The sequence below is a fragment of the Zea mays genome, chromosome 1 (assembly GCF_902167145.1).
Source record: "Zea mays cultivar B73 chromosome 1, Zm-B73-REFERENCE-NAM-5.0, whole genome shotgun sequence".
Classification (NCBI taxonomy): Eukaryota; Viridiplantae; Streptophyta; class Magnoliopsida; order Poales; family Poaceae; genus Zea; species Zea mays.
The window spans coordinates 286,205,630-286,277,718 of record NC_050096.1 but is presented as its reverse complement, the minus strand read 5'-3'; the positions used below and the strand labels follow the sequence as shown (position 1 = coordinate 286,277,718).

General features: G+C 47.9%; 2 protein-coding genes across 2 annotated transcripts; one reads left to right on the top strand and one right to left on the bottom strand.

The window, feature by feature from the left end:
- The first annotated feature begins 38,835 nt into the window (after positions 1 to 38,835).
- LOC542460 (CK2 protein kinase alpha 2) lies at positions 38,836 to 44,747 on the top strand. The gene is made up of 10 exons (NM_001112016.2): positions 38,836 to 39,197; positions 40,809 to 40,938; positions 41,108 to 41,302; positions 41,903 to 42,060; positions 42,474 to 42,564; positions 42,718 to 42,783; positions 43,656 to 43,738; positions 43,814 to 43,877; positions 43,958 to 44,026; positions 44,349 to 44,747. Exons 1-10 carry the CDS (start codon positions 38,962 to 38,964, stop codon positions 44,406 to 44,408), a joined length of 1,152 nt encoding a protein of 383 aa, NP_001105486.2. The 5' UTR covers positions 38,836 to 38,961; the 3' UTR covers positions 44,409 to 44,747.
- A 1,537-nt stretch (positions 44,748 to 46,284) lies between these two features.
- On the bottom strand, positions 46,285 to 50,236 carry LOC100283657 (uncharacterized). The gene is made up of 8 exons (NM_001156558.2): positions 49,880 to 50,236; positions 49,661 to 49,774; positions 48,614 to 48,771; positions 48,185 to 48,287; positions 47,299 to 47,394; positions 46,975 to 47,040; positions 46,786 to 46,905; positions 46,285 to 46,529 (listed from the first exon to the last, which is right to left on the bottom strand). The coding sequence occupies exons 1-8, from the start codon at positions 50,024 to 50,026 to the stop codon at positions 46,449 to 46,451; spliced, it is 885 nt and encodes a 294-aa protein (NP_001150030.2). The 5' UTR covers positions 50,027 to 50,236; the 3' UTR covers positions 46,285 to 46,448.
- Positions 50,237 to 72,089: the final 21,853 nt, after the last annotated feature.

Below are 72,089 nucleotides of genomic sequence, written 5' to 3'. Positions count from 1 at the left end.
GTAGCACTCTGCTACACCCCCATTGTACGCCTGGATCCTCTCCTTACGCCTATAAAAGGAAGGACCAGGGCCCTCTTAGAGAGGGTTGGCCGCGCGGGGACGAGGACGAGACAGGCGCTCTCTTGGGGCCGCTCGCTTCCCTCTCCCGCGTGGACGCTTGTAACCCCCTACTGCAAGCGCACCCGACCTGGGCGCGGGACGAACACGAAGGCCACGGGATTCCCACCTCTCTCACGCCGGTCTCCGGTCGCCTCGCTTCTCCCCCCTTCGCGCTCGCCCTCGCGCTCGACCCATCTGGGCTGGGGCACACAACGACACTCACTCGTCGGCCCAAGGGACCCCCCGGTCTCGAAACGCCGACAGTTGACGCGCCAGGTAGGGGCCTGCTGCGTGTTGACGAACAGCTTCCCGTCAAGCTCCAGATGGGCAGTCTCCAGCAACCTCTCCAGCCCGGGACGGTGCTCCGTTTCGGGAGTCTTGAGTTCATGTCCTTCGACGGCAACTACGACATGATACTCCTTCCACCGCCGTGCGACAACGACAATGGCGGCCGACAGCCCGCCCGCCGGCGGCGGAATCGACGACGTCTTCCCCGCGTGGTGGGAGAACAACATTCGAGCTCGCCCCGTCCTCTCCCTCGTCGACGGAGGAGGAGGCGGGGCAACCAAGGCCAAGCAGGAGGCAGCGCCCCATCGGCTGTCGAGCGAGTCGACAGCGCCGGCACCCCAACGAGGGGCGCACCGGACATCGACCTCGCGTTTGAGATGAAGACGAGCGCTGTCTCCCCGCGACACGCCAATCCCGAGCAAGCGAACGACGCCAGCGCGCTCGCGGAGAGCTTGCTGGACGTCACCCTCGTACCTGAGACGACGGCGCAGTCAGTCCCCGACGTGACTTCATCACCGCTCGTCAACCAAAAGGTACCGACCGATTCCCATCCTACGTGATTTGGATTCAGCCTCAACCCACCTAGCGACCTCGCTTTGGCGGACGCTCTCGTAGGGGCGAGTCCAAACCTTCTGGGGTTTCGCATGCGGTCTCCTTGGGACCGGCTGACGTACGTCTCGACCTACGGGCCCTCTGGGTCCGAGGAAGATGACGAGCCCAGCATCTGTTGGGATTTCTCTAGACTTGGCAACCCCAGTGCCATGCGGGACTTTATGACCGCGTGTGACTACTGCGTCTCTGGCTGTTCCGACTGTAGCCACAGCCTCGACGACGAGGACTGCGGCCCAAGCCGCGAATGTTTCCACGTCGATCTAGGGGGTCCCTCTGAAGGCAATCTTCTCGGCATGCCGGAGGACGGTGATCTCCCTAGGCCGGTGCCCCGCGTTGACATCCCACGGGAGCTAGCTGTGGTCCCCGTTCCGGTAGGGGGTCACGACCCACAGCTCGAGCAAATCTGCGGGGTGCAGGCCAGGCTCGACGAGGGAGCAGGAGCGCTTGAGCCGATCCACCGGGACGTCGGGCAGGCATGGGTGAACCAACCCTGGCCGGAGAAATACGTCATCTGCCCCATGGTTTCCAGCACCGCGTCGCCGACGACGTCAGGGTCAGGCCACCACCCGCGTCTAGTGGGGTCGGCCAGAACCTGGCTGCAGCAGCGATGCTCCTCCGCGTGATGCCGGAGCCATCCACCACCGAGGGTCGGCGAATCCAGGGGGAGCTCAAGAATCTCCTGGAAGGCGCCGCGGTCCGACGGACCGAGAGCTCTGCCTCCCGAAGGCAGGGATACCCCTCGGAACCTCATGCCGCGACTTCCCGATTCATGCGGGAAGCCTCGGTCTACACCGGGCGCACGCGCAACACCGCTCCTGCGGCCCCGGGCCGCCTCAGCAACGAGCACCATCATCGCGACCGTCGGGCCCACCTCGAAGAGAGGGTGCGCCGAGGCTACCACCCCAGGCGTGGGGGACGCTACGACAGCGGGGAGGATCGGAGTCCCTCGCCCGAGCCACCCGGTCCGCAGGCCTTCAGCCGGGCCATCCGACGGGCACCGTTCCCGACCCAGTTCCGACCCCCGACTACTATCGCAAAGTACTCGGGGGAGACGAGACCGGAACTGTGGCTCGCGGACTACCGTCTGGCCTGCCAACTGGGTGGAACGGACGACGACAACCTCATCATCCGCAACCTCCCCCTGTTCCTCTCCGACACCGCTCGCGCCTGGCTGGAGCACCTGCCTCCGGGGCAGATCTCCAACTGGGACGACCTAGTCCAAGCTTTCGCCGGCAATTTCCAGGGCACGTACGTGCGCCCCAGGAATTCTTGGGACCTCCGAAGCTGCCGGCAGCAGCCGGGAGAGTCCCTCCGGGACTACATCCGGTGATTCTTGAAACAGCGCACCGAGCTGCCCAACATCACCGACTCGGATGTCATCGGCGCGTTCCTCGCCGGCACCACCTGCCGCGACCTGGTGAGCAAGTTGGGTCGCAAGACCCCCACCAGGGTGAGCGAGCTGATGGACATCGCCACCAAGTTCGCCTCTGGCCAGGAGGCGGTCGAGGCTATCTTCCGAAAGGACAAGCAGCCCCAGGGCCGCCCATCGGAAGATGCTCCTGAGGCGTCTACTCAGCTCGGCGCCAAGAAGAAAGGCAGGAAGAAGTCGCAAGCAAAACGCGACGCCGCCGACGCGGACCTTGTCGCTGCCGCCGAGTACAAGAACCCTCGGAAGCCCCCCGGAGGTGCCAACCTCTTTGACAAGATGCTCAAGGAGCCGTGCCCCTATCATCAGGGGCCCGTCAAGCACACCCTTGAGGAGTGTGTCATGCTTCGGCGCCACTTCCATAGGGTCGGGCCACCCGCGGAGGGTGGCAGGGCCCGCGACGACGACAAGAAGGAAGATCACCAAGCAGGAGAGTTCCCCGAGGTCCGCGACTGCTTCATGATCTACGGTGGGCATGCGGCGAATCCCTTGGCTCGTCATCGCAAGCAAGAGCGCCGGGAGGTCTGCTCGGTGAAGGTGGCGGCGCCAGTCTGCCTAGACTGGTCCGACAAACCCATCACCTTCGACCAAGCCGACCACCCCGACCACGTGCCGAGCCCGGGGAAATACCCGCTCGTCGTCGACCCCGTCATTGGCGACGTCAGGCTCACCAAGGTCCTTATGGACGGAGGCAGCAGCCTCAACATCATCTACGCCGAGACCCTCGGGCTCCTGCGTGTCGATCTGTCCTCCGTCCGAGCAGGCGCTGCGCCCTTCCATGGGATTATTCCCGGGAAGCGCGTCCAGCCCCTCGGACGACTCGACCTTCCCGTCTGCTTCGGAACGCCCTCCAACTTCCGAAGGGAGACTCTGACGTTCGAGGTGGTCGGGTTCCGAGGAACCTACCACGCGGTACTGGGAAGGCCATGCTACGCGAAGTTCATGGCCGTCCCCAACTACACCTACCTGAAGCTCAAGATGTCGGGCCCCAACGGGGTCATCACCGTCGGCCCCACGTACAAGCACACGTTCGAATGCGACATGGAGTGCGTGGAGAACGCCGAGGCCCTCGCCGAATCCGAGGCCCTCATCGCCGACCTAGAAAGCCTCTCTAAGGAGGTGCCAGATGTGAAGCGTCACGCCGGCAACTTCGAGCCAGTGGAGACGGTTAAGGCCGTCCCCCTCGACCCCAGTGGCGACACATCCAAGCAGATCCGGATCGGCTCCGGGCTCGACCCCAAATAGGAAGCAGTGCTCGTCGACTTTCTCCGTGCAAACGCCGACGTCTTCGCGTGGAGTCCCTCGGACATGCCCGGCATACCGAGGGATGTCGCCGAGCACTCGCTGGACATTCGAGCCGGAGCCCGACCCGTCAAGCAGCCTTTGCGCCGATTCGACGAGGAGAAGCGCAGAGCGATAGGCGAGGAGATCCACAAGCTAATGGCAGCAGGGTTCATCAGAGAGGTATTCCATCCCGAATGGCTTGCCAACCCTGTGCTTGTGAGAAAGAAAGGGGGGAAATGACAGATGTGTGTAGACTACACTGGTCTCAACAAAGCATGTCCGAAGGTTCCCTACCCTCTACCTCGCATCGATCAGATCGTGGATTCCACTGCTGGGTGCGAGACCCTGTCTTTCCTCGATGCCTACTCAGGGTATCATCAAATCAGGATGAAAGAGTCCGATCAGCTCGCGACCTCTTTCATCACGCCCTTCGGCATGTACTGCTATGTCACCATGCCGTTTGGCTTGAGGAATGCGGGCACGACGTACCAGCGGTGCATGAACCATGTGTTCGGCGAACACATTGGCCGCACGGTCGAGGCCTACGTCGATGACATCGTAGTCAAGACGAGGAAAGCTTCCGACCTCCTTTCTGTCACACCCGGTTTTAGAAGGCAAACCGAATGCGAACCATGTACGTGCCGGGATCAGTTATTCACGTACACAGCAGTTACATAACATGGACATCATCACACAGTGCTCAAAATGGTATTAAAAGGTAAATAATAGTCGATTACATCATACGTCTGAGACGTCCATATAGTTCTTACAATAAATCAAAGTGCGAAAACGAAACGTAGATAACCGCGGCCTTCACAGGCAGCCGACTGGGGGTTGCCGCTAACCCACGCCTAGAACTCGTCGTAGTCTTGGAACTCCTGGAAGTCTCCTTCCACAGCTTCATTTTCGCCTGAGCAGTGGTTGCAATGCTGACAACCTGGGGGGGTTTGGTGTGTAGAGCAAGGGTGAGTACACATCAACATACTCAGCAAGCATCCTGTTTGGCTGTAGTGGACTAGCTTTATGTGGGGGGGTGAGTCAAGCAGTTGCTTTTAGTTGGTCAGATTATTATTTACTAATAGAAAGCCAAGTTTTAGCATTAACCCAAGTTATTAGCCCGATGTACCCTTTCCAAACGGAAAGAATGCCACTTACCAGCACCATAACCATAACCAAAACCATCGATCTCATAGCCACCTGTAAACCAAAGTGTCTCTGATCAAGTACCACTAATCATTGGAGCTCCCTTGGCCGCTCATAACCGCGAGCACGGCTGATATATCAGTTTTCAAACACTCTGCAGAGGTTGTGCACTTTACCCACAAGCCGTGATTCCCTCTTGCCTCGGACCGATCAAACCCTTAAACACTACCAAGGTGAATAGGCAGGGTTTCACTACGTAGCCTTAACAAAGATTTCCCCGGGGCTGTAGCCGCCCGTTAGGTTTCCTAAATGTACCGCACTCCTCCCCAAGGGACAAATCAACCTTGGCAGAGCGAGCCGCATACACCGAGCCCCATTGACGGCACGACGGCGAAGCGAACTACACCCCGGATCCTCTAATTATTCAGCTAAGGGCACCCCATTCCACCCTCATGGTTGCACTGTTTTCCTGGGCGGTCATCCATAGAACAGGTCCTTACGGAGAGGCACTCGAGAAACCGCTCGAGCCCCCTAAAGACCACAAGTATAACATCATAATAAGAGAAGGGAAAACAGCGTATCATATATAATCTCATCATGTTCATTGATTAGAGTTGAGCAATAGCATGAAGCTAAACAATAATAACCCGACCCAAATAGGTAAACAAGGACATGGATAACGAAAGCTAGTCAATCCTTAAGTATAAATGTGTAATGCGGGAGGTGAATTAAAGAATGAATAGGACAGAGATAGGTCAAAGGACACTTGCCTCCACCAACCGACTGCTGCTCAGGGGCTTCTCCTGCGAGTTCCTCGGGTTCTCCGACCGGATCGTTCTCTATGCGGGCGCAAACACACATACATCCACACATTTAATACAAAAGAACAGTACACCATACAATAGAATGCAGTAAGTAAACAGACGTTCCACGCGGGCTCACAGTTACAACTAAGAGAGAAAGAGAACAAGACAGTCGAGGAACGGTCACGTTACATGATTATAAATTAACCACTCGCTTAATGGAAGGAAATTTAATGTAGACACTATGTTTAGCGTAAAGTAAAGTCATGTTTCATGTCTAATCATTATAAGTAGGTGAAGATAAATAAAAAAGGATTGTCGCGCGGCGAGACGCGCGACATAGCACTCTAAAACAAATTAAGAAGTTAACGACTCATCGCGCGACCGAGCACGCAACGAGACACTTCGCATTAGTTATGAAGAGACGTTAAGCGTCGCGTGACGAAACGCACGACGGCATACGTCGACTAAACTGAGTCCAAGGTGGAACGTCGCGTGAATACACGCGCGGCGTTACACCTTAAACAACCTGAAATTAAAATGGATCGTCGCGCGACGAAGCGCACGGCGCAACACATAGATAGAACCTGAAATTAGACAAATCCGTCGCGCGGCGAAGCGCGCGACGCAGCACGCTAACTAACGGAGTTTGACATTAACTACCAACCAAAAATAATCGCAGCGAGCGCGGGTTGTGCACGTGGGAATGCGCTAGCGGCAAACGGGGAGCGCGAGGCCACGCCGAGGGCCAGGACGACGCGCGCAGGGGGGGTCGAGGTCGCGCTGGGGCAGGGACCGCGTCGGGGCCGAGCCGGGCGAGCAGGGGGCGGGGCCCGCACCGGGGCCGAGCCGCCGGGGCCGCGCCGCCGGGGCCGCGCCGGTAGGGGTGTAATCGGATCGAATACGGACGGATATCAATGAAATCATATTTGTTTTCATATTTTTAGTCGGATTCGAATTCGAATACGGATAGCTTCGAATACGAATACAAATACGGATGTTCTCGAATACAAATACGAATAGTCGTGGATCGAATACGAAGCTAATCGGACACGGATAGCGTTGGTAACGAATATTTTTGTCGGATATCGTGTAAGACACCATTCCACACATATATAGTTGTAATCATTTAGCCCCTCCTTTAGTCCAAACATTTTTGAGGATTATATGTGCACATATGCTACACCTCCATAAAAATCCATGAATTTCTAAGGCTATTTTGAGTATTATTAATTTATTTATGTAGAAATCATTAAAATGCAATTAAATTCATAAAATATTGACAACTATGATATGTGGTTTCATGTGTTATTATGATATGTGGTTTCACTTATTATTATGGTGGTTTCACATGTAATCATTACGGGTTTCATAAATAAGTGAAAATGAAATGAAATAATTGATGACATCTTATGGTTTTATGGTTCAAACATTTTTGAGGATGCTATATGGATATATGTTACTCATACGCCAAATTTCGGGAATTTCTGAGACTATTTGTATATTATTATTTTCTTTTTGCAAAAAATCATCAAAATGCATTTAAATCCATAAAATATTATAGTATCGACCAAAAATTGCAAATAAGTTATCAAGACTAATAAACATTCCATAAGAAGATAACCTCAAGTCCCTACATGAAAATGAGAAAGTGAACTAAAGGTTATGTTGAAACTTGGATACTTAAGCTCATTTCACGTGTAACTCACACAAGTGTAAGAAAATGAAAAGAATCACTCGCATCTTATGGACTTTATGGCTCAAACATTTTTTAGAATTTTATGTAGACAAATGTTAACCCTTCGTCAAATTTTATGAATTTCTAAGGCTATTTGTGTATTATTAATTTCTTTCTACAAAAAATCATCAAAATGTAATTAAAATCATAAAATAATCTAGTGTCTACCAAAAATTGCAAATAAGTTACTAGGACCAATAAACACTCTATTAAAGATAATATGAAGTCCCTATGTAAAAATGATAAAGTGAAGTATTGATTATGTTAAAATTTGGATAGTTAAGGTGATATCACATGTAACTCACGCAACAAGTGAAAGTGAATTGAAAGAAATGTTGGCAATTTTTAGATTTTATGTCTGTTGGGGACTTGTTCTCAAATGCTATGAATTAAGAACAAGGCAACATAAAATGTTAAATGATATTATCCTTCGTTCGTGAAGCATTATTCCTTTGAGGATAATGGGTCTTGGACGAAGGTTGATAAGAGTCTTATTACGAAGTTGAACCTTCGTAATAAACTTTCAATAAACATTATAAGATAATATAAAGTAAAAGGTATAAAATGGATAAATGATTCACAGATGTATTATGCCATATTTACTTAATATATTGAATCATTAAATACAATAATACCTATGCCTTGACAAAAGTTGTATTCCGAGAGATGCGATTGCAAAATACCAGAATGCGTGAACAGTAACGGAATACTGTTCACTATTTATAGGCACAGGACGCAGCCTGTGAGGAATTACAAGTATGCCCCTTATAAAAACTTACAACATTGACTCAGACCTTTATGGACTAAAAGGTCATTCTATCTTTAAGTCGGTTTGCAATGCCGAAGCTTTACGAAGAAGAACCTTCGGCTATCTTGTACAAACAGCTTCATCCGAGGAACACTTCTTTCTATAAGACCTTCGGCGACGAAGCATAGACCCAACAGTAGCCCCTTTCGCGGTGTTAGATCGTTTTTCGTAACGAGCTTGATCCGTGAAAAAAGTTTCTTAAGCTTCGGAGCGCCGAAGGTCTCAAAAACACCTTCCCTGAGCTCGTTGTCGAGAAACGATTTAGTTTCCCTGCGCGTAGCGGCCCCACCGTGCAGAATTACTGTTCGGTCTCTGCGGTCCACCGTACAGCGAGTGCGAGCGGGTGTCCGCCTGGTGTAAAACTTCTGGCGCTTCGCCTTCTTACCTGCGGCACTATATAAACAGACGAGTAGGTGTGAAGTTACCACAGCATTTACTGCTATTTGCACTGTTTTGCTGCCAAAATTTTTAACCGTCGCCGAAGCTTGTTTGTCAGAATCGAACGAAGCTCCATCTTGAAGCCTGCTTCGGAGGAGAAAAGTATTAAAGTTTCACAAGTTCATAGTTAAATGGCCAGAGTCCGCTCTACCGCCAGGGTTGAACGTGAGGGGGACGAAACGGAAGCTTCGGAGACTCTTCCCATCTCCGAAGCCATGCAACGATCGGGTCTAGTGACTTCAGAAAAGATCCCTCATGATGATGCAAAACAAGCAGAACAAGCAATCGCTGAAGCAGAGGAAGAAGATATTGAGGAAACTGATTCCGAAGATGATTACCACATTGCCATGCCAAGCAAGCCGAGCCACTTGGACTTCGGGAAATCTACTGTTTCGAAGGCTGATTTGTCCAAGATGGTAAAAGCGGGTTTTTTTTTACTGAAAATCAGAAGAAGTTGTTGCGCTTCGGTGGAGAAGAGACTACCCCGAAGCCAGAGAAGGATGAGATTGTTATTTTTAAAAGTTTTCTAAAGGCTGGATTAAGGTTCCCCCTACATGGGATTATTGGAGAGGTACTGAAGAGGTTCGGTATCTATTTTCATCAGCTGACCCCTAACGCTATCGTTAGGCTTATTGTTTATATCTGGGCACTCCGAAGCCAAGCAGTGGAACCATTTGCAGACAGCTTCTGCCGGGTTCACGAGCTACATTATCAAACAAAGGCTAGAAAAGATGGATTACACGATAATTTTGGTTGCTATAACTTTGCCTATCGGAAAACTACAAAGTTCCCTGTAATTAGCTACCGAAGCAAGTGGGCAGCAGGCTGGAAATCAGAGTGGTTCTATGTCAAGGTTGATAACGACAAGGAAAAGCTTGTACAAAGCCCGCTGGAATTAATCTTCGGAGAAACCCGACCTCACTGCAATATGACACCCGAAGGTCCAACACAACAAGCAATGAGTGAATTCAGAATTATTGCAGAGCATATCAGCACAAGGGACCTGGTTCAAGAGTTTTTAGCATTCAAAGTTTTTCCCAGTTTGAGAGAATGGGAAATGCCGAAGCTACAGGGGGAAAAGAAAGAAGGTGAACTCGTACGTTTACCTTACTATTTCAAGTTTAAGAAGTACTTTAAAGCACCTTGCCAAGAGTGGCTAGATACGATTGAAGCAATGTGCAATGAAATACTTGGCAATTATTCCAAAAAAGAAGATCAATTGATGACCGCAGCCTTCGGCACTCGTCCGAAACGAAGGCTAAATCGAGTGTTGGACGCCTTGGGTTTCGAATACCCAGACTACGAAAATCTGAACAAAGGTGCCGGAGGCCAAAAAAGAAAAAGGGTAACTGAAGCCTTAGATGAAGGTGAAAAAGAGCCAGTAACGAAGAAAATTCCGAAGAAAAGGAAAACTTCTTCTCCGAAGCAACAAATATCCGAAGCAGAAGAAACTCCCGCATCACCTTCTGCTGCTGTTGTTGAGGAAATTCTGAAGGTAATGACTGAATCCTTACCTGCGAAGCTAAGTCCACTGGGTCCTAAACTGACAAAGTTTTTTCAGAAGGACAAAGAGCCCGAGAAATCAAAGAAAACAATCAAGGCAAGGAAACAAAGAATCATTACCGTGACAGAGGTAATTGACAAAACGCCGCCAAGAACTTCGGTCCAAAAAACACGAGCAGCTTTAGAAGGGGCAGATATTGAAATTGCACCTTCGGAGGCCGCAGCCGCCGAAGTTACCTCAGCTGAAGATTTGAATTTCGAGAGCACAATTGAACATATTGACCAAATGCTGCTAGACATGGCTGCAGAAGAAGCTGCCACTGCTGCCGAAGAGACTGTGACCGCAGCGTCAAAGAAAGGAAAAGAAATTGCTGATGAAGCTTCAGAAAACGAAGTCTTCGCGTTCCAAAACTTAGTTGGAGAACATCTAACAAAAGCTGAAATAGAAGAGCTTAAAGAGTATGCCTAATCCTGTGGATACAAACCTGGGGCACTCCTCTTCGGAGGCGTTGATGATGAGAAATTAGAGTGTATTCGGGACCAAACAGGGGCCAAAGTTATCAGTACTCTGTCCAAGAGTATTGGATTCCCGAAGCTAGAAACAGACATCAGCCGCTACCGACGACAACATGTCGTTGGTAGTTTATTTTATTCCAACTTCAAGGTGAATGACTTGTCCCTTAACCTTTATTGCTTCTAATAAAAACATGTCTGACGAAGGTTGTGTTTGTGTAGAGTATGTTATTGAGCAAAGCCTTGCAAATGCAGCAAGATCTTGAAGATAAAAAGCATGAAATTATAATCGGAAATTTGGAAAACAAAATAAAGGAGCAATCAGATGCTTTTGAGAAAAAGAACTTTGAGCTCCAGGCAGCCGAAGGTTTACTGGCGGAAGCTGAAGCAAAAATATCAGAACTGAACACGAAGCTTCTCCGCCAGTCTGAGCAGTTCGAACTAGAAAAACAAGATCTCAATGCAAAACTTGAAGCCGAAGCTCAGCAAAATTCGGATTTGAGAAAACTACTGACAAATCTTCAAGAAAGATGCCTGGAATTTAGCAACAAGTGCATTCAACGACTAAGAAAGATTTTTCACTCAGTTGGAGCCAGCAGCGAAAAATTTACCCCCTCAGCTGAAGATCTACCAAAAACCTTCGAACATATTGAGGGGGAGATTGACGAGCTCGACGAAGTCATAGCTGGGCATGGCGACTTCTGTGCCTGGGTGGCTTCTCGAGGAACTGCTGCAGCCTTCATGAAGGCTGGCTGTGATCATGGGAAAATTGTCAATAGGCCAAATTTTACTTTGTCACCATCAATCCTGGATGACATCCCTGATCTCGCCCGAAGCATCTCGAATCGATTTGTAAAAATGATATGGACAAAAGGTGGTCGAGAGAAAGCTGGAGACGAAGCTCGTAGCCACCTTGATCCAGTAAGAAATCATACCTTGTGCTTACCTTTTCCTGTAAACTTGATTCTGACTTCCAACGACCTTATTCATGTAGGATGACGAAGCCGAAGCTGATGATCAAAAATAACGCCGAAGCCGAAGCTCCTTGAAGATTTAGATAGTAGACTGCAGACAGTACTTGAAAAACTTTTGAGATAACTTTTGTAAACATAAACAAAAACTTGTTTTTAATGTATGCTGTTCATACCTTGTAATATATCCTTAACCTTTCACTGATGTATGAGAAATGCTTTGATGTGGACGAAATTTCCTTTTTTGAGCCGAAGGCGAAAAAACACCTTCCCTTCTTTTCGTACGCAACGAAGCATAGAAAACAACATTTTCCTTTTCTCCGAAGCTCTCCTTCATAGAAAACAACATTTTCCTTTTCTCTGAAGCTCTCCTTCATAGAAAACAACATTTTCCTTTCTTTTTTCTCTTCTTGCCGAAGCAACCATTTTATGCGATGAAGATGATTATCCTACATATGCCTAGATGAATGTTTATGAATGCAAATGCTATGATGTAATGTGATGTGCAAATGAATGGCCAAACACGTATCCGAAGCCATATTCATAGCCATTATTTTCTTAAAAACAATCACACCTCAGCTCTGCATTCCCTTAGGAACGTCTTTGGAGCTTCTTCGCCTTTACTTTTGGCGGAATCAGCGTTGACTTTTCGCTGTAAGCTCTGCATTCCCTTAGGAACGTCTTTGGAGCTTCTTCGCCTTTACTTTTGGCGGAATCAGCGTTGACTTTTCGCTGTAAGCTCTGCATTCCCTTAGGAACGTCTTTGGAGCTTCTTCGTTTTTACTTTTTGGGCACTCGACGGTGCACTCTCAGCTTTTACATTTACATTCTTTGGGGGATTTTGCTCTTATAAGACTAAAAAAGGAAATTACATATGCTGGCCCCATTAAAAACCTTTCTCCCCCTTTGGAAAGGAAAAGGGTGTCATGAAAGAAAAAATAAAAAATATGAAAAATTACATCGAATTATACATAATATCGCCGAAGCTCATCCGCATTCCAAGATCTAGGAATGTCATTGCCGTCCATATCTTTCAATCTGTATGAACCGGGCCTTGACGAAGATGCTACTAAGAAAGGCCCGTCCCATTTCAACTGCAATTTGCCCACTGTTTCCGGGTTGGCCACCCTCCGAAGCACCAAGTGCCCTGGCTCAATATTTTTTAGCCGAACCTTTCTATCCCGCCATTTGACTGTTTCAGCTTGATATTTATTAATATTCTCCACGGCTTGCAGTCTGATCCCTTCTAAAGCATCTTTTTCTATAGAATAAGCAGCTTCGGAATCTGCAGCTTCGGAATCTGATTCTGCCGAAGCTACTATCCTTATTGATCCGGCTTTAGCTTCCTCTGGAGTTATTGCTTCGTCACCGAATAACAACTTGAATGGAGTGAAGCCTGTAGACCTTGATGTTGTCGTGTTGTGGCTCCACACCACTTTGGTTAGCTGATCTGGCCATTTTCCTCTAGGTTGATTGAAGATTAGCTTCATTATTCCTGTCATTATAATGTCGTTGGCTCTTTCAACGAGTCCATTTGACTCCGGGTGCCTGACTGATGCAAAATGGATCTTCGTACCAATTTGGTCACAGAAATCCCTGAAAACTTCGGAGTCAAACTGTGTTCCATTGTCCACAGTGATAGCCTTTGGCACTCCGAAACGACAAACAATATTCTGCCAGAAAAACTTTTGGACGGTAGCCGAAGTTATTGTGGCTAAAGGCTTCGCTTCAATCCATTTAGAAAAATATTCCACAGCTACCACAACATATCTCAGGTTCCCTTGGGCCGGTGGTAACGGACCTAACAAGTCAAGGCCCCACCTTTGCAATGGCCAAGTGGGTTGTATGAGCTGTGTTAAGGACGAAGGTTGTTTTTGATCTCTTGCACATTTCTGACAACCTTCGCACTTTTGAACCAATTCTGCTGCATCCGAAGCTGCCTTCGGCCAATAAAACCCTTGACGGAAAATTTTTCCGAGTAACGGCCTAGATCCGATGTGAGATCCACATAGGCCTGCATGTATTTCTTTCATTAACTCTATACCTTTGGTTCTGGATAAGCATTTGAGCAGCGGAGCACAAACTCCATGTTTATACAACTCCCCTTCTATCATGACATATGGACGAGCTCTTGCTTCTATCCTCTTGTTATAAGCTTCGTCATCTGAAAGAAATTTACCCTGAAGGTAAGAGATGATCTCGGTTCTCCAATCTTCGCTAAAAACAGGAGATATATTAAGAACTGCTCTTTCAAGAAGTTCCACCGAAGGTGCTTTTATTGTTTCGAAAAATACATCCGAAGGTAAAGGCAGCCCCTGTGCTGCTGACTTAGCTAGCAAATCAGCATGCTCATTTTGTCCTCGAGGGATATTTTTGACAGAAAACCCTTCGAAGGAAGCTTCAACTCTTCGAACCATATCCAGATATTTTTCAAGCTTCGGATCCTTAGCCTTGCAACTTTTGTCAATATGACCCGAAACAACCTGGGAATCAGTTTTAAGTATGGCTCTTCTGATTCCCATTGCTTTTAACTTCCGAAGGCCTAGAATCAATGCTTCGTACTCAGCAATGTTGTTTGTGCAATTAAAATCAAGCTTTGCCGCATAACAAGTTTTGACTTTGGAAGGTGAAACCAACACAGCAGCCGCTCCTGCTCCGAAGGTTCCCCAAGATCCATCACAAAACACTGTCCAGGCTTCGTTGTCTTTATTCGTTTCCTCCTCCTGAGCCCCTGGCGTCCAATCAGCAATAAAGTCTGCCAGTGCCTGTGACTGAATCGAAGATCTATGAACATATTCAATACAAAATTCATTGAGCTCTGCAGCCCATTTTCCAATCCTTCCAGTAGCTTCTCGGTTCCTCATAATATCCTTCAGAGGCTGTGATGAAGGAACAATTATGTTGTAAGCTTGGAAATAGTGCCGAAGCTTCCTGGAGGCCATCAAGACAGCATACAGTATCTTCTCCAACTCTGTATAATTTTTCTTTGATAAACTAAGGACCTCGGAAACAAAATATATTGGGGCCTGCCTTTTGACTTGACCATCAAGCTTCTCCTGGACAAGCGCTGCACTTACCGCTGAGTGCGAAGCTGCCACATATAATAATAAAGGAGCCCCTGGCATTGGTGGAGTCAATGTTGTTAGATCTATCAAATACTGTTTCAGTTCTTCGAAAGCCTTCTGCTGGATTGGTCCCCATTGAAAGACTTCGGCCGACTTCAGCACTTCGAAGAATGGTAAATTTCTCTCTGCTGATCTGGATATGAATCTATTGAGAGATGCCAATCTTCCTGTCAATCTTTGAGCCCCCTTCTTTGTAGTTGGTGGCTCCATCCGAAGTATAGCTTCAATTTTACTTGGATTGGCTTCAATTCCCTTTGTTGAAACCAAACATCCAAGAAATTTCCCCTTCTTCACTCCGAAGACACATTTTTCTGGATTTAACTTTAAGCCAGCTTGCCTGAAACTGGCGAAGGTCTCCTGCAGATCAGCAATATGATTCTCCTGCTTCGTGCTTTTGACAATGATGTCATCAACATAAGTTAGCACATTTCTGCCTATTTGAGATTGAAGAACCTTCGCAGTCATTCGGCTGAAACTTCCTCCAGCGTTTTTGAGCCCCTCAGGCATCCGAAGATAGCAATATGTGCCACTTGGAGTGATGAAGCTAGTCTTCGGCTCATCTTCCTTCTTCATCCAAATTTGGTGATAGCCTGAATAGCAGTCTAACAGACTCATGAGCTCTGACGAAGCTGCTGCATCAACTAAAGAGTCTATCCTTGGTAGTGGGAATTCATCCTTCGGACAAGCCTTGTTAAGATCTGTAAAATCGATGCACATTCGCCACTTGCCATTGGCCTTTTTTACCATAACAGTGTTAGCCAGCCATTCTGGGTATTTCACTTCTCTAATAACTCCTGCACTGAGGAGTCTTCTGACTTCGTTGCGAGCACCTTCGGCCTTATCATCTGACATTTTCCGAAGCCTTTGCTTTCTGGGTCTGAAAGATGGATCGACATTGAGCGAGTGCTCAATAACATCCCTATTAACTCCGCATAGATCATTGGCTGACCATGCAAAAACATCTTTGTTATTGAACAAAAACCTTATCAAGGTTTTTTCCTGCTCTTCGGATAGTTGAGAGCCTAACAGCACCTTCTGCTCTGCTATGTCCTTACATAAGAGCATAGGCTTCGGCTGATCTGCTGAAGCTGCTTTCTCCCTTCTGAATTTGTACTGTTCACAAGCTTCAGCTCCATCTATGCTATGGATTGCTTTTGAGTCAGTCCAATTGCCTTCGGCCCTTCTTGCAGCTTCCTGACTTCCATGGATAGCAATGGGTCCCTGATCCGAAGGTATCTTCATGCAAAGATAGGCAGGATGAAGGATTGCTTCAAAGGCGTTGAGAGTACCACGACCAATAATTGCATTGTAAGGGTATTCCATGTCAACAATGTCAAACACAACTTGCTCAGTTCTAGTGTTGTTGATGAACCCGAAGGTCACTGACATGGTGATCTTGCCCAGTGCTACTATCTGTCTTCCTCCGAAGCCACAGAGAGGATGTGTAGCATCATGAATCTTATCTTCTGGCTCTTGCATTTGTCTGAAGGCTTTAGCAAATATGATGTCAGCTGCACTGCCTGTGTCAACCAAGACATTGTGGACCAGAAATCCTTTGATAACACAAGAGATAACCATGGCATCGTTGTGTGGGTAATCTTTGAGCTGAAGGTCCTCTTGGGAGAAGGTAATAGGAATGTGAGACCATCTTGACTTGATGAAGGGTCCTTGCACCCCAACATGCTGTACCCTTCTCTGTGCTTCTTTCTTCTGCTTCTTGTTAGCTGGCTCTGAGGACGAGCCACCTGTGATCGGGAGCACCAGCTTCGGGTCCGAAGCAGCTCCAGCTTGGTCGTTGAACGAAGCCATCAGCTCAAAAAGTGGGAGTGAGTTCACCGGAGGTGGGCGCCAATGTTGGGGACTTGTTCTCAAATGCTATGAATTAAGAACAAGGCAACATAAAATGTTAAATGATATTATCCTTCGTTCGTGAAGCATTATTCCTTTGAGGATAATGGGTCTTGGACGAAGGTTGATAAGAGTCTTATTACGAAGTTGAACCTTCGTAATAAACTTTCAATAAACATTATAAGATAATATAAAGTAAAAGGTATAAAATGGATAAATGATTCACAGATGTATTATGCCATATTTACTTAATATATTGAATCATTAAATACAATAATACCTATGCCTTGACAAAAGTTGTATTCCGAGAGATGCGATTGCAAAATACCAGAATGCGTGAACAGTAACGGAATACTGTTCACTATTTATAGGCACAGGACGCAGCCTGTGAGGAATTACAAGTATGCCCCTTATAAAAACTTACAACATTGACTCAGACCTTTATGGACTAAAAGGTCATTCTATCTTTAAGTCGGTTTGCAATGCCGAAGCTTTACGAAGAAGAACCTTCGGCTATCTTGTACAAACAGCTTCATCCGAGGAACACTTCTTTCTATAAGACCTTCGGCGACGAAGCATAGACCCAACAATGTCCCAAACATTTTTGAGGATGCTATATGGGCATATATTGCTCCTCCGTCAAATTTCATGATTTTTTGAGACTATTTATGTATTATTATAATTTTTTCTACAGAAAATTATCAAAATGCATTTAAATTCATAAAATATTCCACTATCGACCGGAAATTGCAAATATATTACCAGGAACAATAAACATTATATAAGAACATAACCTCAAATCCCCATATAAAAATGATAAAGTGAAGTATTGATTATGTTAAAACTTGGATATTTAGGGTGATTCCACATGTAACTATCCGAATATCCGAAATCTGAAATCTGGTAAGATATCTGGGTAGATGTCCGGATATCCGAAATATGAAATCCGGATAGTTATCCGAAAAAATATCCGGATATCCGAAATCCGACGGATATCAGTCATATCATATTCGTATCCGATATCCGAACTGTACTATCCGAATTCGAATCCGAAATCCGAAAATTTTGCGGATATCCGAAAAAAATTATCCAACCGAATAATTAGCCTCTTCGGACGGTCGGATGGTCGGATAATATCCGTACCGTTTACACCCCTACGCGCCGGGGGCCGAAGGCCGCGCCAGGGGCCACGCGCCGGCGAGCAGGGGTGGGCGGGATCGCCGCCGCGGGCCGGGGAGGGGCGGGGTCGCGCCGCGGGCCGGACAGGGGACGGGGGAGCGCCGCCGCGGGCCGGGGGAGGGGCGGGGGGCGCCGCCGCGGGCGGGCAGGGGGCGGGCGAGCGCCGCCGCGGGGCCGGGGAGGGGCGGGCGAGCGTCGCCGCGTGGGCCGGGCAGGGGCGGGGGAAGCGCCGCCGCGGGGCCGAGCAGGGGCAGGGGGCGCCGCCGCGCGCGGGGGGGGGGGGGACGGGGGAGCGCCACCGACGGGGGCAGGGTCGCCGCCGCGGCAGGGGGCGGGCGGGGCCGGCCGCGCCGCCGGCGAGCGGGGAAGGGCAGGGGCGCGCGCGAGCAGGGAAAAAAAGAGGGACGCGCGCAGGGGAGGAAGAAGAGGAGGGAGAGAGAGAGAGGAGAAGGGGAGGGGAGCTCACCTCGGGGTCCAAAATCCGGTGATCGCCGTCTCCAAATCCTAGGGCACCACGGGGAGAGAGAGGTGGAAGAGGGAGAGGGGAGGTTGTTGCGCGGGAGATCCAAATGAGAGAGAGAGAGAGAAGGGGGCGCATGGGGGGTGTGGGCGCCAGGGGCGCGCAGGGCCAGGCCGGACCGGGCCGGGCTGGGCTGGGCTGGGCCGGGCCACTTCGCGGATCGAAAACCCACGACGTGCGCGACCACTAAACGGAATTAAATCGCGAATCGAAATCCGGAACGGAACGAGACGAACACTCAACATCAGACAAAGAAATGTGCCTCGGCATGATGCAACACCCATGATACTTAGGTTTATACATGACACGGACACCTGTCGCTATACTGGTTTGAAATTGGGAAGAAAGAGCGAAACGGGGAAAGAGAAAAGAGAGTAACGCCCGAATTTGGTGAGTGAAAAGAAGAAAAAATTCTACCCCCAAATTCAGGGCGTTACAAACCTATCCCCCTTAAAAGAATCTCGCCCTCGAGATTCAGGGTTGGCTAGCAAAGAGCTCAGGGTATTTAGCCATCAGATCATCTTCACGCTCCCAGGTTGCTTCTTCCTCGGAGTGGTGATTCCATTTGACTTTGCACATTCTGATGGTCTTCCTTCGAGTGACTCTGTCTGCAACCTCAAGGATTTGCACTGGCTTCTCAACGTAGGTTAAGTCCTCCTGGACTTCAAGACCTTCCACTGGCAACTGCTCTTCTGGCACACGCAAGCACTTCTTCAACTGAGACACATGAAAGACATCATGCACAGCAGACAAATTCTCTGGCATACTGAGCTGATAGGCCACTTCTCCACGCCTTGAGATAATTTGGTACGGACCAATGTAGCGGGGTGCTAACTTGCCTTTGACTCCGAACCTTCTGACTCCTCTGATCGGTGACACTTTCAGATAGACAAAGTCTCCGACTTCGAAACTCAGCTCTCTTCTTCTTGTGTCTGCGTAGCTTCGCTGCCTCGACTGCGCTATCTTCATATTCTCTCGGACCATCTTGATGTTCTCTTCGGCTTCAAGCAAAATGTCTGGCCCGAACACTTGCTTTTCCCCAGGCTGATCCCATTGCAATAGAGTTCTACAACTCCTCCCATAGAGTGCTTGAAATGGTGACATCTTCAAACTGGCCTGGTAACTGTTGTTATAGGAGAACTCTGCATAAGGCAATCGCTTGTCCCATCCGGACTGATCTTGCAACGCACAGGCTCTCAACATGTATTCAAGAATTTGATTGGTCCTTTCAGTCTGGCCATCTGTCTGCGGATGATAAGCTGAACTGAAATTCAGATGTGTGCCCAAGGCTTCATGCAACTGCTGCCAGAAATGAGAGGTGAACTGCGTTCCTCTGTCTGACACTATCTTCTTTGGCACGCCATGAAGACAAACGATCCGAGACATATACAACTCTGCCAATACTGCACTGCTGTAGTTGGTCTTGACAGGTATGAAGTGGGCTGACTTGGTCAAGCGGTCCACTACTACCCAAATGGAATCGTAGCCGGCTCGAGTGCGAGGCAATCCGACTATGAAATCCATACCGATTTCATCCCATTTCCATTGAGGAATTTGCAACGGTTGCAACAATCCAGCTGGTCTCTGGTGCTCTGCCTTAATTCTTCGACAACTATCGCACATAGCCACATGCTCTGCAATTTCCCTCTTCATTCCGTACCACCAGATTTTATTCTTCAGATCCTGATACATCTTCTCACTACCAGGGTGAATCGAATAAGCTGTCTCATGAGCTTCCTTGAGGATCAACTCCCGAATGGACTGGACATTAGGAACACATAAGCGGTCTTTGAACCATATCACACCTTCTGCATCTTCTCGAAAATCTTTGCCTCTGCCATCTAGAATCAGTCGTCGGATCTCACTGATCTTCTCATCATTCTTCTGTGCTTCTTTGATTTCCTGCTCTAAGGTGGGTTCCAACTCAACTGTGACTCCTCGCGAATTGTTCAGAAATTCGAGACTCAACCTGTCGAACTCCTTGGCCAACTCATAAGGCATCGGACGAGCGACCATCAGATTGACTTGACTATCTCTGCTTAAAGCATCTGCCACTATGTTTGCTTTGCCTGGATGGTAATGAATCTCCAACTCATAATCTTTGATCAGCTCTAACCATCTTCGTTGCCTCATGTTCAACTCTGACTGAGTGAATATATACTTCAGACTCTTGTGATCTGTGTAAACATCGCATTTCTGTCCATACAGATAGTGCCTCCATGTCTTCAGTGCGTGAACCACTGCTGTCAACTCTAGGTCATGGATTGGGTAATTCTTCTCATGAACCTTTAACTGTCGGGACGAGTAAGCCACAACTCTTCCCTCTTGCATCAATACGCATCCCAAACCTGTGTAACAAGCATCACAGTACACAGAGAAGGGCTTGTGCACATCAGGCAAGACTAGGACAGGCGCTGTTGTCAACTTCTCTTTCAGCGCTTCGAAGGCCTGTTGACATTTCTGGGTCCACTTGAACTCAACCTTGTTGCCTAGCAACGCTGTCATTGGTTTCGCAATCTTCGAAAACCCTTCAATGAATCGCCGATAGTATCCGGCCATTCCAATGAAGCTCTTGATTCCTCGAGCATCTGTTGGCGCTTTCCAGTTCAGAATGTCTGCCACTTTCTTCGGATCCACAGCCAATCCTTCTTTGTTGATTATGTGACCCAAGAACAGGACTTCATTGATCCAAAATTCACATTTGCTCAACTTTGCATACAACTGGTGCTCTCGCAATCTCTGCAATACCATCCTCAAATGATCTGCATGCTCTTCTTCGCTTTGAGAATAAATCAGAATGTCGTCAATGAATACCACCACAAACTTATCAAGGTAATCCATGAATACACTATTCATCAAGTTCATGAAGAATGCTGGCGCATTGGTCAAACCAAAAGACATCACTGTGAACTCATACAAACCATACTTGGTAATGAATGCCGTTTTCGGAATGTCCGACGGTCGGATCCTGAGCTGATGATAACCTGACCTCAGATCAATCTTGGAGAACACACTGGCTCCTCTCAACTGGTCGAACAGATCTTCTATTCTGGGCAAGGGATACTTGTTCTTGATCGTGACTTCATTCAAAGCTCGATAATCTATACACATCCTTTTGGTGCCATCTTTCTTCTCCACAAATAGGACAGGGGCGGCCCAAGGCGAGGTGCTTGGCCGGATGTAACCTTTCTCTGACAGCTCATCAATTTGCTTCTTAAGTTCAACCAACTCTGGTCCAGATATTCTGTAGGCTCTCTTAAAGATGGGGGCGGTTCCAGGAAGAAGCTCTATGGCAAACTCAACTTTCCGCTCTGGTGGCATACCCGGTAAGTCCTTTGGAAACACATCTGGGAACTCAGACACAACCTTGATCCTCTCAATTGGGTCTGCTTCACTGCTATCGACAGCCATCTGATAACAACTTCCTTTCTTTGGCTCAGGCGGGACTAACTCGGTCACCACTTCCTCTCCTAGTGGGGACACCAACTTGATGGTCCTTTTATCACAACTGATAACCGCCTGGTACTTATCTAGCCAATTCATCCCTAGGATGACATCTATTCCCTGAGTACCCATTATTATAAGGTTAGCGGGAAACGCTATCCCCCTTATTTCCACACTTACATTCAAACAGATGCTATCAGCTCGAATTCTACCACCGGCCGAGTCAATTTGAATGGGGGTTGACATGGTAGTAATTGGAAGATTATGTGCTTCTACCCATAATGCAGTAATGAAAGAATGCATTGCTCCAGTATCAAATAACACTTCTGCAATATGGGAGTCGACTGGGAACATACCTACTATCATGCCGGGGGTCTCCTGAGCTGCTTCAGCCTCCAAGTGGTTCAGTCTTCCATGATTGTAACGCGGCTGAGAGCGGTTGCCTGCTCCAGGCTGAGGCACATTCTGCTTTGCTGGGGCATTGGGGCCTGACTGCTGCTGGGCTGCCTTCTTCGGACATTGCATCACCCAGTGGCCTTGCTCTCCACAGTGGAAACATGCTCTGTTTCCAACCTGAGCTGGTGCTGCCTGATTGTTTTGCTGGTTTGCTGGGGCAGGAAGATGAGGTGCTTGCTGATTCTGCCTCTGAAACTGACCTCCTGACTGATTGCTCTGACGGTTCTGGTACTGATGCTGAGGATACTGCCTTTGAAACTGCTGATGCTGCTGAGGTGGACGCTGGTTCTGCCTGAACTGCTGAGGTTGATTGCCTGAGAAGCGAGGGCGGCTGTTGCTTCTAGGCTGGGGTCCACTGATCTTGCGCTTACGATCCTCCATCTCCTTACGCTTCCTCTCCGTCATGATTACTCTGTCAATCAGGTGCTGAAATGTCGGGAAGGTGTGATTCATCAGTTGGTACTGCAGAGGGTCAACCAAGCCTCTCAGGAAACGGTACTGCCGCTTGGCGTCGGTGTTGACATCTTCAGGAGCATAGCGAGACAACTGCAGAAACCTGTCTCGGTACTCGTTGACAGATGATGACCCTTGCTTAAGGGCCAAGAACTCCTCCTTCTTCACTGTCATCAGACCTGCAGGCACATGGTACTGACGAAAGCTTCCTCTGAACTCTTCCTAGGTGATGGCGTCGGGGTGGGCATGGGTGGCGAGGTAAGACTCCCACCATGACTGGGCTGCTCCTCTCAACAGACGGGGACCATACAGGACTTTTTTCCCTGTCATCGCACTGAGCGGTATGCAACTCCCGCTCCATAGTGCGCAGCCAGTCTTCAGCATCCATGGGGTCAGAAGAATAAGCGAACGTTGGTGGATGACCTCTCATGAACTCACCACGCTTGTCTCTGAGCATCTGAGGCATCTGAGGCTGAGGTGGGGCCTGCTGCTGTTGCTGCTGCTGCTGAATGCCTGCCAGAGTCTGACCGATGGCTTGAACTGCCTGAGTCTGCATCAGAAACATCTGCTCGATCGACATCGGGGGCGGGGGCGGCAGGTGCTGTTGCTGGGGCACCTCGTTCTGCTGAGCGGCTCGCTCCTGCTGAACATGCCTTCCTCCTCTGCGGCTGTTCTCTGACATCTGCAGAATGCAACCACACATCAGAACTGATCTGGCAGATCTTGCAGCATAAGAAAAGAGCATAGAATTCTTCAACAGCACTGAACAGGTGAGCATCTTCACTGATCTCCAACACAGACCACACAGCTTCTCAGATAAAGAGGAAAGTGGAATAAAAGGTTTCCCAACTATATAACTAACTCCATTAACATATAACAGGTAAACCAAAATGCAGGGGATACCCACACTCTGGTGACAGTCATTACAAAGATCCAAACCAAACATAGTTCATCATGACAAACATAAATGCACAGGATATAGCAAACTACCCTGTCTAACTAAGACTAACTAAGACCGAGACTAACGCTAAGACTGTAGCTTCTACGTATATATTTTGTATTAATTACAAGATCCAACTCTAACGATCTATGGTTCTAGATTTATCTTGGTCTTGCAGTCGGGATTGCCATAAGACTGGCGTCCACGCCGAGGCGAGCGGTACAGGTGCTGAGTCCCAACGGGGGCGGGGGAACCATCATCCAGGTGACGACGTTCCGCGCGCTCAGCCCGCAGCAGGGCGATCTCAGCACGAGCCCTACTCAGCTCGTCTAGTGCATGGTCCAGCTCCGTGTTTAGCACGACGGCTAGGTTGACTGTGCTGCTCAACCTAGGATTGTCCTCGCCAACAAGTGAGACAATCACACCTCCTGTGCTGCCAGATGGACGGCGGGGGTAATACTTCAGGTCGAGACCGTCAGCTACCCCACCGAGAACCGAGCAGTAGTGCGAAAGCGCACGCCGTGCAGCATCCTGCATGGCTGCCTCAGCTGAGTCCCGCTCAGAGATAGAATAGTGCTCTGAGCAGGCCTCCGCACCCTGGAGACTGTTCTCCGGACGGCGCACCAAGCAGGTTGCCTCCCAGCGGTCCGGGTAGATCCCGCGACTGTGCTGGTAGACCACACAGCAATACTCGATGGACCAGGTACGCCGGTTAAGTGCCCGACGTAGCAGGGTGTCGAGCGCATCGTGGAAGTGACACCCGCGAGCAGCGTCGCGAGTGATGGGTCGAGCAACCCATCCTTCCGGCTCATGGTTAGCAGAGAAGTCGATGTCGTGGCTCGAGCTGTCGTCGCCACCTCCGTCGTCTGGGTCTCCTCCAGCAGCTACTCCAGAAGCTGGGGCGCCCAGTGGTGGTGCAGGGGGCGCCTCCAGGGGAAGCACAGGGGAGCAGCTCCTCACAGACTCTATCTCCTGTTGGAGCGAGAAGGAAGAGCCCTGCTGCTCCTGTCGTCGACGTTCCTGCTCCTCATGCAGGCGGTGGTGCAGTCTCTCCAAGTGGCTGGACTGTCCGGCCACGGGACGGCGAAGCGGACGCTCAGCAAGGCGGGAGGGTAAGAAGGGGATGACGGACTTTCGTGCAGTGTGTCTAAGTCGAGCCATCTACAAAAGACATCGCCAGCAAAAGGGTGAGAACAGAATTAATATGACCAGCAAATAATGAATCATAAGTAAATGAAGGATTAGAATGAAACACAATTTTCAGCAAGGTATATTATATAGTAGAACATAGGTTTGGTCGGTATGACCAACTTTTGAAGGGATATCAAAGTCAAGGCAGGGACAGAGGTCTATAGTCCTTAGAACGACCATTCTATTCTAGGTTAGCGGTCCTACAGTCAGCACGGCTTTGATACCACTTATGTCACACCCGGTTTTAGAAGGCAAACCGAATGCAAACCATGTACGTGCCAGGATCAGTTATTCACGTACACAGCAGTTACATAACATGGACATCATCACACAGTGCTCAAAATGGTATTAAAAGGGAAATAATAGTCGATTACATCATACGTCTGATACGTCCATATAGTTCTTACAATAAATCAAAGTGCGAAAACGAAACGTAGATAATCGCGGCCTTCACAGGCAGCCGACTGGGGGTTGCCGCTAACCCACGCCTAGAACTCGTCGTAGTCTTGGAACTCCTGGAAGTCTCCTTCCACAGCTTCATCTTCGCCTGAGCAGTGGATGCAATGCTGACAACCTGGGGGGGGTTTGGTGTGTAGAGCAAGGGTGAGTACACATCAACATACTCAGCAAGCATCCTGTTTGGCTGTAGTGGACTAGCTTTATGTGGGGGGGTGAGTCAAGCAGTTGCTTTTAGTTGGTCAGATTATTATTTACTAATAGAAAGCCAAGTTTTAGCATTAACCCAAGTTATTAGCCCGATGTACCCTTTCCAAACGGAAAGAATGCCACTTACCAGCACCATAATCATAACCAAAACCATCGATCTCATAGCCACCTGTAAACCAAAGTGTCTCTGATCAAGTACCACTAATCATTGGAGCTCCCTTGGCCGCTCATAACCGCGAGCACGGCTGATATATCAGTTTTCAAACACTCTGCAGAGGTTGTGCACTTTACCCACAAGCTGTGATTCCCTCTTGCCTCAGGCCGATCAAACCCTTAAACACTACCAAGGTGAATAGGCAGGGTTTCACTACGTAGCCTTTACAAAGATTTCCCCGGGGTTGTAGCCGCCCGTTAGGTTTCCTAAATGTACCGCACTCCTCCCCAAGGGACAAATCAACCTTGGCAGAGCGAGCCGCATACACCGAGCCCCATTGATGGCACGACGGCGAAGCGAACTACACCCCGGATCCTCTAATTATTCAGCTAAGGGCACCCCATTCCACCCTCATGGTTGCACTGTTTTCCCGGGCGGTCATCCATAGAACAGGTCCTTACAGAGAGGCACTCGAGAAACCGCTCGAGCCCCCTAAAGACCACAAGTATAACATCATAATAAGAGAAGGGAAAACAGCGTATCATATATAATCTCATCATGTTCATTGATTAGAGTTGAGCAATAGCATGAAGCTAAACAATAATAACCCGACCCAAATAGGTAAACAAGGACATGGATAACGAAAGCTAGTCAATCCTTAAGTATAAATGTGTAATGCGGGAGGTGAATTAAAGAATGAATAGGACAGAGATAGGTCAAAGGACACTTGCCTCCACCAACCGACTGCTGCTCAGGGGCTTCTCCTGCGAGTTCCTCGGGTTCTCCGACCGGATCGTTCTCTATGCGGGCGCAAACACACATACATCCACACATTTAATACAAAAGAACAGTACACCATACAATAGAATGCAGTAAGTAAACAGACGTTCCACGCGGGCTCGCAGTTACAGCTAAGAGAGAAAGAGAACAAGACAGTCGAGGAACGGTCACGTTACATGATTATAAATTAACCACTCGCTTAATGGAAGGAAATTTAATGTAGACACTATGTTTAGCGTAAAGTAAAGTCATGTTTCATGTCTAATCATTATAAGCAGGTGAAGATAAACAAAAAAGGATTGTCGCGCGGCGAGACGCGCGACATAGCACTCTAAAACAAATTAAGAAGTTAATGACTCATCGCGAGACCGAGCACGCAACGAGACACTTCGCATTAGTTATGAAGAGACGTTAAGCGTCGCGTGACGAAACGCACGACGGCATACGTCGACTAAACTGAGTCTAAGGTGGAACGTCGCGTGAATACACGTGTGGCGTTACACCTTAAACAACCTGAAATTAAAATGGATCGTCGCGCGACGAAGCGCACGGCGCAACACATAGATAGAACCTGAAATTAGACAAATCCGTCGCGCGGCGAAGCGCACGACGCAGCACGCTAACTAACGGAGTTTGATATTAACTACCAACCAAAAATAATCGCAGCGAGCGCGGGTTGTGCACGCGGGAATGCGCTAGCGGCAAACGGGGAGCGCGAGGCCACGCCGAGGGCCAGGACGACGCGCGCAGGGGGGGTCGAGGTCGCGCTGGGGCAGGGACCGCGCTGGGGCCGAGCCGGGCGAGCAGGGGGCGAGGGCCGCACCAGGGCCGCGCCGCCGGGGCCGCGCCGGGGGCCGCGCGCCGGCGAGCAGGGGCGGGCGGGATCGCCGCCGCGGGCCGGGGGAGGGGCGGGGGGCGGCGCTCGCAAGCTGGGGAGGGGCGGGCGGGCGAGCGCCGCCGCGGGGCCGGGGAGGGGCGGGCGAGCGCCGCCGCGCGGGCCAGGCAGGGGCGGGGGAAACGCTGCCGCGAGGCCGAGCAGGGGCGGGGGGCGCCGCCGCGCGGGGGGGGGAGCGCCGCCGACGGGGGCGGGGGCGGGGAAGGGCAGGGGCGCGCGCGAGCAGGGAAAAAAAGAGGGGCGTGCGCGAGGGAGGAAGAAGAGGAGGGGGAGAGAGAGAGGAGAAGGGGAGGGGAGGGGAGCTCACCTCGGGGTCCAAAATCCGGTGATCGCCGTCTCCAAATCCTAGGGCACCACGGGGAGAGAGAGGTGGAAGAGGGAGAGGGGAGGTTGTTGCGCGGGAGATCCAAATGAGAGAGAGAGAGAGAAGGGGGCGCATGGGGGGGTGTGGGCGTCAGGGGCGCGCAGGGCCAGGCCGGACCGGGCCGGGCTGGGCTGGGCTGGGCTGGGCCGGGCCACTTCGCGGATCGAAAACCCACGACGTGCGCGACCACTAAACGGAATTAAATCGCGAATCAAAATCCGGAACGGAACGAGACGAACACTCAACATCAGACAAAGAAATGTGCCTCGGCATGATGCAACACCCATGATACTTAGGTTTATACTTGACACGGACACCTGTCGCTATACTGGTTTGAAATTGGGAAGAAAGAGCGAAACGGGGAAAGAGAAAAGAGAGTAACGCCCGAATTTGGTGAGTGAAAAGAAGAAAAAATTCTACCCCCAAATTCAGGGCGTTACACTTTCCGACCTTGAAGTGACATTCCGGTGTCTCAAGGCAAAAGGCGTCAAGCTCAATCCCGAGAAGTGTGTCTTCGGGGTGCCCCGAGGCATGCTCTTGGGGTTCATCGTCTCCGAGCGGGGCATCGAAGCCAACCCGGAGAAGATTGCAGCCATCACCAGCATGGGGCCCATCAAGGACTTGAAAGGTGTACAGAGGGTCATGGGATGCCTCGCGGCTCTGAGCCGCTTCATCTCACGCCTCGGCGAAAGAGGTCTGCCTCTGTACCGCCTCTTAAGGAAGGCCGAGTGCTTCACTTGGACCCCTGAGGCCGAGGAAGCTCTCGGGAACTTGAAGGCGCTCCTCACAAAAGCGCCTATCTTGGTGCCTCCAGCTGCCGGAGAAGCCCTCTTGGTCTACGTCGCCGCGACCACTCAGGTGGTCAGCGCCGCGATTGTGGTCGAGAGGCAAGAAGAGGGGCATGCATTGTCCATTCAGAGGCCAGTTTACTTCGTCAGCGAGGTACTGTCCGAAACCAAGATCCGCTACCCACAAGTTCAGAAGCTGTTGTATGCGGTGATCCTGACGCGACGGAAGTTGCGACACTACTTCGAGTCTCATCCGGTAACTGTGGTGTCATCCTTCCCCCTGGGGGAGATCATCCAGTGTCGAGAGGCCTCGGGCAGGATTGCAAAGTGGGCGGTGGAAATCATGGGCGAGATAATCTCGTTCGCCCCTCGGAAGGCCATCAGGTCCCAGGTCTTGGCGGACTTCGTAGCCGAATGGGTTGATACCCAGCTACCGACGGCTCCGATCCAACCGGAGCTCTGGACCATGTTTTTCGACGGGTCGCTGATGAAGACGGGAGCCGGCGCAGGCCTACTCTTCATCTCGCCCCTCGGGAAACACCTACGCTATGTGCTACGCCTCCATTTCCCGGCGTCCAACAATGTGGCTGAGTATGAGGCTCTGGTCAACGGGTTGCGGATCGCGATCGAGCTAGGGGTCCGGCGCCTCGACGCCCGCGATGACTCGCAGCTCGTCATCGACCAAGTCATGAAGAACTCCCACAGCCGCGACCCGAAGATGGAGGCCTACTGCGATGAGGTTCGGCGCCTGGAAGACAAGTTCTACGGGCTCGAGCTTAACCACATCGCTCGGCGCTACAACGAGACTGCGGACGAGCTGGCTAAAATAGCCTCGGGGCGAACAACGGTTCCCCCGGACGTCTTCTCCCGGGATCTGCATCAACCCTCCGTCAAGATCGACGACCCGCCCGAGCCTGAGGCGCCCTCGACCCAGTCCGAGGTACCCTCGGTCCAGCCCGAGGTACCCTCGGCACAGCCCGAGGCACCCTCAGCTCGGCCCGAGGCGCCGTCAGTTCAGCCCGAGGTACCCTCGGCCTCCGAGGGTGAAGCACTGCGCATCGAGGAGGAGCAAAGCGGGGCCACGCCTGATCGAAACTGGCAGACCCCGTACCTGCAGTATCTCCAACAAGGAGAGCTACCCCTCGACCGATCCGAGGCTCGGCGGGTGGCATGGCGCGCCAAGTCATTCGTCTTGCTGGGCGATGAGAAGGAGCTCTACCACCGCAGCCCCTTAGGCATCCTCCAGCGATGCATCTCCGTCGCCGAAGGTCAGGAACTCCTGCGGGAGATACACTCGGGGGCTTGCGGCCATCACGCAGCACCTCGAGCCCTTGTCGGGAATGCTTTTCGACAAGGATTCTACTGGCCGACGGCGGTGGCCGACGCCGCTAGAATCGTCCGCACCTGCGAAGGGTGTCAATTCTATGCGAAGTAGACCCACCTGCCCGCTCAGGCTCTGCAGACGATACCCATCACCTGGCCCTTTGCTGTGTGGGGTCTGGACCTCGTCGGCCCCTTGCAGAAGGCGCCCGGGGGCTACACGCACCTGCTGGTCGCCATCGACAAATTCTCCAAGTGGATCGAGGTCCGACCTCTGAACAGCATCAGGTCCGAGCAGGCGGTGGCGTTCTTCACCAACATCATCCATCGCTTCGGGGTCCCGAACTCCATCATCACCGACAACGGCACCCAGTTCACCGGCAGAAAGTTCTTGGACTTCTGCGAGGATCACCGCATCCGGGTGGACTGGGCCGCCGTGGCTCATCCCATGTCAAATGGGCAAGTAGAGCATGCCAACGGCATGATTCTACAAGGGCTCAAGCCTCGGATTTACAACGACCTCAACAAGTTCGGCAAGCGATGGAAGAAGGAACTCCCCTCGGTGGTCTGGAGCCTGAGGACCACTCCGAGCCGAACCACAGGATTCACGTTGTTCTTCCTAGTGTATGGGGCCGAGGCCGTCTTGCCCACAGACCTAGAATACGACTCCCCGAGGACGAGGGCCTACCGCGATCAAAGCAACCAAGCCAGCTGAGAAGACTCGCTGGACCAGCTGGAAGAGGCTCGGGACAAGGCCTTACTACACTCTGCGCGGTACCAGCAGTCCCTGCGACGCTACCACGCCCGAGGGGTCCGGTCCCGAGACCTCCAGGTAGGCGACCTGGTGCTTCGGCTGCGACAAGACCCCCGAGGGAGGCACAAGCTCACGCCCCCCTGGGAGGGACCGTTCGTCATCGCCAAGGTTCTGAAGCCCGGAACGTACAAGCTGGCCAACAGCCAAGGCGAGGTCTACGGCAACGCTTGGAACATCCAACAGCTACGTCGCTTCTACCCTTAAAATATTTTCAAGTCGTTCATATACCTCGCACCCACGCAAAGTTTAGTCATCAAGGAAGGGTCGGCCTCGCCTCGGCAAAGCCCGACCCTCCCTCGGGGGCTAAAAGGGGGGCAACCCCCTCTGCGTCGAAATTTTCCTCGAAAAAAGATCTCTTCTGCCAGAATATCTTTCGTGCTTTTTGACTACTTCGAAAAGTGGATCCTGAAAACGACGGAGTACACGTAAGCAGCCAAGGCTGACCGAGCCGAGGGACTCCTACGCCTCTGGGATACGGATACCTCACTCATCACCTTCTGCGATAAGTAACTCTCGTTCGGATAAGTGATTCCGCGGACCAAACAAGTCTTCACGTTTGGAAGCTCTTCTGCCGAAGCGATCCTTCGAGCCTTCTCGACTGAGTCGGTGACAGAGCCTCATGGACGGGTGGAAGTGCGCGTAAGCGGCAAGGCCGACCGAGCCGAGGGACTCCCACGCCTCCGGGATATGGATACCTCACTCATCACCTTCCGTGAGAAGCAACTCCCGCTCGCACAAACATCCCTGTTGCCGACAAAAAAGTCCAGATACTTGAAACAAGAGGAAAAGAGACGCAGCATTACAACGCAGCGAGGGTGTGTGCTCTGGCCTCGGCAGCCGCAGAAGGCACACGCTACAAGACAATCTGATCCTGCAGGCTCGGGTCTTGACACTGGAAGGGGCAGCAGCACCCTCGGCATCGACGACACCTTCGGCGAGGTCCGACCTAGCCTCGGACGGTGACGCGGTCCAAGGATCTCCGCTCTAAGGGACGACGTCATCGCCGCGCCCGGGCAATTGCTGCCTGGGTCTTCTCCGGAAATCCGGCCCGAGCAGGCGGCTCGGCCGGTCACTCTGGGGCCTCAGCCAACCATCTTCCAAGGGCGCCGGCCCGACCCGAGGCCTCGGCTGGTCAACTCCGGCGTCGGTCCCACCAGCGGACAACCCGGCTAGGCTCCGGCCAACCAGGTTTCATTTTTGAGCCAACTCTGCCCCTGTTCATGCTGATATCGCTACCCCTGGCCTCGGCTCGTCGAAGAGCGGCCAAGGGGTCCCTTTAACTAAGCTAGAGAAGCCTCAGACAACAAGGCCGACCGAGCCGAGGGACTCCTACGCCTCCGGGATACGGATACCTCACTCGTCACCTTGACACGGGGCGACTCACGCTTGGTGAAGCGGTTCAGACAACCAACAGGCAAGTCTTAGTGCTCAAAAATAAGGAAAAAAACACGGCTCCGTGCCAAAATTACATACATGTTCAGGCCTCGACAGCCACAATGAACAAAAACACTGGCATTCAAAGTGCCATTACAAACGGAACTCTGGTTCCGTCCCCGCGGGTATGAGCAACCCCGATCCTGCGGGGCGACGAACATCGGGAGGCCCGCCAGTGACCTCTGCAGCAGCAGCCATGGTCCCGAGTGGACGCGGCCGCCGGAGGGCGCTCGTTCGCGTTCCCACTCAAGGGACGCGAACCAGCTATTAAAGCCAAAGAGCGAGCCGCTCCCAAGCGCACCGGCAGATCCTCGCTGCCGTCCCCGCCGCGAATGCGAGGAAGAGGGCGGAATGTTGCATCCTAGCTGGGTAGCAACAGTTCGCCTTCCCCGGTATGGCTGGGGGACGTCTCCGCCGCAGGGCTGGAGGGCGATTGCCACCACCAGAAGCTGGAAGAAGAGGTGGCCCGCCGACCCGCGCAGGAGGTAGAGCCCCGGCTTGCCTCGCTCCCCGCCCCAGCGAGGATGACGAACACCCTCGACGCTGAGGGCGGGATCGAGATCACAGCCCGGCTTGCCTCTCCCCATCCAGGAGCTGGAGGTCACCGTCTTGGGTGACCACCAGCGGAGGGGTGCAACCAGGCTGTGTGATGAAAATCCTTGAAGCCGAACGATGGCTGAAAGGTACCAACTCCCACGGAGTTGCGTTCCTCCAACGATGAGGCGAAAAGACGGCGGGTATCCCCCATCCGGGGGCTTGGAAGGTGGAAAGACACGATGCATAAGGGAGCGCGAAGACATGGTCGCCTTCCAAGGGGGTCACCCTCCTTTTAAAGGCGACTATCCCTACTCGCGTCCTCAGCCGTCACGGGCTGAGTCTTCTCCAACACGCTCCAAGGCCCTCCCCTGCGGCGCGGGGGCTGGGTCCCACATGTCATACAAGCCGGCTCAGAGCAGAAGAAGCCAAACCGCCGCGCGCGGTACACACGACCACCCAGCGGTTACAAGTGACCCTCCACTTTTGCCCAGACCAACGGGCGAAAGGGGCGGGCAGCCATGCGGGCAGCATGCAACCGCGCTACGTGGACACGCTTCTCCGACTCCCGACACGCCCAGCATGGAGGCCCAGGCCCACGCGTCACGCAACCGGCGCGCCGGATGCTTCATGCAAGAAACTGCACCGCCACTTGCGCCACCACCACGCCTCCTCGATTGCGGAACCAATACCGCGACTCGAGGCGACCCAGCGCACGACCCAACAGCGCCAGCCTGGCGCGACGGTCAATGCGGTCAAAAATGGGCCGGCAGTAATGACGGTGGCAGGCGGGTGGGAGCAGCAGTCACGTCGTCAGCCAAGCTCACGTCCCATCCGGGGGCAACGAGAGAACCCCCTCTCACGGCGTGAAGACAACGCGCCCGTGATCCGTTCCTCGAACGGCTCGCGCACACGCAACGACTGCCCCGCCAACCACTCGCCCCGTCGCATTAACTCCGCGGCGGGACAGGCGGCGCCTCTGGCAGGAGAAGCGGGCGACGCTTCGCCTTCGCCGTAATAACGCGCCAAAAAAGGTACACCGCGTCGTTCGATTTCACATCCTTTTCCTTTTTTCCTCTTTCTCTCTCTCTTGCAACAGGGACCGGGAAAGGGGGATACCCTGAAAAGGATCCTTCCCCGTGAAGGAACCAGGCTCCGAGCCTCCCTACTGATCAGAGGTTCAAAGACTGGCCCCCCGAAGGGTTCGACAGCCGCCTCAGATCGCGTGGGCCCTACACCCACTACTGGTCAGAGGTTCGAAGGCCGGCCCCCCCCGAAGGGTTCCACGGCCGCCTCAGGCTACTCGGGCTCCGCGCCCATTACTGATCAGGGGTTCGAAGGCTGGCCCCCGAAGGGTTCACAGCCGCCTAAGACGCCGAGCGAGGGATGACCAGGGGTACGTTCGATACATAACCGAGGCTCGGGCTGCGCTCCCGAGGTACCCTAGGACATTTCCGAGACCAGCGGGAGTGATCTTGTAATGGAATCCCATCGGAGGGAGGCATCGAGCCCTCGGACCCCGTCGCCAGGGGACCGGGTCCAGCAGGTCACCCGCAGGTACTTTTGGGCGTGCCTCTGGGCCCCTAGCCGACCCCTAACGAACGGGGCACGGACGTCCACTCGGATTACCCGCTTGCAGCTCACCGGAGACACCATGTCCGGCGCCCATCGAGGGCAACATGGCGCTTCCCCCCCCTCCTCCTTGCGGAAAGGCGACACAGGGGCGTATGTAAAAAAGCCGAGTCTGTCCCTGATCGCCCTCTCGCCCTGTGCAGAGGCTCAGGGGCTGCTCTCGCAAACCCGGCTCCGGCCGAATCGTTGACAGCGTCAACATACCAGCCCGAGAACTTGGGACCCGACCGTACACCCGGGCTATGGCCAGCTCGCATGAGGGAACGACCAGACCAACCGAAGCATTATGCGAGGCATTAAGACCTCGAAGGAGTGAAACCACTCCTCCGAGGCCTCGGGGGCTACACCCGGCGGGTGCGCTCGCGCACACCCACCGGAACAAAATGCAACCGAGAAAGGCTGGTTCCCTTGCAAAAAAGTGCGACGAAAGCCTCCAAGCGAGTGCTAACACTCCCTTCGAGGCTCGGGGGCTACTGTCGGGGACCATAATTAGGGGTACCCTCAAGGCTCCTAATTCTCAGCTGGTAACCCCCATCAGCATAAAGCTGCTAAGGCCTGATGGGTGCGATTAAGTCAGGGATCAGTCCGTTCGAGCGACTCGATCACGCCTCGCCCGAGCCTAGCCTCGGACAAGGGCAGCCGACCCCGGAGGATTTCCATCTCGCCCGAGGCCCCCCTCCGACGGCGAACATATTCCCGGCTTGCCCAAGGCCCTGCCTTCGCTAAGAAGCAACCCTGACTAAATCGCCGCACCGACCGACCAAATCGCAGGAGCATTTAATGCAAAGGTGGCCTGACACCCTTATCCTGACATGCGCCCCCCGGCAGAGCCAAAGTGACCGCCGTCACTTCGCCGCTCCACTGACCGGCCTGACAGAAGGACAGCGCCGCCTGCGCCGCGCCGACTGCAGTGCCACTTGGCAGAGTGAGGCTGACAGGCAGTCAGGTCCTGCAGAAGGCACCACAGGAAACTCCGCTCCGCCCGACCTAGGGCTCGGACTCGGGCTAAGTCCCGGAAGACGGCGAACTCCGCTCCGCCCGACCCAGGGCTTGGACTCGGGCTCAGCCCCGGAAGACGGCGAACTCCGCTCCGCCCAACCCAGGGCTCGGACTCGGGCTCAACCCCGGAAGACGGCGAACTCCGCTTCGCCCGACCCAGGGCTCGGACTCGGGCTAAGTCCCGGAAGACGGCGAACTCCGCTCCGCCCGACCCAGGGCTCGGACTCGGGCTCAGCCCCAGAAGATGACGAACTCCGCTTCGCCCGACCCCAGGGCTCGGACTCCGCCCTGGCCTCAGCCGACGACCTCCGCCTCGCCCGGCCAGGGGCTCGGACTCGGCCTCGGCCACGGAAGACAGACTCGACCTCGGCTTCGGAGGAGCTTCCACCTCGCCCAACCTAGGGCGCAGACCAGCCACATCAACGGGAGGCGCCATCATCGCCCTACCTCGAGCTGACTCGGGCCGCAGGAAACAAAACCGGCGTCCCATCTGGCTAGCTCCGCCAGAAAGGCAATGATGGCGCCCCGCATGCTCTGTGACGACGGTGGCTCTCAGCCCCCTTACGGAAGCAAGAGGACGTCAGCAAGGACCCAACCGCTCCGACAGCTGTCCCTCCACCAGGCTCCATCGCTCCTCCGACGGCCACGACATCACACCAGCTGGGTGCCAAAATCTCTCCGGCTGCCACGATGGCATGTACTTAGGGCGCTAGCTCTCCCCCGCTAGACACGTAGCACTCTGCTACACCCCCATTGTACGCCTGGATCCTCTCCTTACGCCTATAAAAGGAAGGACCAGGGCCCTCTTAGAGAGGGTTGGCCGCGCGGGGACGAGGACGAGACAGGCGCTCTCTTGGGGCCGCTCGCTTCCCTCTCCCGCGTGGACGCTTGTAACCCCCTACTGCAAGCGCACCCGACCTGGGCGCGGGACGAACACGAAGGCCGCGGGATTCCCACCTCTCTCACGCCGGTCTCCGGCCGCCTCGCTTCTCCCCCCTTCGCGCTCGCCCTCGCGCTCGACCCATCTGGGCTGGGGCACGCGGCGACACTCACTCGTCGGCCCAAGGGACCCCCCGGTCTCGGAACGCCGACAAATACAGAGCTTAGACTTCACTCCAAGACACAAACAAAGAGATCAAATCCTCTCCCAAGTCCAAAGATCATTCTAATCAAATAGTGACTAGTGAGAGAGAAATTTGTGTTCATTTGTGTTCTTGCGCTTGGATCGCTTTTCTTCTTCTTTCTTTCTTGTTCACAACTTGATTGTAATCAAGGCAAGAGACACCAATTGTGTGGTGGTCCTTGTGGGGACTTAGTGTCCCGATTGATTGAGAGGAGAAGCTCACTCGGTCTAGGTGACCGTTTGAGAGAGAGAAAGGGTTGAAAGAGACCCGGTCTTTATGACCACCTCAACGGGGAGTAGGTTTGCAAGAACCGAACCTCGGTAAAACAAATCACCGCGTCTCACTCTTCATTTGCTTGTGATTTGTTTTCGCCCTCTCTTTCGGACTCGATTATATTTCTAACGCTAACCCCGACTTGTAGTTGTGCTTAAGTTTATAATTTTCAGATTCCGCCTATTCACCCCCCTCTAGGCGACTTTCACCCATCCCATACCCATCATGGTGCAAAACCCATCCCCATTCGGGTTTCGGGTCCTCAATGGGTCCCCATCCCCAATTAAGGGATAACTAGGTACTAACAGCTAGTACAAACTATCCAGATTTCATACATCACATCAGCAAGCACCCCATCCATGAACCATGATCCATTCATCCATCCATCAAAAAAGAAATCAGTACTTCGGGACCAATAGAAGAAATGGAGAAATAGAGTCTCCTTACCTTCCTTGGTCACCATCCAAGTTCGTTGACGCATGAGAATCCATGGTCGTCACTGTCGTCCTAGGCTCCTAGCAGTCGGTGTAGTGTATGGCTAGTTATTTTAGGGTTTTATCTTTTTTCTAGTCTGCTAGTTGCCTTGTTGGGCTAGGACCTGGGGTCTGGTGCGCTGCCGTGTTGGGTTTGGTGGTCGGCTCGGCCTCAACTCATTCATACAAACAGGACAGGTGTACACGTATGAAATACCCATGGGTAATCGGGTTTGGATTATTGCTTCCCAAACCCATACTCGTTTACCCAATGGGTGGAGATTTTATCCCATATCCATACCTATTGGGACAATTTTTGCCCCATACCGTATTCTAATAGGGGAATTTCTCATGGGTTAGCGGGTATCGGGTCCCCATTGACATCTCTATTATAATCAAAGGTGGCATGGAAGCACATGCGCATGGGCGGATTTGGGCCCCGGGCCACCTGGGCCGTGGCCCGGGGCGCAGCCCAAAACTCCTCTTGTATATATATTTTTTTCAGTGAAAAAATTTGGTTCAAAATACATTTCAGCCCAAAAATGTGACTCCAAAGACATCCTGCTTGCAGCGATTGAGCTTGACGCTGGCGGCCTCTCCTAGTCACGAAAACACAGACTCTTCCAATTATTTCGCAAACATGTGCGGCTGTACTTCATATGTTGCCAGCGGCACTGCCGCCTCCCTCCAGTCACTCTCCACGCCTTTGGGCTCCACGGATCCGGCAAGGGCATAAGGCAGTAACCTCTGAGACAACCGGACAGGCTCTAACTCAGGCATCTGTCACCACCGGTCCGACCTCCGCCAGTCCCCCTCCAGCCTCCCTACGACCCTGCAGCAGAGCCACGCGCGCCCTGCACTGGCGCCACGCCACCGCCCATGCAAACTCGCCCCTGCCATTACATCTTCTTCCAAGCTATACAACTTTCTTAACCTGATTCCCTTTCTTTTCTTATTCATAGGCGAGGGCGAAGTGCCTCTCTGGCCAATGGGCAGCGACTGTCTGCTGTCATGTGCCCGTAATTCTCTCCTATTGTGAGTAATTGTTCTCTGTCATAGTTTCACTGGATTGTTTTAAATGTTACTACCCCGTTCTTACATATTTATCGTCCGCTAGTTCATTTTGAACTAAAACGCTAAAAATAAAAAGACGGAGTAGTACATCATTATATGTGTAGAGTGGCCCGGAGCGTTAATTTTACGGAGCTCCGCCACTGCACATGCGTACTCTAGTTATAGTTTTACTTTATGTAAGTTGTCTAAACAATTATAGTAGTTTGGTCTCGTGTGTGTGTAGAAGTTATGGAATGTTGATTTAAGATAAAATAAATCAGTTTCCATCTTGAATCGGAGGTATTGGTTTATGCAAATCTTTCATATGTTAATAGGTAGCTACAACTACAGTATACTCAGTGATGTTCGACAGTTCGAGCTCGTTTCTTTCTTTCTTTTTTTTAAAAAACATGAGCTTGTCTTCTTTTAGTTGTGTTTAGCAGGAATTCAGTCTTGTTTTTCTTTTTCTTCCTTTTTTAAGTATGGATTCGTCTTTTTTAGGACGTGTTAAGCATGAATTCAGATTCAAGAAAAAATCATCTAAAATCTATTAAGATGTTCATGTTTAGATAGACCGTCAGGTACAGCACGACCCTGCATCGGGGGCTTCGGGGCAGCACAGCATGCCCTTGTATGAAAGCGTCTTCCGAGGGAAAGGGTCGGGCCCACGCCAGCGAACAATCACCTATAGCGACGAAAAGCCAGCAGATTCCAGCGACCGGTCATCCCAGGTCCCAGTCCACCGGTATCCTCACGCAGCCACGCTAAATTCGTCTCCACCTCCTCCCTCGTGACATCGTCTCGCACGGTCGCTCCCACCTTTCCGCCCGCCGAAACCCTAGCCCGCCCCGCCTCGCCGACGGCGATGGGCGCTGCATGATCGGTGCGTCCCCTTGGAACCGCCTGCCTTCTGGCATCGCCAAGCCCGCTGCCGCGGCTGCCGTCGTCGTAGCGGCGCTCGCGTCCTCCTTCCTCGCCCTCCCGCGTCCTCGCGCCGCCCCGCCCCCAGCGGGATCCGGGCCCCTCATGTCGAAGGCAAAGGTCTACACCGACGTCAACGTTCTGCGTCCCAAGGAGTACTGGGACTACGAGGCGCTCACCGTCCAATGGGGGTAAGTGATTACGTTACGTCACACTAGCAAAGTGCGTGCTTGTACGTTGTTACGATTTTCATTTATGCTTAAGTATTGAATATAAAAGACAAAGACATGTGTGTTCTGTTGTCTAGGTGGGTGTGAATTTGGGTTTAGAGCCAACAACTATAATTTGAATCCCTATTTGTGCATAATTTTAGCATTTTTATTATTTAAATGTTGGGGAGCACAAACACGATTGAAACTGTGGAACCAGGAAAACTGGTGCGTTATATAGTAGAGATTGTAACACCACCTAGCGCGGTTTGCACGCTTAAGCTTCGGCTGATTCGTTTGTATCTCCATGCGGTGGATTAGGTGAGATCGTTAGTATTGTCTGGCTTGCTTGCTGATTTTGGATCATCTTGGCTAGACTAAATGGTCTGGTTGAGCAGCATGATCTTTTTATCTGTGTACAGCTAATGTTGTACGAATGTTCATTTGGAGCAGAAGGTCCTAATATCACAATAGAGCCCATATTTTCAAAACTGAAGTGAATTATACCCCACCTTCTTATATCTGCTATACATTTATCCAAAAAAATTAGTGTTGAGTTGTTGACCATGTACTGGTGGCATGGTGGTGTTTATCTCTATCAGGACAATTTAATTATTTTATCTATTTTGCTTGGTTGGTTAAGGTGTACGTTCCTTTTAGTCTTTGTTATGATTTACTGCTATCAGGTCTTGGTAAGTTTTTTCCACTTGTGTCAATTTGGTGCAGCTAATCTTCTAGTAACTTGCAATATAAGCAGGTGATGGTTTCTGAACTAAGTCCTAGTGTTTATAGAAACTGATATGAAAGTTCATTAGGTCTTAGTTGTATTTTTTGGATTCTTTTAGTTACAGGATTAAGCTAAATAGTTCCTAGTGTTTTGACTTTTGAGATTATTGTGCATTGATCCGCAAAAACACGTCTATTAAGTGTAACGACATATCAGTTGACTCTCGGTGATAGGACTGAGTTGAAACCTTTTCTTTTTAGAATTAAGGCACAACTGAACTCTTCACCAAATTGAGAGTACGAGGTACGTGGATCACTAAACATGCTAATTCCAGTTGCTAAGTCTTTATGGGTGTCCCTGATTCATGCTGAAACTCTTAAGCAAGTACCAAAAACATGTAGGCCATTGTCCCTTCGCTACTGGAAATCATCTACACTATGGCATCGAGTAGGTTGTTGAGAGTTGAGACTTAGTGGAAGTTCTTCTAAATGGTTTTGCTAGTTCGTGGTGAAGTATTATTGTCTTGATAAAAACCTTAGGGGGTGGCTAATTATTTGTTGTCTTCTTTCTTTTGATACTTGTGGAGACCTATAGGAAAAAACTAATTGCATTTTCAGTAACTTTTATTTCAGCAATTTTAGTTTAGGATACATGTCTTCTCCATTGAACTTGCACGGACAGTACAGATTCAATTTCTACTCTCCAAACTCGAATGAACGGTCATTTAAATCCATCTTTTTGCTGTGTTTAATTCTTCTATAAATATTTCTCGAGCACTATGTTTCCAGAGCACCTTTTATCATATTTCAAGTTTTGTATGTCTTTCAAGTAATGTTTTCCTAACCATTATGTACCTCTTTGACCAGTGAGCAGGATGACTATGAAGTTGTCAGAAAAGTTGGAAGAGGTAAATATAGTGAGGTCTTTGAAGGCATCAATGTTAACAATTATGAGAAATGCATCATTAAGATCCTTAAGCCTGTCAAGAAAAAGAAGGTACTTGAAGGAATATGCTGCCTTTTCTTTGCAACATTTTCCCTTGCACATTCTGTTTTCAAGTGAATTTACAGTTTTGATGATAGAAGTTGGTGCCAAAGAGTTACTGTCATGAACGTAGTCATCTTCATGGTGGGTCTTTTAACATACCCTTCATATGTCTTGGCAGATCAAAAGGGAGATCAAAATACTTCAGAATCTCTGTGGAGGTCCAAACATTGTGAAGTTGCTTGATATTGTCAGAGATCAGCATTCAAAGACTCCCAGTTTGATATTTGAATTCGTCAACAACACAGACTTCAAAGTCTTGTACCCCACATTGACGGATTATGACATCCGCTACTACATATATGAGCTACTCAAGGTCACGATTGCCATCTGAATTATTTGACACATGTCATTTACTCATTTAGACATTACATTATTTTTTCGTGGATTCTTTTCAAGTAGTTCTTTTCTTATCTGGTTAAGCCCACTTAGACACAGTTTGAATCAATCTGATTGCTTAAAATTTTCTCATTTCTCTGATTGTTGCCCATGAATGTTTCAGCTATGCACTTGCACTTGCATGTGTTATATGTCTCAGAATTTCAAAAATCACCATTTTATGGAGCTGTAAATTTGTTGCAATGGTGTTGCCAATATATCGTCGATAAGTATGAATTAATGTATAAGAATATGAGTATCTGATTCACTATTTCATGTTTCTACCAATGTTTTGTACTTTTCTTCTGAAAATAGTTTTTTTAACATACTCTCACTTTTGTTTTGAGATCTGCTTTATATTTTAAATATGAAGTGAGAACACCAATGTATAAAAATCTAATCTTATGTAGCTCCCGTGCATTTCTGAGAAAAGAGAGGGAGAGAGCACCAATGTGCTTTAGATCTTGTGGCTATCTGTTCTTATTTCATGTTTTCAACTTACTATTTGTTATGTGATAATTATTTATTTTAATTCCAGGCTCTAGATTACTGCCATTCTCAAGGCATCATGCATCGAGATGTCAAGCCCCATAATGTCATGATAGATCACGAGCTTCGCAAACTTCGGTTGATAGACTGGGGCTTAGCTGAGTTTTACCATCCAGGCAAGGAATATAATGTCCGCGTTGCATCGAGGTAGGTTGGGTACAACTGAACAGCTTGTTTATCTATGCTTTTCTTAATCATATTAGATTGCATTGCATCGTTCTATTCACTTACATTTTTGAAACATAACAAGTTAAGAGCAGAATAGGTTCTTTTTATGGCTTCATAGCAGAGAGATTCAGTCGATTTGAGTTAACTTTTATGGAATTGTAGTCCTGAAAGTTAAGCAATAAAGTTAATGGATCTTATCTTCAGAAATAAGGAAATTGAGTGAATGGCATGAAAGCCGACTGTAATTACTCTGTATATTTCTATGCTAGCATGCTATCCTTACGTGCTACAATTTATTTGTATGAATTAACAAATCACGTCTAATTCTTAACATTGGTCCATGCTTTCTTTTTTTACATCTTACCTGGGCATATTTTTCCACTTCGAGTCAGGTATTTCAAGGGACCTGAACTCCTTGTTGATTTACAAGACTATGATTATTCTTTGGACATGTGGAGTCTTGGTTGCATGTTTGCTGGAATGGTATGTACACAAAAGTGCTGTCTCTAGGTTAATACTATTGGACACAATTGGGTTTGACATTCTGTAATACTATTGGACACGATGGGGATTGACATTTTGTCAAGTGCTTCAGTGGTTTTTTACCCATATATGTTTGCTGACTGATTGCTGCAGATATTTCGCAAGGAACCATTCTTTTATGGCCATGACAACCATGACCAACTTGTGAAGATTGCAAAGGTAAGGATTCGTTTGATTGTTCATTCCACATGTTTCTGGGATAAAGTAGATGTTTTGCTATGGACCTTAGTATGCAACTTGTGGTTTGAATATTTTTAGAACTAAGGGTTCAAATTTTGCATTTGTCTTCGTTGATGTTATGCCCTGTTGTTTTTTCTATTACAATCAACTATTTCTTAGAAGTTGATATTATGTAAGGTGTATGATAGCTTTTTTAACCTGAAACTGTGCCACGTTACAACAACAGAATGATGTACTTGTTGTAGCAAATTTGTATGTTATGTGTTCCATACGTGATTTATATGATATAAATTATCTGTACCAGAGTTGGATAAAGGTTATGGAACAACCTGTCATCATACAAATGAGTTCAGTTAAAAATCTGTAGCAGATAAATGTTACAGCACCAGATCAACTCTCACTCTATCTCAACTGAATCATGTATTATTTGTTGCCCCGATGGTACTTACCCGATTTTATCACTGTGGAACTTGAAACTTTGAAATCAAACTCACAGCTCAGTCAGATCTGCATGTTTACAGCAAGTCAGAAACTGGTCTTTAGTTTCCTTTGGTCTTTGTAATATGATATGGAGTCTTTGCACCATACCTTAATATTGCAAAGCTATAATGTTAAAATACTGTATCTCATGCTTAATGCAGCATTCAACATCTGCAGATGTCATAGATAGCAGCCAACGATTTGTCTACTTAGATTACGAGTAACTGAGAACCTCAGGAAGTTCTAAAGAGCTTGCGTGCTTGTTTATTCGATGCTTATGCTGTTATGCAGTAATAAGCATGAGACACTACACTCTACAAATGACTGTCCGGTGCAGTTTCTAATTCTGGCCACCTTCCTATTATTTTCAGGTCCTTGGAACAGATGGGTTGAATGCTTATTTGAACAAGTATCACATTGAGCTGGACCCTCAACTTGAAGCTCTTGTTGGAAGGTAAATTTCCATGTTTTGATATGTTGGATCCTTTTATTTAGACGAATTATAACCTTTCATGTATATCATATGCAGGCATAGTAGAAAACCCTGGTCAAAGTTCATGAATGCTGATAACCAACATCTAGTATCACCTGAGGTTTGTTATTAGCTCCAAGTACTTCAGTTGTTTCTACTGTAAATGGTTGTTGCTCAGTATGATTCTCTGTATATTTGTAGGCCATAGATTTTCTCGATAAGCTCCTGCGCTATGATCACCAAGATAGGCTCACTGCACGTGAAGCTATGGTAAGCCAGACAGATAAGCTACCATTGCAGATAATAGTGTTGCTTATTAGATCTGTAACATCACACATTATCACACCCTGTTGCATTATAATTGATTAACCCAATATACTGTCATTAGCTAACTCAGTTATTTTTCCTTGCAACCACATTCTCGCTTTACGTGTTTAAGCCACACTTAATGTGTGTGTTCACTCTTACTTAAATTCCTTTTTTCAGCCAAATATTCTGTACTTTGACATTTTAGCAGTTTGAAAAGAAAAATATTACTTATAAATGATGCCCTGGTTTGCTGCATTAATGGCTAACACATGAATAAATGTAGGCACATCCCTACTTCCTCCAAGTCAGAGCTGTGGAGAACAGTAGAACGAGACCACAATAATCGTTGTCTACACCCTCGAAATGAAGTTGTTGCTAATTTCTGGAACATCATAGGCTAAAACCGTTCAATAAGCATCTCGCTCCAGGAATCTGGGCCATGACTCCGTGGCAGTGAATCAGATAGTATGGGTCGCATCATGTGGGCAACCTTGGCAGATGTTTTTATTGTTGTCTTTAATCTTGGGACTACTGTAGCTTTAAACCTACAGGCTGTGCTTGAATGACATGATATTCATATCATATCGTCTCCTGTGGTGGGATATGAAATTGTATGTTATCTTTAAACATAAACATACTGGTTGTATTATGGTGTGCTATTATGTATGTATGATTCTTATTTATTTTGTGTGATATTGTGATGAAATACTCATGGATCTCATAGATGACATGAGTTTCCGGATAGATGTGTGTATTTTGTTGATTTTTTTAGAAAGAAATTAATAATACACAAATAGCTTGAGAAATTTATGAAATTTTACGGAGATATAACATATGTTCACATATAATCTTCTAAAATATTTAGACCATAAAATCTAGAATATGCTAGTGTTTTTTATTTTACTTTCACTTATTGCGTGAATTACACGTGAAATTATTCTAAGTATCTAAGTTTTAACATAATTAATACTTCATTTTATCATTTTTATGTTGAGACTTGAGGTTATATTCTTATAGAATATTTATAAGCCTTAGTAACTTATTTGTATTTTGATGATTTTATGCAAAATAAATTAATAATATGTATATAGTCTAAAAATTCATGTTTTTTTTAAAAACGCGACATATGTACACATATGATGCTAAAAAATATTTAGATTCAAGGAGTGTACACATATAATGCTAAAACTATTATATATGTGGAATGATGTCTTATACGGTATTTGATAAAAAATTCGTTACCGATAATATCTATATCAAACTAGTTTCGTATTCAACACATAGCTATTCGTATTTGTATTCAAGAATATTTGTATTCGTATTCGAATTCAAATCTGAATAAAAATATAAAAATAAATATGATTTCAGTAACATCCGTCCATAATGGATCCGATTACATCCCTAATCTTGTGTACGGCTATCACCACCCACTATCATCTTATGTGCATGTGGATACTGTGGCCGCTTCTAGCAGAGCGCCGATGCGCATATACACCCGCAGAGGAGAAACCTATATAAAATACAGGCGGAGATGTACATATACACCCACAGAGTAGAGACCCGTAGAAATGAGGTACCGACTGGTCGGACGTTTATTTTGCATGTTCTCATCCACGCTTATGAATAGTTGAACAATGATGTCTAGCATGTCCAAAATGAGAATACGCGGCCTGATGCGCGTGCTGCTGGACATAACCATCTAATTGGTTCTCCTCAACATCTCTCATCCTGGATCACTGTATGTATTGACTTTGTCTAAATATCTGTTTGGTTGTCTACTCGGTAGAGACACGGATTACATGTGTATATATTGACTTTGTCTAAATATCTGTTTGGTTGTCTACTCGGTAGAGACACGGGTTACATGTACGGATGCAAAACAGTCTATTTTAAGGTAATTTGACGGTATCGGCTCGTACGCAGAAAACTAATGTATCCTATCGACCAGGCTTGGGCGAAGCTGGCTGCCCACGCGCAGCGAACCAATCACCCCGAGCCTAACCCTATAAGTAAACGTATCATTACGATTAGAGAGGTTTGAACATTGAGTGAGCCACTCATTATATAACCAAATTAATAGTTTGGCAGTGCAATCGAACGTTTCTACTATTTAGTGCCGATGGAAGGGTATGACAATACAGCACGAATTCGGAAAAGAAAAAGGGATCTCGGAAAAGGAAAGAGATCATGGAATGTCCACTTGCCACTTGGCCACATGTAAGTTGTAGGCTATATATTGACACGATGCAAATAGATTGGTTACACTTTCCTTCCGTTGGTCCAACTGTCCATGGCAATTGAACAAACACTGAAGTATATGGTCAGTATATGTGCGCATGATCTATTTTTTTGGAGGGCACATGACACCTGAGCCTTTCGATTTCTACACTATATTGTCTCTGATCCATTTGGTGGCGACCCATTTCTCGCCTTTGATGACGGGGCAGCTACCATGAAGTGAAGTCTGCGACAGCATGTGCAAATGCAAGTTAGCAGCATCAAGACTTCCATTGGTAACTCTAAATTGATTTCCATGGCGTCGCAAAGAATTTTTTTACTACCTCCGTTCACAAATATAAAAGTCCAGGTGTATACCTTATATATTCGTGGGCAGAGACAATATATATTCAAATAAAAGAACGAACGTGAGTTCTACTCCGTGTACAACTTAGAGAACGGGAAGCACAAGTACAGGGCCACTTTGATAGGCCAGCACGTACCCGGTCAATGGTCCCATTTACCATAAGGGAGTAAAACAAGAGTCCGTCACCCTTCCTTGGTTTTACCTTTAGGCCAATGCACTTCTCATAGTCATAGCCTATATCCATATTCTCACTGTTCTGTAAACCAGCACAGTACTCGTTACAATCTGCTAGCAAAAATACATATAGAAAATTTCTTGCACTCACCTCGTATGGGAACATAGTTTCTCCCCCTTCTTCGACATCCGTGAGATAAAGCAAGAAAGATGCCACCTAGGGAATTGCATTTCAGTAGCTCGTTAGCTACACAGTTTAATAATTGAATAATTTTAAGACAAAAGCAAACACAAATCCAAGGTATAAACTAAAGTAGTAAATGTTTATTATAACATTGTAGAATTCCCTGGAGGAAAAATGTTGCTGATAGCTAGCATTTTCTACTTTATTTGTTCTTGAAAGAGTTAAAGTAATTCAGTTCGCACATCACAACTGATGCTGAAGTTAGCTTGGAGCAAGCAAATTGCTACATACCCTTTGATTTTTTTGTGGACCATACTGAGCTGGGTCAAATGCGTCATAATGTGAAGCATACCTTTGTCCAATATTATACCGCAGGACATTAAATGGCTGCAACATACAGTAAAATCAAATAGTTAATCAATGAAACATTATGGATGCCCATTTTTCATGCCTTTTTCGAATAGATTCGGAATGATTCCCAAAATTGTCCTTTTTGCGATGGGGGTACACAAAGTTTGCACAAAAGAACATAACATCCATATATCAATATGATCTTCATTCCATGTAAAGGAAGTACAAAGTGTAGCAATGGAAAGATTAAGTTACTACGAAGATTATATCTAAAAACACAGACAATAAAGAAATTTTTTGTTAGATCCTAATGAACAATAAGATACTTTCGAAGTTATATTTGCATATGTGGAAGATAACACTACCATATTTTTATTGAGCTACACCTTATATGCCAGTAGCAAATCAGGAAACTACTAAAGATGCAAAACTTATACTTCAAGTGAAATCCAGTATGCCGTGGAAGGATTGAATGCACTTTAATTTAGCAGCCGAAGCATGATAGATTGATAGCACTTAGCAGAAATGGTAACTTAACATGGATTATAACTTCTGCTTTTAGATTGGGACTATATTGTTTGATATTTTTTTTTCTCCCTGGAGATCACTATATCCCTTGTTCTTTTTTTTTACTATAACTATTGAGTTGGTTTGTTCCCCAGTGTGCTGGTTCTCATCAGCTCAAAAATGAAAAGTGTAAGAAAAGGGGATGGGATAAAAAAGAGAAAGGGACACATGTAGATTCCTAGAGCTGATCAATTATCTGACCAAACTAGAACAATTAAACCACAAAATATGGTATATAACTAGAAATATTATGTAGTACCTCCCCATGATTTCTGGGTAACATGGTAGCCCTTGCAATCTTCTTCTCGATTTCCGCAAGGGTTTCAGTTGGGTCTTCATTAGCACTAAGGAATGTTCCCGAACTGTTTGGCATAAGGATCCATCAGTTCAATGAAACAAATATAATGCCACAGGCTAGTTATTTTCATGATTGTGTGTGGAAGATAAATTGGTACAAAAATTTCTGAAACTATCCTTCATGAAAACTCTAAAGATCAAGAATACTAACACAACACATGCTCCTAAAAATAGGCAGTCCTGACTTCAGAGAAGGCATTGCTCATTGTAGCATAGGTACAATCCACAGAGAAAGCTACTGCACGATCTCTCCACAGTAACAAATGTGGAGTTATTTGTCAACCTATTTGGCTATTCCTTTACTGCACTTACTCTTGGACTTTAAGGTTACCTTGTCCTGATTCCTTTTGTACTCTCTGCGGTTTCTCCTTTCCTCAGGGCTAATGTTGATGGCTTAAGTCTCTCCTTTGCCGTTTTTACTATATTTTCACACTGTTCTGATGTCGCAAATTGTGGAAAGTACAAAGCACGAGGCTGCCAGCTCAAAATCTGCTCAAGAGTTCAGAATACATTATCAGAAGCAGCACATCATTAACCCAGCAATGTCTAGTGAAGCTGAGGTCATGGTGTAATATGTAACAGAAGAAATACACTAAAGATATTACTGAATTCTTAACCTGCAAGCAAGTAGTGCTAGGACCTAGGAGATAGGATACACATCCATGAGCTAACAAACGTGAGATGCATATCTTGTGTCATGGTGAGAAATCTAGGGTGTATAATTTGCTCAGATGATATCAAATTAAGATATCCATTCCATACCAAAAAATTATCCTCAATGTAGCCAATAATCTGCTGAACTGTTCGATGCATAAACACAATAAAATATAAATGTGGTACATCCATTCATTGTAACAACTGTTCTTGAGGAATACGAACCTACATTAGGTAAATGATGGCAGAAACAGATATACAACTGTGATTGGTGAGGTTGACTGAAAGTCCCACAACACCCACACCTCCTGCATTTCCCTCTACTGTCAGGATGCCTGCTAATTTTGAAATGCCAAACAAAGTTCCCAACACGCAAGACCAGGAGACCATGAAAATTGTATGCACTCAACTGACCCGCAAACTCTGCCACAATCACATGATAGTTATCAGGGCATCACAGCAATGCTGTTGCCCACAAGGTACAGTCAAAATTGGGGAAACATTACACCGGTAAGTTAGTTTCACCCCAAAGTGCATCACTGCATGATATCACATCGAATACCCCAACAGACGAATCGTGTCAACCGGGGAATGTCGCATTCACGAGCTGGCGTAGAATTCACGAACACTGAACACTCGTGCCCACACCAATGCCCGTCACGCCGAATGTATGACGAAACAAGCAACCGCCCCATGCAGAGATGGAATCGGAATGAGACATCACCTGGTATGGGATCAAGGACGGCGCAGCCTCGCCGGACTCGCCGTAAGGCATCTCCGGCCACGCCGCCTCCAACAGCCGCTCTCTCGGCACCGGCATATCCGCCTCCTCCGGATCCTGCACCGCACCTCCCACCGCACCACAGCCAGCCCACCCAGATCAGGAGCGGCGCTACAAGGAAGCTACGAATCGGAACGTGGCTCGGGGCTCGCCGTCGCGTACCTGGGTGAAGAGGAGCGAGCCGAAGAAGCCGGCGAGGAAGAAGAGGGAGCAGGAGAGGAGCACCACGGGAAGCCGCAGTCGCGTTCGCAACAGACCCGCACCGCCGGCACCTCCGCCGGCGGCCCTGATGACGCCACCTCCCTTCATTCCACGAGCTAGGAGACGAGGACGATCCGGCGTCGCGTCACGGCCTCACGGGAGAGGCGGGTCTTCTCTGAATCTCTGAATGGAGCGAGTTCTTTTGTTATTAGTCAGGTGTCCGAGCACTGACGAATGGGACCGAATACTCGATAGACGGGCCCGGTGCGCGACGTCACGTGTCTGTAAAGAACACCCAGTCAGTTACGGTGGGCCCAGGCGCGCACACACAAGTCTATAAGACTATAAGTGCTGCTGCATCTCGTACTTGCTTCACATTTGGAGGAAAATATAAAGATTTTTTATGAAAAAATAAAAGAGTTAAATCCTTAGACTGTGTCAGCAATTCAATTATATGGTCACATAAAATAATATTTTGCACTGTATATTGCATTATTTATAGAGTAGACTTTAACATGAGTATAAAGATGATTAAGCTGCTGGAGATAACCTTAGAATCGTTTGGTATAAGAAATATATGGCCCATCACCATCCTATCCTTCACTTTTTTATTTGTGATTTTTTATAAAATGAATAGATTAATCTACCACCATCTCAGCCTCAAATTATAAACATTTATTTTAGGGGTGTTTGGTCCCACCTCCTAAACTTTAGTGACTAAAATTTAGTCGCTTTTAGTCTCTAAACTACCAAACATTATGACTAAATAAGCCATTCTAATAGAAATTCTACGTACTAAAGTATAGTAAAAAAGTTTAGCTAGGTGACTAAGGTAGTGTTTGGTTGAAGAGCCAAATAGAACTGAGCCGTTCTGTTCCAGTTTTGTTGTTGTTTGGTTACAAAGTAACTAGAACAGAATGGCTCCAATTAAGGAATATTCTCCTCAGATCCGGAGCCATCCCGCTCCAAAAAATCAACCGGACGGAGCCGCTCCGTTCCCAGCCCGCTCGCACAGTCACGCTCCGTTCCGTTCACTCTACAACCAAACAAAAAACAGAGCCGCTCCGTTCCAGATTACCAAACACAGAACAGAGCGGCTCCGTTCCTAGAATCAGTGATGGAACGGCTCCGTTCTACTTGACTCCTCAACCAAACACTACCTAAAAGAACCAAACACCCCCTTAATCTACTTTTTAGAGAGTCAAAATATCTTACTTTTAACCAAATTTATATAATAAATATTATGATACTAAATAAATATTATTAGACTCTTCATTAATTATATGGATCTAATTGATGCCATAAATGTTTATAATTTTTCCTATGGTTTTGACCAAACTTAACTCTCAAAAAAAGTTAAAATAACTTATAATTTAAAGCAGAGAATAATAATGAATATGAGGTATAGAATCGTTTCGTCAAAACTAATAAGGTGGGATAAACTCAAGGCACCATCTCGTTTAGGATGTGGTGGTATATTAAGCCTATTGTTCTAAGGACACGCCAAATGCCCAAATGCCACTTGGAAATTGGTATTTCTTGGAAATTGGTATCCGACGCTGTTACGTGTGTATAGGTATTAGCAAAGTGCATGTATGTTGGTATCGTTTCTATTTATGCTTACATATAGAATATAAATTTTTATATGTGTTCTATTATTAAGTGAGTGGTTTTGTATTTGTAGCTAACAACCATAGTTTTAATCCTTATTTTCCATATAATTTTAGTATTTTTACCATTTAAATATTGGAGAGCGATGACGGTGAAAATGTGAAAAGTGGTGCTTCATATATTAGATAGAGAAATGAGTGCAATCAAAACGGGCTCATATTACATAGACAACCAGGCCCAATTACTGCAGTGCTAATGAATAAATTTAAGATCAACTGACAATGAATAGTTAGCATTAGCAAGACTGATAACTGACTCCCCAAGTCATAACCAGAAGGTTTCAGTTGTTTAAATGCTTACTCGGTTACTCCCTCAGTAAAAAAACAATTCTAGCACAGTGTCATATTTTAGTATCTTAAATTTAATTAATTATATATATAAACGGTTAATAATTATAATATTAAATAAATGCTATTAGATTAATTACAAAACATATTTTTTATAATAAATTAATTTGAGGCCATAAATGTGAATATAATTCACCGGGAATTTGGTCAAACGTGAACTACTGGCACGCAATCCATAGTTGCATTCTTCTGAGGATAGGGAGAATACAAAAATAATTATTTATAAACTAATTTTATTTTCTATCCCTCTTGTATTTTTATCACGTCCATTACTCAATTCTCCTCGAAGCAGTATCAAATAGGCTAATTTGTTCTTGTTTCCCAAAGCCATAGCAAACACATTGTTGGAGGTATAGCGCAGCTTCAAGTGGTAACAGATCAAACCGACATGTAGTTGCAGACTTGCAGCCAAGAAATGCATGTAGTTAAGATTAAAAGTGCAAGGTTTACATAGACGGAAACATATTCATAGACACAGTCACCACAAACAAGCATAGATACGCAACTCATAAAAAAGGCACTTGCATATCAATAATCGATCTGTCTTCAGGATAGTTCCAAACTAGACCTTTCTGAGACGAGACAGAGCTGCAGGTACAGAATGACTTACTTTAAAAAATAGACAAAGCCTAAGTCATTCGTGTAAAGGGATAACAACCACCCTTCAAACAACTACCAGATAACATGAAAAGTAGTCTGAACTTGAACTGCACACAACCTGAAAACGGCAACAACGTTTCCTATATGTAGCAGGTGTTTCTTATTGATCCAAAGTAAAATCCATGTCTTCTTCCCATTAACAACTTTTTTAAACATCTGACAAATATGAGATAAGGGTAATTGCAGGAAAGTAGTCGCATTCCATTGTCTTCTTCCAGCATCTTCAAGATATGTAAGCCAGAGCAGCAAGATACATTACTGGATGCAATCTCCTGCAATTCCAGATTGAAGATCGAGCTAACAAGTATTCTGGATCTTGTGCATGTCAACCAAACAAGTCAATTTTAGTCAGTAAAACACTTGTGAAACTTACTTTCCAGAATGTTCATTGAAACCATACCACTGTCTTTGACATGGAACTAGTAGAGTGCACGTTGTTACAGTTTGTGTCTGTTTAGATACATTATTATTGAAACATGTTTTAAACTATTTCTGATAATATCAAGAGTGGATAAACTCAACATACTTTTGCAACCAGTTGAATAATAATTATGCTTCACAATTCAGATATTAATTAAGAAAATGCAAAGGATAATGGAACTCATAAATCTTGATACCAAATATTTAACAAATTACATATCATTGTAGCAACAAATATAGTTTGGTAAGCATAAACATAAATGTTCATTTGATGGCAAACGCCTATAAAGTGAGCATTTCTTTGTACATAATATTCTTGGTAAGTATACCATCTGATTCGCTAATCTCCTCAATTACCGTGACATCGAGAATTTGAGGTTCTTATAGTTGTTGCACGTGACATGGCCATATATCACTACACCTTTAAAGCGTGAGTTTCTTCGTAAGTCCTCCCTCCCCTCCGCGCGCGCACCCTGCATTGACTCCCACAGCGCCCAGCGTCGAAATTGCCAAAAAATGATGTGCTAGGCGAGAATTGATATGTGACCAACAAGGACTAAACGCTTGTCTTCTACCATTGCAACACTGGCTCGCCTGTGTTATAGAAAGAATAGATAATGTAAATATATATAAACTAATATTTTAAAAATAAAAAATACAACCGTGTTTGAATAAATATCTCATTTAAGCAAGATCTACCTATATGATATATAGAAACCATAGCAATGTACATGCAATTAACTAGTAGTTATCCATGCGAGAACAAAAGATTAGGTAGATAAATACCAACATAAAGGATTGTTTGCACTTGAGTTTTATTGATATTCATTGCAAAGCTCACTCTAATAGGGAATTGTTTTATATTAAACATGAAGGGGGACATTTTATCATCTAACAGACACAAAGGTATGTGTGGGAGGAATACTCTTTTTCCTGCAAGTTGTCCTAGCACGATTTCTGCATCAATGGTGTTCCTTTGAAATGCTCGAACTACCAGCCTTGTTCCGTTACACAAAACCATTAGGCGGATCAAAGTTTCTCAGCAATATCCTGGACAATTAACCATAAGCTTCAGGATGTGGGGTGGCAAGCCATTTAGTATCGAAGAATTTAAGAACTCTAAGGGGTAGAAATTGTTAGGATCATCCACTACAGAATCAAAGCTATAATAGACCATTTGTTGTTCTGAAAAACGTTCGATAAGCTTCATGTTTATGCCATCAACGTTCTCGCTCCTAGTTGGCAAAACAACATGTGACGTGATGTAGTCCGAGTTGACCATATTCATTTTCTCTAGCTATTGTCTCAGTTTTTCATTTGTCATTTAAACACAACAAATCATACCATATAAGTCCACTAAATCAAAGCATATATATCATTGAGCGTGTAGATTATACATTTGTAATTAGACAAGATCCAAAGGGTTCTATAAATGATGTCAAGGTTTGGGTGCTAAATCTCAGACAACACGAAGGGAAGAGAAGGGTGGGCATACATGTTGGATGCTCGTCACCGATGAAGACCTGAGCACCTGGCGTGTAGCGACGACACCTTCTCTGTGCGAGTTGGGAATCGAGGGCGGATAAGGAGGTAGAAGAAAATTATCAGTTTCAACATTGAACTAAACACATGTATGTGGTAAATTTAGAAACACTGATCATCTTTGAATGTTTTGCAAACTTTAGAACTACACAGTGCATGTTCAGTTCATGTGCTACTCATTTATATTTCTTGAAGTATCTAATATTTATTGTGTAGCTGGCAGTTGCAACATGGCTTTATGTAATAGATTGCTTTAATGTCTGCAACTAATGTTTACAGTCCAATCTAAAAGCTTGGTGGTGACAAAATATCCATGAAGCTTGCATGTCTACAATATAGTTGGAAGAAGATTACAATACCATATTTTTAACCTCACATGTGGACCACCATCACGAAGATGTGCTTGCCATAGCCCATAGAGGAGGAAGTCATCTGTGGTAGACCAGTCTGGGACAAGAGGCGCCTCAGGGGTCGAAGCATTACTTTTTGGGTTACTTCAAGACTAGGGAAAACTAGAGGCGTTGTTTTTCATGTTTCAGAATACTACTTCTGATTGATCTATTACTCAGTTATACATTTTTTTCAAATGACAAGAACATCCTCTCTGATCCTATAAGAAGGAAGTCTCTGGATCATAAGTCATTTTGATTTCATTCCATAGAATGGTAGAATTAGAAAGGCCAAAGATTTACTTACATGTTCCTACTAATCATATATGTAGCTGAACAAAACATGGTCTTCTAGGGCACCTATATTTCTGTACAACAACAACAAAGCCTTTTATCCCAAGCAAGTTGCGGTAGGCTAAATTATCCCTACAAACCTATATTTATGTAGCATATAATCTTCTAAATTGTCTAACCTAAAGGTCACAAATTTAAAACTAGTGCTCACACCACTGCCTCATTAGCATTTCAATCATGTTTGGAATGACTAATTTGCGTGGTTCGATTGATACAAAAAAATATATACATGTCCGACATAGTGCTACATGGGCGCACAAACAACATAGTAAATTATGCATACCTGCTAGGTGGCAATCGAGCCCTACTACATTGACACACAGTGTGAAACTTTATCTCCAACCCGACACTAGTGCATGTGTTTGACCTGTGCAACACATGCATGCAACAAACATTTAATACTATAAAAGCCAAAAGATTAGTGTAATGCACATAGTATAGGACTGTTTTCATGGTTCATACCATCCATGTCTGGTGCTTTATAATGACAGGTGCCTTTATGCCGTGGACATCTGTTATGGTCGCTAGATCGGTGAGTGATTGGAGAGGGGTATTGATAGGCAGTAACGTTGGCTGGGGGCCTCTGCCCACGGCCGAGCAAGAGGAGGGTTTCTACTTTCTAATTCTTGTCTACTTTATTTCCTATCCATTGATTATATAAATAGGCAAGCTAGTCGCCCCTATCTAGCTAGAGATCCATATCTCCTTAAAACTCTCCTAAAAACTCTCAATAACTACTAACTGGTAACCTTCCTAGATAATCTCAACTAATATTCTAGATAATCCCAACTAATCTTCTAATCTTATCTCTAACTATCCTTATCTAATCTCCCTTGGAGGGCCCATGGCTGCTGCTGCTGCCGTAGCCCCTCCATGGGCCTCCTTAGGCCCTGACACTACACCCCCTGGACAAACAGCTCGTCCTCGAGCTGCAGCATCCAACAAACGACCTGTAATGACCTAATCTATCACCGAAAAATAACCTTTTACATCTCGACTCATCTTTTAATTATTCTAAATATACTGTAACTACAAGCATCATCCTGTGTCCCAAAGAAACATTGCACAATGAAGAGGAGGGCGCGAGCTGGAACCATGAAGGTAAATACACATCATCCTTTAGAGGCAGGCCCGTGGAGGCCAACGTTGGTGTTGCTTGCAGCAAGTGAATCACGTGCAGTGTAGCCCTTCATGGTCCCGCGGCCACCAGCGCGCATAGGGTGGTGTGGCTGGAGCAGATGGTGGCGAGGCCAGCAGACCCCCTTGTACGATGGAGAGTAGTCGTGGTAGTTGCCCTGTCGCCGTAGATGAAGGCTAGTACCGGACAGAGCGTTGCAGAGGGGCGCCATGTCTTGTAGCCTCTTGTACGCGAAGGTGAACAACCACCATGTTGCTCGGGCACGTTGGTGCAGCTATGACCCCCGCAATGGAGCACCCCCATCATCTGCTTCACCCACCGACGCGCTAGGAAACCGCGTGTTGCAGCTTACAGGTGGACGACTGCCGTCGTCTGTCGCGAAGGAACCACCCTCTCCTGTACATCGCTCTTGGGGTCAAGGGTAGCGGTGATGGCTACCCCTGATGATGGGGGCGGTGTCGACGATGAGGGAACGACAAACATGGCAGCAGAAGTCGCCATTGCTGCGAGGGAACCAAAGCACTACTGGCACATGATCTTGAACTATGGCCACGTGACCTCACACTCGTCACGTTCCATCTGCCAGAACCACGTATGTGTGTGGCCGGTGAGGTGATACGATGCCAGTTAGGCCTTGTCGGACTCTAGAGTGCGCTGGCTCCAGAAGAACTGTTCGTAGCCGTTGAACCACCCTAGAGGGTCACCGCTACCGTCGTAGATGGGGAAGGAGGGGGCTGCTACAGTCGTCGACATGGTAGTAGCAGCGAGGGTCGACGCCAGGGACTGGTACACCGGTCCTGGTATGGTTGCCCCTGGCATCGTCACTCGTCAGCCATGCAACTGGTGATGAAGACGACCTGAGGGCGCAACACAACTGGGAGGCATCGCCGCCCATGAAGATGTAGGTGCCGGAGCGGGCGACGATGGTGAGGGCGCAACGCAACTGGTAGGCATCGCCACCCACGAAGATGTAGGTGCCGGAGCGGGCGATGATGGCCAGGCCGCTGGTGCTGGCGTGCTGCTGGAGAGCACCCTGTTGATTGTATTGAGCTTCACAAACAGATCGTCGAAGTTGAAAGGGAAATGTGCCTTTGGACCATTTCTATATTGTTTTGGTGATTAAGTGCCCAACACATATTCTCTAAGTTCTAAATGTGCCTAAGATTGAAAAAGTGCAAATCAAGGCATGATGTAAGTTTCTAGACTTAGTACATTGGTTTTTGTATACTAATATATTTGTCTAAGTGTTAGAAACAGAGAAAACAAGAAAAGAAAAGAATTGCATAGGAGTTGGCTTAGTGCTACCAAACTCAGCTCAGTCTGGCACATCGGACTGTCCGGTGGTGCATTGAACAGTGTCCGGTGCGCCAGGCTGGTCTCCGGTGAAAAGGCCACTCTCGGGAAAAATCGGCGGCGTACGACTATAATTCACCGGATTGCCCGGTGGTGCACCGGACTGTCTGGTGAGCCAACGATCGCCAGAGCAACGGTCGGCCGCGCAATCCGCGGGCGACGCGTGGCCCACGCCAACGGTCGGCAGGGGGCACCGGACTGTCCGATGTGCACTGGACAGTGTCCGGTGCGCCAACTGGCCCGGAGGTGCAACAATCATCTGCGCCAGAATAGGAAGGAGATCAGCACCGGATCGTCTACAGTGACTGTCCGGTGGCGCACCGGACTGTCCGGTGCGCCACCCAACAGAAGGCAAGGATGGCCTTCCTTGTTGGCCTCCAATGGCTCCTAGCTGCCTTGGGGCTATAAAAGGGACCCCTAGGCGCATGGAGAAGTCACCCAAGCTTACAAGAAACATTCTAAGACTCCAAGACTCCAACTTCACGCATTCGATTCTTTGAGATAGTGACTTGAGCTCCATTTGAGTTGTGAACTCCGTGCGTTGTGTTTTTGAGCTCAAGTTGTGACTTGTGTGCGTGATTGTGCTGTGGATTTGAGTCTTGTATGTGTTGCTCTCCCCTCCCTTACTTCTGTGCTTCTTTTGTGATCATCATTGTAAGGGCGAGAGGCTCCAAGTTGTGGAGATTCCTCGCAAACGGGAGAAAGACTAAGAAAGGAAAACCGTGGTATTCAAGTTGATCATCGGATCACTTGAAAGGGGTAGAGTGCAACCCTCGTCCATTGGGACGCCACAACGTGGAAGTAGGCAAGTGTTACTTGGCCAAACCACGAGAAAAAATCGCGTGTCTCTTGTGTGCTTTCTCTTTGATTGTCTGTGTTCACAAAAGCTCGTTTCAAGCCACTTAGTCGTTCTAACTTTAATAACCAAGTTTTGTGGCTATTAGTGTTGAATTTTACAGGATCACCTATTCACTCCCCCCTCTAGGTGCTCTCAGAAGTACACTTGGTCGAGAACCTAAGGACCCACGAGAGGCAGAGGCGCACCTGTGGGCCGCTCATACCACGTGGCGTTGGTGTAGGGGTTCCAGTAGTAGAGGTAGCCGGTGATGCCGTTAACGAGGCCGCACCATGGCTTGGGCAGCGACAGGTCTTCCGGCGCGTACAACGGGGCTGTGTGCCCGGACGAGCCACTACCGCTCGACATCGGGTTCGGTTAGGCAACCCGCAGTGGCACCCATAACGTGGTATGGAGGTGGCATCCCGAAGGCGTGGGGCGGAGGCATCTCAAAGACGCGAAGGGTGACGCAACCTGCCGGTGTGGAGGTGGAGGCAGCGGCGGCGAGGCCTCCGGCATGGAAGTGGCCTGACAGGGGGCGCTGAGTGGGTCGTCGGGCTACGCGCGAGGGATCGCGTGTTGGTGCTGGCGGGTCGGCTGTACGCGCGTTGGTTGAGGTGTGGTGGTGAGCGACAACGTAGATGTGGTAGACACACGACAGAGATGTGGTGGCGGCTGCGTGTTGCGGGCGAACAGCGTAGGAACAGACGCGATGAAAGGGCGATGGGGAAAGCAATTGGTTCCGAATACAAGGTGTTATGGTCGCTAGATTGGTGAGGGATTGGACATGGGTATCGATGGGCAGTAACGTTGGCCGGGGGTCTCTGCCCACGACCGAGCAAGAGGAGGGTTTCTGTCACACCCCGGTTTCAGGGGCACCAAGACCCAGGCGTGAGATATAATCACCAAGTGTGCTAGGATCATGTCTCTCACATATGATGACTCTAGCCTTACCTCGAGCCTCGGGTATAAGTATCGCAACCTCCGCGCCCCCGTAAACCATAGGCCATGCACCAAATGCATCCCACCGAGGTCAGGAAACGACGAAGAGTGAGCCTGCGATGCCGTCGACGGGGAGCTTGGCCCGTGGCGGCATGGCGCCCTCCTGCTGCAGAAGAAAAAAACAACAAAAAAGAACCAAACCTAGGAGCGCCGAGTTTCGCGAGGGACAGGATACGGACGAAGAGCAGGCGACCTGGCATACACAAGCACGGGGAGATCCTTCATTTTTCTCCATAGCTTCAGCGCTCTTCCCTCGTTTAGTTCGTGGAAGGATGGAGAAGCATTCACGGTCTCGAAGAATTTGGTTGGTGGGTGGGCTCGGTTCATGCTCCCGTGCTCTCAGCAACCTGCCAACCCACCCCATGGACCTGGTCCACGGTAGGCACGTGAGTCGATCTGTCTTTCTCTACTGTTCCTGTACATCCAATCCTTCCAAGAACCGCGGGTGGTCCAGAAAAATCCGGTGGTCGGTGCTCACGGACAAGCGTGTGTGCCACGAGCGAGCGGCGAGCCCGACGAACAACGGAGCAAGGAAACGAGGCCATTTCCATCGGTCAAACAGGAGAAGGCAAGCAAAGACCCCCCACCTTCAGCAGAATCCGCCCAAAGGTTGCACCATACTTCGCTCTTGTTCCTTCTCTCCAGCAGGTGAGCGTTGGATGGAACCTCTGCTCTGATTTCTACGACATAGTATTTTTCTCGTGCCAATCCTAATCGATTGCTGGATGGTCGCCTGACCAATTTGAGGAAACTGAGCTGAGTAGCTTTTATATTAGAGAGAAAAGAAAGACCTACAAAATGAGGATCTTGTTGAGCAAGATCATCACCTACACCACATCGAAACTGAAACAAAGATTACATATGATCAAGAGAGTCCGACCCGACTGCTCCAAGGGTATCAACTAAACTATCCCTAAACAGCTAAGGTGAGAAGACCCGGCCTTGTTTGGTCTAGGGACTACGTGGCTTCCTAGGGCTTGCAGGCTACTACGACAAGTACATCAAGGATTTTGGTGCAATCGATGCACCACTCACCAGCCTCCTCAAGAAGGCGGCCTTTCAGTGGGGTTATGAGGCGGAGGCGGCATTCTAGGCACTCAAACATGCTCTCTCGATGACTCCTATCCTCCAGTTGTCGGCCTTTGTTGCCCCTTCATTAACGACTGTGACGCTTCCGATACAAGGTCTAGTGCCGTCCTCCACCAAGACACGAGACCCATGTCTTGCTTCAACTAGCCCTTCGCGCCACCACATATGAAGTTGGCAGCCAAAGAGCGAGAGCTAATCAGCCCGGTGTAGGCAGTCCGACACTAGAGGGTGTACCTATGGGGCCACCACTTCCTCGTTTGCACCAACCACTACAACTTAAAGTTCACCCTCGACCAATGTCTGTCAACCATCTTGCTGCACCACTAGGTTAGTAAGTTGTTTGGTTTCAACTTAATCGTTGAATGTCGTCTCGGCCTCCTCAACACGGTGACCGATGCACTCTCCCGTTGCTACGCTAACAACCCTAACAATGACTTCGCGCCACCTAACATATACCTAGTGAATCTCTCCAAGTCATCTTTTTGACTCTTTGAAGTCATCGTTGGGAAGGCTGCAACACACACGACCCATGTCGACATTGTCGGGTACAATAATTAGGGGTACCAGATTATGCACCTAAAACGAGCTTAAAATCCCAAGGACTCCCTCAAGGTACGTCCTCCAAGAACAAGGAACCAAAACTTCGCCTCGCCTAAGGTCCCCCTCAGAGGTCTTCCCAAAGTTCCGCCTCACCCGAGCTCCCCCTTAGGGGTCTTACTAAAACTCCGCCTCGTCCGAGGTCCCCCTCAGGGCTCTTCCCAAAACTCCTCCTTGCCCGAGGTCTGCCTTGGTCAGAACGGATGCTCGAGAGAACCTCCATCTCGGCCTAGGATCCCTCATCCTAGGGTGGTCATGTCCTTATCGCTCGAGCCTGCCCCGGACAAGTAAAGACAAAGCTTGGCCGAAGTCCGTTGGGAGACAACAACATTTAATGCGCGCACCTACCCCACGTAAGGCTGCAAGTGAATCTTTCAACATGACCACAATATTGTCAAAGATTCATCTACATCATTACGCGTGCGCACGATGCCTGACAGGTCCTGACGGGACGTGTAATACGACAAGACATGGACCAAGACCTCAAGCACGAGTTCCGCCTCGCCCGACGCTAAACTCAACCTCGGGTGTAAGATCCGCCTCGCCTGAACCAGGCCTCGGCTACCTGCTCCCCCACGAATCCCGTGGAGGGCCACTCCGTAGACTGTGGCGCGCGTCATCAAGTCTCCAGACAAGGCTTGGTTGCAACCTCGAACGGGCCTCCGCCTCCGCCTCACCCGAGCTCGACTCTTCCCTCGATATCTGTGACAAAGGACTTCCCAACGTCATAAAAAACAGTGGAGCTGACACCTCCCGTGAGAATATTTTTCCCATAACGAGCACTATGCCAACCACTACGGTATGGGCAACCCCACGCTAGGGGGCTCGAATACGTGATCGAGAATTTGGCCTCGGCCTCGGCTCTCAGCGGAAACCAAGCAAGCACAAGCCAATGACAAAGTACAAGTCCATACTATCTACAGGGTACGAAGACACCTCTTCACAGCAGGTAGTTGGCTCCTGAAAGTCGCCTAGAGGGGGGTGAATAGGGCGAAACTAAAATTTACAAAATTAATCACAACTACAAGCCGGGTTAGCGTTAGAAATAGAAACGAGTCCGAGAGAGAGGACGCAAAACAAATCGCAAGCGAATGAAGAGTGTGACACGAGGATTTGTTTTACCGAGGTTCGGTTCTTGCAAACCTACTCCCCGTTGAGGTGGTCACAAAGACCGGGTCTCTTTCAACCCTTTCCCTCTCTCAAACGGTCCCTTGGACCGAGTGAGCTTTTCTTCTCAATCACTTGGAACACAAAGTTCCCACAAGGATCACCACACGATTGGTGTCTCTTGCCTCAATTACAAGTGAGTTTGATCTCAAGAAAGAATGAGAAAGAAAGCAATCCAAGCGCAAGAGCTCAAAAGAACACAACAAATCACTCTCACTTAACACTAAAGCTTTTGTGGAATTGGGAGAGGATTTGATCACTTGGGTGTGTCTTGTATTGAATGCCTAGCTCTTGTAAGTGGTTGGAAGGTGGAAAACTTGGATGACTTGAATGTGGGGTGGTTGGTGGTATTTATAACCCCAACCACCAAACTAGCCGTTTGGTGGAGGCTGCTGTCGCATGGCGCACCGGACAGTCCGGTGCGCCACCGGACATAGTCCGGTGCGCCAGCCACGTCACCAGGTCGTTGGGTTCCGATCGTTGGAGCTCTGACGTGAGGGCCCGCCTAGCTGTCCGGTGGTGCACCGGACAAGTCCTATAGACTGTCCGGTGTGCCACCCGCGCGTGCTCTGCTCCTCTGCGCGCGCTGGTGCACATTTAATGCGTTGCAGTCGACCGTTGGTGCGAAGTAGTCGTTGCTCCGCTGGCTCACCGGACAGTCCGGTGTGCACCGGACATGTCCGGTGAATTATAGCGGAGCAGGAATCCGAAGCTGACGAGTTCAGAGTTGCTCTCCTCTGGGGCACCGGACACTGTCCGGTGTACACCAGACAGTCCGGTGAATTATAGCGAAGCGCCTATGAAAATTCCCGAAGGTGCGAAGTTGGGCTTGGAGTCCCCTGGTGCACTGGACACTGTCCGGTGGCACACCGGACAGTCCGGTGCGCCAGACCAGGGCTGCCTTGGATTATCCCTTGCTCTTTTGGTTGAACCCATTTCTTGGTCTTTTTATTGGTTAAGTGTGAACCTTTGGCACCTGTATAACTTATAGACTAGAGCAAACTAGTTAGTCCAATTATTTGTGTTGGGCAATTCAACCACCAAAATCATTTAGAAAATAGGTGTAAGCCTAATTCCCTTTCAATCTCCCCCTTTTTGGTGATTGATGCCAACACAAACCAAAGCAAGTATGGAAGTGCATAATTGAACTAGTTTGCATAATGTAAGTGCAAAGATTACTTGGAATTGAGCCAATATAAATACTTATAAGATACGCATGGATTGTTTCTTCATTTTTAACATTTTAGACCACGCTTGCACCACATGTTTTGTTTTTGCAAATTCTTTTGTAAATCCTTTTCAAAGTTCTTTTGCAAATAGTCAAAGGTAAATGAATAAGACTTTGCGAAGCATTTTCAAGACTTGAAATTTTCTCCCCCTGTTTCAAATGCTTTTCCTTTGACTTAAACAAAAACTCCCCCTTGATAAAATTCCTCCTCTTAGTGTTCAAGAGGGTTTTAAGATATTGATTTTGAAAATACTACTCTCTCCCCTTTTTGAACACAATGAGATACCAATTTGAAAAATCATACCAATTGAAAAACTCTTTTTAAAATTAGGTGGTGGTGCAGTCCTTTTGCTTTGGATACCAATTGAAAAACTCTTTTTAAAATTAGGTGGTGGTGCGGTCCTTTTGCTTTGGGCTCATGCTCTCTCCCCCTTTGGCATAAATCGCCAAAAACGGAATCATTAGAGCCCTTTTCTAACTACTTTCTCCCCTTTGGCAAATAAATCATGAGTGAAGATTATACCAAAGCAGGAGAGGTGCTCGGAGCGACGGCGAAGGATGAGTTACGTAGTGGAAGCCTTTGTCTTCGCCGAAGATTCTAATTCCTTTTCAATATACCTATGACTTGGTTTGAAATTCACTTGAAAACACATTAGTCATAGCACATGAAAGAGACATGATCAAAGGTATATGAATGAGCTATGTGTGCAAATGAACAAAAGAAGTTCCTAGAATCAAGAATATTTAGCTCATGCCTAAGTTTGTTAAAGGTTTGTTCATCAAGTGGCTTGGTAAAGATAACAGCTAATTGATCTTTAGTATTAATGTATGAAATCTCGATATCTCCCTTTTGTTGGTGATCCCTTAAGAAATGATACCAAATGGCTATGTGTTTAGTGCGGCTATGCTCAACGGGATTATCCGCCATGCGGATTGCACTCTCATTATCACATAGAAGAGGAACTTTGGTTAATTTGTAACCGTAGTCCCTAAGGGTTTGCCTCATCCAAAGCAATTGCGCGCAACAATGGCCTGCGGCAATGTACTCGGCTTCGGCGGTAGAAAGAGCGACAGAATTTTGCTTCTTTGAAGCCCAAGACACCAAGGATCTTCCCAAGAACTGGCAAGTCCCCGATGTGCTCTTTCTATTAATCTTACACCCTGCCCAATCGGCATCCGAATAACCAATTAAATCAAAGGTGGATCCCCTAGGATACCAAAGCCCAAACTTAGGAGTATAAACTAAATATCTCAAGATTCGTTTTACGGCCGTAAGGTGAGCTTCCTTAGGGTCGGCTTGGAATCTTGCACACATGCATACGGAAAGCATAATATCCGGTCGTGATGCACATAAATAGAGTAAAGACCCAATCATCGACCGGTATACCTTTTGATCCACGGACTTACCTTCCGTGTCGAGGTCGAGATGCCCATTGGTTCCCATGGGTGTCTTGATGGGTTTGGCATCCTTCATCCCAAACTTGCTTAGAATATCTTGAGTATACTTCATTTGGCTAATGAAGGTGCCCTCTTGGAGTTGCTTCACTTGAAATCCCAAGAAGTACTTCAACTCCCCCATCATCGACATCTCGAATTTTTGTGTCATGATCCTACTAAACTCTTCACATGTAGATTTGTTAGTAGACCCAAATATAATATCATCAACATAAATTTGGCATACAAACAAATCATTTTCAAGTGTTTTGGTAAAGAGTGTAGGATCGGCCTTTCCGACTTTGAAGCCATTAGTGATAAGAAAATCTCTTAGGCATTCATACCATGCTCTTGGGGCTTGCTTGAGCCCATAAAGCGCCTTAGAGAGTTTATAAACATGGTTAGGGTACTCACTATCTTCAAAGCCGGGAGGTTGCTCAACATAGACCTCTTCCTTGATTGGTCCATTGAGGAAGGCACTCTTCACGTCCATTTGATAAAGCTTGAAGCCATGGTAAGTAGCATAGGCCAATAATATACGAATTGACTCAAGCCTAGCTACGGGTGCATAGGTTTCACCGAAATCCAAACCTTCGACTTGGGAGTAACCCTTGGCCACAAGTTGGGCTTTGTTCCTTGTCACCACACCATGCTCGTCTTGCTTGTTGCGGAACACCCATTTGGTTCCTACAACATTCTGATTAGGACGTGGAACTAAATGCCATACCTCATTCCTCGTGAAGTTGTTGAGCTCCTCTTGCATCGCCACCACCCAATCCGAATCTTGAAGTGCTTCCTCTACCCTGTGTGGCTCAATAGAGGAAACAAAAGAGTAATGCTCACAAAAATGTGCAACACGAGATCTAGTGATTACCCCCTTATGGATGTCACCGAGGATGGTGTCGACGGGGTGATCTCATTGGATTGCTTGGTGGACTCTTGGGTGTGGCGGCCTTGGTTCTTCATCCTCCTTGTCTTGATCATTTGCATCTCCCCCTTGATCATTGCCGTCATCTTGAGGTGGCTCATTTGCTTGACCTTCTCTTTCATCAACTTGAGCCTCATCCTCATTTTGAGTTGGTGGAGATGCTTGCGTGGAGGAGGATGGTTGATCTTGTGCATTTGGAGGCTCTTCGGATTCTTTAGGACACACATCCCCAATGGACATGTTCCTAAGTGCGATGCACGGAGCCTCTTCATCACCTATCTCATCAAGATCAACTTGCTCTACTTGAGAGCCATTAGTCTCATCAAACACAACGTCACAAGAAACTTCAACTTGTCCAGAGGACTTGTTAAAGACTCTATATGCCCTTGTGTTTGAATCATATCCTAGTAAAAAGCCTTCTACAGTCTTAGGAGCAAATTTAGATTTTCTACCTCTTTTAACAAGAATAAAGCATTTGCTACCAAAGACTCTAAAATATGAAATATTGGGCTTTTTACCGGTTAGGTGTTCATATGATGTCTTCTTGAGGATTCGGTGTAGATATAACCGGTTGATGGCGTAACAAGCGGTGTTGACCGCCTCGGCCCAAAACTGATCCGAAGTCTTGTACTCATCAAGCATGGTTCTTGCCATATCCAATAGAGTTCTATTTTTTCTCTCCACTACACCATTTTGTTATGGTGTGTAGGGAGAAGAGAACTCATGCTTGATGCCCTCCTCCTCAAGGAAGCCTTCAATTTGTGAGTTCTTGAACTCCGTCCCGTTGTCGCTTCTAATTTTCTTGATCCTTAAGCCGAACTCGTTTTGAGCCCGTCTCAAGAATCCCTTTAAGGTCTCTTGGGTATGAGATTTTTCCTGCAAAAAGAATACCCAAGTGAAGCGAGAATAATCATCCACAATAACTAGACAGTACTTACTCCCGCCGATGCTTATGTAAGCGATCGGGCCGAATAGATCCATGTGTAGGAGCTCCAGTGGCCTGTCGGTCGTAATGATGTTCTTATGTGGATGATGAACACCAACTTGCTTCCCTGCTTGGCATGTGCTACAAATCCTGTCTTTCTCAAAATGAACATTTGTTAATCCTAAAATGTGCTCCCCCTTTAGAAGCTTATGAAGATTATTCATCCCAACAAGGGCCAGTCGACGGTGCCAGAGCCAACCCATGTTAGTCTTAGCAATTAAGCAAGTGTCGAGTTCAGCTCTATCAAAATCTACCAAGTATAGCTGACCCTCTAACACTCCCTTAAATGCTATTGAATCATCACTTCTTCTAAAGACAGTGACACCTACATCAGTAAAAAGACAGTTGTAACCCATTTGACATAATTGAGAAACTGAAAGCAAATTGTAATCTAAGGAATCTACAAGAAAAAACATTGGAAATGGAATGGTCAGGTGATATAGCAATTTTACCCAATCCTTTGACCAAACCTTGGTTTCCATCCCTGAATGTGATCGCTCTTTGGGGATCTTGGTTTTTCTCATAGGAGAACATTTTCTTCTCCCCTGTCATGTGGTTTGTGCACCCGCTCTCGATGATCCAACTTGAGCCTCCGGATGCATAAACCTACAAAACAAGTTTAGTTCTTGACTTTAGGTACCCAAATGGTTTTGGGTCCTTTGGCATTAGACACAAGAACTTTGGGTACCCAAACACAAGTCTTTGACCCCTTGTGCATGCCCCCAACATACTTGGCAACTACCTTGCCGGATTTGTTAGTTAAAACATATGATGCATCAAAAGTTTTAAATGAAATGTCATGATCATTTGATGCACTAGGAGTTTTCTTCTTAGGCAACTTAGCACGGGTTGGTTGCCTAGAACTAGATGTCTCACCCTTATACATAAATGCATGGTTAGGGCCAGAGTGAGACTTCCTTGAATGAATTCTCCTAATTTTGCTCTCAGGATAACCGGCAGGTTACAAAATGTAACCCTCGTTATCTTGAGGCATGGGAGCCTTGCCCTTAACAAAGTTGGACAATTTCTTATGAGGGGCATTAAGTTTGACATTGTCCCCCTTTTGGAAGCCAATGCCATCCTTGATGCCAGGGCGTCTCCCACTATAAAGCATACTACGAGCAAATTTAAATTTTTCATTTTCAAGTTCATGCTCGGCAATTTTAGCATCTAATTTTGCTATATGATCATTTTGGTGCTTAATTAATATTATATGATCATGAATAGCATCAATATCAACATCTCTACATCTAGTGCAAATAGAAGTATGTTCAACGGTAGATGTAGAGGGTTTGCAAGATTTTAATTCTACAACCTTAGCATGTAATATATCATTTTTACTTCTAAGGTCGGAAATTGTAACATTGCAAATATCTAGTTCTTTAGCCTTAGTGAGCAATCTTTCATTTTCATTTCTAAGGCTAGCAAGAGAAATGTTTAATTCTTCAATCTTAGCAAGCAAATTATCATTATCATTTCTAAGATTGGGAATTGAAACATCACAAATATTTGAATCAACCTTAGCTAACAAATTAGCATTCTCACGTCTAAGGTTGTCTATAGTCTCATGGCAAGTGCTTAGCTCACTAGATAGTTTTTCACATTTTTCTACTTCTAGAGCGTAAGCATTTTTAACTTTAACATGCTTCTTGTTTTCTTTAATAAGGAAGTCCTCTTGGGAGTCCAAGAGATCATCCTTCTCATGGATAACACTAATCAATTCATTTAATTTTTCTTTTTGTTGCATGTTTAAGTTGGCAAAAACAGTACGCAAATTATCTTCCTCATCACTAGCATTATCATCGAGAGGACTCATATCTAGTGGAGGATTTGGATTTAACCTTCTTCTTTTTGCTGTCCTTTGCCATGAGGCACTTGTGGCCGACGTTGGGGAAGAGAAGGCCTTTGTTGATGGCAATGTTGGCGGCGTCCTCGTCGGAGGAGGAGTCGGAGGAGCTCTCGTCCGAGTCCCACTCGCGGCATACATGGGTGTCGCCACCCTTCTTCTTGTAGTATTTCTTCTTCTCCTTTCTTCTCCCCTTCTTGTCGTCGCCCCTGTCACTAGAAATAGGACATTTTGCTATAAAGTGACCGGGCTTACCACACTTGTAGCAAACCTTCTTGGAGCGGGGCTTGTAATCTTTACCCCTCCTTTGCTTGAGGATTTGACGGAAGCTCTTGATGATGAGCGCCATTTCCTCATTGTCGAGCTTTGAGGCGTCGATTGGTTGTCTACTTGATGTAGACTCCTCCTTCTTCTCCTCCGTCGCTTTGAATGCGACCGATTGTGTTTCGGACGTGGAGGGATCATCTAGCTCATTGATTTTCTTTGAGCCCTTGATCATATACTCAAAGCTCACAAAATTCCCGATTACTTCCTCGGGAGTCATTAGTGTATATCTAGGATTACCACGAATTAATTGAACTTGAGTAGGGTTAAGGAAAATAAGTGATCTAAGAATAACCTTAACCATCTCGTGGTCATCCCACTTTTTGCTCCCGAGGTTGCGCACTTGGTTCACCAAGGTTTTGAGCCGGTTGTACATGTCTTGTGGCTCTTCCCCTTTGCGAAGTCGGAAGCGACCGAGCTCCCCCTCGATCATTTCCCGCTTGGTGATCTTGGTTAGCTCATCTCCCTCGTGCGCGGTCTTGAGCACGTCCCAAACTTCCTTGGCGCTCTTTAATCCTTGCACCTTGTTATACTCCTCTTGACTTAGAGAGGCGAGGAGTATAGTTGTGGCTTGGGAGTTGAATTGCTCGATTTGGGCCACCTCGTCCTCATCATAATCCTCATCCCCTAAGGATGGTACCTGTGCTCCAAACTCAACAACATTCCATATACTTTTGTGGAGTGAGGTTAGGTGAAATTTCATCAAATCACTCCACCTAGCATAATCTTCACCGTCAAAGGTTGGCGGTTTGCCTAATGGAACGGAAAGTAATGGAGTATGTTTAGGAATGCGAGGGTAGCGTAGGGGAATCTTACTAAACTTCTTGCGCTCATGGCGCTTAGAAGTTACGGAGGGCGCGTCGGAGCCGGAGGTGGAAGGCGATGACGTATCGGTCTCGTAGTAGACCACCTTCCTCATCTTCTTTTTCTTGTCGCCACTCCGATGCGACTTATAGGGAAGAGGCTTTCTTCTCCTTCCCCTTCCCCTTGTTGCGGGACTCTCCCGATGAAGCCTTCTCATGGCTTGTAGTGGGCTTGTCGTCGGTCTCCATCTCCTTCTTGGCATGTTCTCCCGACATCACTTCGAGCGGTTAGACTCTAATGAAGCACCGGGCTCTGATACCAATTGAAAGTCACCTAGAGGGGGGTGAATAGGGCAAAACTGAAAATTACAAAATTAATCACAACTACAAGCCGGGTTAGCGTTAGAAATAGAAACGAGTCCGAGAGAGAGGGCGCAAAACAAATCGCAAGCGAATGAAGAGTGTGACACGAGGATTTGTTTTACCGAGGTTCGATTCTTGCAAACCTACTCCCCGTTGAGGTGGTCACAAAGACCGGGTCTCTTTCAACCCTTTCCCTCTCTCAAACGGTCCCTTGGACCAAGTGAGTTTTTCTTCTCAATCACTTGGAACACAAAGTTCCCACAAGGATCACCACACGATTGGTGTCTCTTGCCTCAATTACAAGTGAGTTTGATCTCAAGAAAGAATGAGAAAGAAAGCAATCCAAGCGCAAGAGCTCAAAAGAACACAACAAATCACTCTCACTTAACACTAAAGCTTTTGTGGAATTGGGAGAGGATTTGATCACTTGGGTGTGTCTTGTATTGAATGCCTAGCTCTTGTAAGTGGTTGGAAGGTGGAAAACTTGGATGACTTGAATGTGGGGTGGTTGGGGGTATCTATAACCCCAACCACCAAACTAGCCGTTTGGTGGAGGCTGCTGTCGCATGGCGCACCGGACAGTCCGGTGCGCCACCGGACACTGTCCAGTGCGCCAGCCACGTCACCAGGCCGTTGGGTTCCGACCGTTGGAGCTCTGACGTGAGGGCCCGCCTAGCTGTCCGGTGGTGCACCGGACAAGTCCTGTAGACTGTCCGGTGTGCCACCCGCGCGTGCTCTGCTCCTCTGCGCGCGCTGGCGCGCATTTAATGCGTTGTAGTCGACCGTTGGTGCGAAGTAGCCGTTGCTCCGCTGGCTCACCGGACAGTCCGGTGTGCACCGTACATGTCCGGTGAATTATAGCGGAGCAGGAATCCAAAGCTGGCGAGTTCAGAGTTGCTCTCCTCTGGGACACCGGACACTGTCCGGTGTACACCGGACAGTCCGGTGAATTATAGCGAAGCGCCTCTCAAAATTCCCGAAGGTGCGAAGTTGGGCTTGGAGTCCCCTGGTGCACCGGACATTGTCCGGTGGCACACCGGACAGTCCGGTGCGCCAGACCAGGGCTGCCTTCGGTTATCCCTTGCTCTTTTGGTTGAACCCATTTCTTGGTCTTTTTATTGGTTAAGTGTGAACCTTTGGCACCTATATAACTTATAGACTAGAGCAAACTAGTTAGTCCAATTATTTGTGTTGGGCAATTCAACCACCAAAATCAGTTAGGAAATAGGTGTAAGCCTAATTCCCTTTCAGCTCCCGTCTACAAGGTAGCACTCCCTGTGCCTATAAATAAGACAGTCCACGGCTCCACAAGGTGAGAGGGCGAACACTTAGCAGTTTTCTCCTTCATTCGGTATGGGCACTTGCCTCAATCACTCTCAGGGACTTGGGGTCCTCCCCTCTCCCGCTGTGCTTGTAACCCCGACTGCGAGCACTATGGTGCGAGTAATATAAGCCTCATCCCCCCTCTGCTGGAAGTAGGGTCCTTCGTCGCCCAAACCAGGATAAATTGCTTGTGTCAACTCATATCACCATATGGGTCCGGGGCACGCGACGCTATTTCACTGGTTGGTTAGGACCATGAGTCCAAACACCGACAGACATGCACGATAAACTCGCTCGCGATGCGTTGGGCAACCTATGGCGCATCCATGACAACCTCCTCCATGGCTCAGAGGTGTTCTTGCCCTCGCCCTCG

Coding starts and splice junctions, on each gene's coding strand:
- LOC100283657 (NM_001156558.2), bottom strand. CDS start 50,026: ATGAAGGGAGGTGGCGTCATCAGGGCCGCCGGCGGAGGTGCCGGCGGT. Junction 48,772..49,660: donor CGTCCTTGATCCCATACCAG/GTGATGTCTCAT, acceptor ACTCTTGAGCAG/ATTTTGAGCTGGCAGCCTCG. Junction 48,288..48,613: donor ACAAAAGGAATCAGGACAAG/GTAACCTTAAAG, acceptor TATGCCAAACAG/TTCGGGAACATTCCTTAGTG.
- LOC542460 (NM_001112016.2), top strand. CDS start 38,962: ATGATCGGTGCGTCCCCTTGGAACCGCCTGCCTTCTGGCATCGCCAAG. Junction 42,061..42,473: donor AATGTCCGCGTTGCATCGAG/GTAGGTTGGGTA, acceptor ACTTCGAGTCAG/GTATTTCAAGGGACCTGAAC. Junction 43,739..43,813: donor CTTGAAGCTCTTGTTGGAAG/GTAAATTTCCAT, acceptor TATCATATGCAG/GCATAGTAGAAAACCCTGGT.